This window comes from Diceros bicornis, chromosome 11 (genome assembly GCF_020826845.1).
Source record: "Diceros bicornis minor isolate mBicDic1 chromosome 11, mDicBic1.mat.cur, whole genome shotgun sequence".
Classification (NCBI taxonomy): Eukaryota; Metazoa; Chordata; class Mammalia; order Perissodactyla; family Rhinocerotidae; genus Diceros; species Diceros bicornis.
Genome location: NC_080750.1, coordinates 12,512,489 through 12,573,436, shown reverse-complemented (window position 1 = coordinate 12,573,436; position 60,948 = coordinate 12,512,489). Strand labels below are relative to the sequence as shown.

The 60,948-nt window shown below is 36.6% G+C and overlaps 1 protein-coding gene across 1 annotated transcript; it reads right to left on the bottom strand.

Annotated features, from left to right (window-relative positions):
• Positions 1 to 1,695: 1,695 nt before the first annotated feature.
• METTL14 (methyltransferase 14, N6-adenosine-methyltransferase subunit) lies at positions 1,696 to 31,812 on the bottom strand. The gene is made up of 11 exons (XM_058549965.1): positions 31,614 to 31,812; positions 27,259 to 27,347; positions 26,301 to 26,388; positions 25,081 to 25,161; positions 24,092 to 24,179; positions 20,034 to 20,124; positions 18,311 to 18,452; positions 14,263 to 14,355; positions 11,951 to 12,067; positions 10,602 to 10,812; positions 1,696 to 5,571 (listed from the first exon to the last, which is right to left on the bottom strand). Exons 1-11 carry the CDS (start codon positions 31,677 to 31,679, stop codon positions 5,267 to 5,269), a joined length of 1,371 nt encoding a protein of 456 aa, XP_058405948.1. The 5' UTR covers positions 31,680 to 31,812; the 3' UTR covers positions 1,696 to 5,266.
• Between the last annotated feature and the right edge of the window lie 29,136 nt (positions 31,813 to 60,948).

Genomic DNA, 60,948 nt, shown 5'->3' with positions numbered 1-60,948 from the left:
AGGGACTCTATTTATCGAGCGCTTACTCTGTGCCACACATTAGAGGCTGAGAGAGCCCACCGCCGCCTCCATAAGGTGAATGACAGACTAATTCCTAAAAGCACGAGCAGCAGGCTGACAAGCTCAGGACTAAATGAGCAGACAAAGGCCGCTATCGGATGGAATGGCATCTTTCACTCCAGGATAAGGGAAAGCAACCAGAACTGGGAATGTTCCCCAAAGAGGTTCTGATACCATCCTGATCCAATATCCTGTCAGCAGCATCTCAAGGAGGCAGTGGGATTTAAAATTCAGGAAGTTAATTAGCTGACAAGGTTACATTTGTGCTTATATTTTCTTAAATTTTGCTTTGGAATTATTTTTATAAATACAGTATTCTTAATCATGCTTATATGTTTTAAAAATTTTATCTCAATAAGACATAAGAGTAGAAAATAAGTTACAATCTTGAGCTCCTGTTTACTACGCATATAAGCCTGGCTTTTTGGACAAGGCCAAATAATCCATTCCCGTGTAGCTCATCTGAATTACGGGCAATACTATCACATTAAAAACCTCTCCTTTCCTAAATATTAAAGTATGTACCTACCCAGAAGTTGTCTTGAAAAGCATAAACCCATAAAATGACAGCAAATTCCATTAGACATTTAAGCAATTACCTTGATAATTTTAACCATCATAAACTACTAAACTGGGTTATCTCTGAACAAAATTGTTTGACTTTCTGTCCTCTGCCTTAAAAAGCCAAAAAAAAAAAAACCACACACACAAAAAAGGCAGAATAATGATGTGGTTATTCTTTTATAATATTAACACTGTAATTGTAAACTAAAAACTTGTACAGGTGTGGGATTCTATAAAAGGCGTGTTTTGTGACAACACAGGCCTAGACATTTTCTCCCATTGGACAGATGAACGGCTTGCAGTCACAGCGCTGCCTTAGTCCACATTGGCAATCTCACTTGTGTATTCCAAAGTATACCAACTACATAACATGTTTTCATAGATGATGGTTTCCTGTCCCAATGGAGTATCTTTTTTTCCTCTTCTTTTAGTGAATTTGGTCACATAGCATTTAGAGGCCAGAATTAAAATATGCATGCAGTATTTAGCTAGCCAAATTAATTTTGTTTAGTTCCATGAAAGGAAAATTTAGTAAGCAAAGGAGACACACTATTTTAATTGCCAACATCTAGGGAGATCTCATATGAACATCTCAGACTTACCGTCTTCCCTCTGTGGTGACAATTAGCTGGAGCAGAGTAATGATATCCACCTACAAGCTCTCCCATCCCCACCTCTCTCTCAGGTCTCCAAGGCCCTGAGATCAAGTCAGTGGCTATTTATTAAGGCACTCTGTGCTGCTCTGTCTTTCTTAGAGAGGAGCTGAAAAAACCCATCAAAGTGGGAAAACAGCACAGACAAGATTAATGGGAGAAATGAGTGAAAGTAAATATTTCTGTGTTTAATATAATGCAAATAAAATGTGTCTAAAAAAGACAATTATTTCACTATAAAAAAATCATGCCTTCCTTCACTAATTTGTATTATATGCTTAGTTCCCATATGCATTTTACCTTGTTGACCTCTAGAATATCAATTATTTGTAAGTATTTTTGGAAAAATCCACTTTATCTGATTTCATTGTTTATTTAAAGCACCCCCAGTTACAGAAGTAAGAACTATAACACATACTCAAACTGATCATTTTAATATTTTGTCCAATACTGGAAAAAATGGTTTACAAGAATTATGTAGATTAAATGAGGTAGTTTTCTCTGTGATTCGTAGCTAGCAATGTTTATATCAGAGAAAATGATGGAGGCCTTGAGAGCGGCAGCAATGTGGCTTTTCCAGAAATGGAATCTTCAATGGGCTCAGCTGGCTGGATAAATGTTCTAACCTTCTGGGAAGTCCTGGATTTATAGCTCCAAAACTGACTGCATATACTTGAGACCCAAGCTGACGTTCAGTCCCTATCCCCAAACATCAAAGATAGGATAATGCTAAAAGTCCTACATGGACCCTGAGATTACAGGATTGTCCTAAGAAAGTCCTTTCTTAAAAGCAAAGCTCTATGTTTCTAATAGCTTACAAAAATATGAGACACTTTCAGATCAAAGGCCACTATTTAGAATTAATCCCAACTGGGCCATCATCTTGGCAAGTTAATAAAGATATTAAACAAATCAGTAAAATCTGGAACTAGACTTCAAAGACTAACTCTTATGTTCTTAAAGTCAGGATGAAGACAGTATGGGGTTTAAAATAAGCTGCTATAGCTAATTCGAAAGTTGTAATTTAGCAATTAAGATCAGTAGAAAGTATTTTACAAGACATGAAAAGGAATCATTCCTAGAAACAGCCATGACACAAGGACCTCAGCTGTCGACAGCACACCGTAACTCCCCGGCATCTTACCATTACAACTCCAGCAACTTAAAACTAAAGTACGGCACAATACTCCCTCGGCTTTAATTGAGTAACGGAGGTCTGTAGTTTAAGTTGTATTTATGAGCTAGGGACTCACCAGTGGCTCTTCTACCCATCAAAGTATCAGAAAAGTATACTGCTGATGCAGTACTGGTCCATTCCAACTCTAGATATGAGACCGGGCTGCCAAGCCAGACCCCACGCCTGATCCCCACCCCGCCTCCCGTCTGATACCGCCCACCCTGTGCTGTCTCATGGTGACCTTCTACACTTTGACTGACATCTCCACAATTCCTTGGTTTCATCTGGTTCAGCAGTGTTTGGTATGGTATTCCCCACCACAAAATCTGTTCTAGCTGACATCATCAACCTCCTCTCTTTTCTATTCTGCACAGTGAAGAAAAGTCAAAAAGAATTACTTTGGGCCTCCTAATGTCCACCCTCTGAAAGGAGAAAGGTAACAGGGAGAACTGCTGCCACTGAAAATAAACATCAACATTTGGCTCAAAACACCCAGAATTGTAATTATGTATAATATTAGGTATGCTGATCACAGAACTTTCAAACTGAAAAAATGTAGGGTTATTTCAGAATTATTAGCTTCTCCCCCCAATAAGGAATTGCCAAGTGAAGCAACTAAAAATTTATTTTTGGGGATTCCTAGAAAATCTTGTGAAAATGTAAGATGTGTAAATATAAAGATGATCAAAAGACAGAGGAGGTCAGAATAATGAGTTTTCACTGGAAACCTTTCCTCAATGAATATAGATTCTATTGTAAAAGTGATACCCCAACCTTTCCTGAAAGTGTAGGGCATCGAAACTAGTGAGTCAATTCCATCCTGTCATAAAAATGCCACATTACACTGTCAAAGGGATCATTCTAGGCCTTGCATTTTTTCCCACCGCCTGTTCTTTTCTTATTTGATCAAAATATGTGGGGTGGGCTGTGGCTCCCTTTAACTTTCAACCTACAAGAAGCCATTCCTAACTCTCTGTAAGATAACATTATGACACAGATCTCACAGGTGACTAGGTGTGGTAAGCAACAGGAATGTTGCTTTCCTTTGGTTAGGCCCAAGGCGTGGACCACACTAGAGAGTCCTGTTTATAGCACAGGGTCACTATCTAGCTGATATTTCTAAGGACCCACACTGGGCAATGGGAACATCTCCCTATCCTCTTCATTCTCAGGTCAACTTTGACAAATACAGTTCTATCTCCAGATAATTTATAAGTGTTGAAGTTGAAAATACACCATCATTTCAGTAAAAACTCTAACCGTGATATATCATATCTACATCAAGAAAGGCATTAGTCAAATGCTATGTGTACTACAAAGTACTAACAAGTTGAGCAAGTAAAATTCTTCAGGCTTTTAAGGATTTCAACCCTATTTCTATAATTTAGTCCTTATCTTTGAACTCAGTTTTTAGTGGGTAAAATATAACATTTTAGGTATAACATGAGCTAGTGAGAGGCACAGAATGGCCACTAAAATGCATCCCAGACCAAAAGTAGAGTCCGATGTTACGTCAGTCCTTTTTCATTTGGTAACAAGGGCAATTCCACTGATAGAAAACAGACTCCCAAATTTCAAAGGTTTTAAGTTTCTTTAGAAAAATCATACACAAAATAAAAAATATATTTATCAAGAACAATGACATTTCATTCAGCAAATTCATTTAAAACATGAGTTACAGTATAGAAAGAAATGACAGCATAAAGTCTTACACAACTAACTGATTGCAAAACCAGTCCCTTAAAAACAACACACCATGTGGTTTTAATAAAATGCAACTGCAGTTCCATTTTCCAAGCTGTCTTCTTAAGTTGGGGGTTTTCTGTAATTAATTTTACATTAACTTTTCTCCATAACAAGTTTAAAGATATATGTCATTTCCTCATCAGCAAGCACTTTATTCCCCAAAATGTTTCAACCAAGCAACTGATAACCAGGTGTCTCTGTTGTTGCCTCCATTTCTTTTATTTTGCTAAGGAATATGAAACTGCTTTGAAAGTCAGTCCAAGTTCAAGTCCAAATCAAAGTTCTAGCACTTGGATATGTGTCCTCGTTTGCTTCTCAGGAAGCATGATTAAGAGTCATCTGTAGCTATGCAATTGAGATTATGATGAGCTTTCTTTCCTTTCTTCAAGTCAGCCAACTAAGTTCCACCTCTTCCTCCACCCACCCCTGGGAGCTCCACCTCCTCTAGCAGATCTAGAGTTGGGAGGCAGTGATTTTATTCAAAGTCTCTCAGTTTCTTCTGCAGTCAAATTATACCTGAGTTAAAGATTTTTTTAAAAAGAAAGAAAATATGTCTCTTTTTATTATTTCATCAAGAAAATGTTTTTAAAACCCTACCAAAAGTTTACCATCTGTCCCAACTCCATTCTATCAAGGCCCCCAAACAGCTTCATTTGCTGTGACTGCGCGGCAGGATGCCTTTACCAACTACCATCAGCACTAGCGCGATACGACAGATTGGGTTGCCTTCACTGCTCATTTCAACTATTTCTAAAAAGCAAAAGCCTCTATAATTATTTGGAATCTATCAGAATAAATTCAGTCTCTGAAAGTGAAGGTATTTGTGTTGTTTCTTTCTGTTGGGTTACATGCACATGACAAAAGGCAGGATGACTCGATTATCCCAGACAAAACTAGACAGTGTGTGTGACAACTGCAAGGGAGGTTGGCTAAGATACTCCTGCAGCTTAGAGAAACTAAAGCAAAGTGCAGGCTGGAATTGAGCTCTAAACTAAGTCTCCCAGTTGAAATTCAAACTACAATAAAGAAGGCAGAGGGGCATTAATAGGATCAGTGTCTTAAAAAATTATCGAGGTGGAAAGCCACCTCTGTGTGCTCCTCCACGGCCTCCCCTAAAGCCACCTCTTTCTCCTCGGAAGTTAGATCGATTTCTCTCTCGTCCACGGCCAGCAGAAGTTCCACCTCTTCCTCCACCCCTGGGAGCACCACCTCCCCGATCAGATTTAGATTTGGGAGGAGGTGATTTTGGTCGAAGTCTCTCAATTTCTTCTGTGCATCCGGTCAAGTAGGAATTAGGGGCACTGAAGTAGGATGCATATGTTTCTGCATTATAGTTGCTGTTTGTCAGAGTTGGTCCAACTGTAAGCCAGCCTGAATGGAGAGAAAGAAAGATTATTCTTTTTTTTCAATTCTCTCTTATTGATCCTTTAGCAGCTATTTCAAATCTCCAATGCATTCTTAAAGATGTCCCTATCACTCACCCAATATTGATCTGCTTTACAGTATGCATGGCACTTAATCATGGTCATAAAGATTTCATATGTATGTATTTTGTCTCTCCTCCTAAATTGTAACTTTTGTAATATATTTCCCTCATTGTCTCCATTCATGTTTCACATTCTGTGAGAACAGCACTTAAAAAAAAATATTATACACTACCTTGAGTTTGGGCTCAGTGAAAATTGAATAAATTTTATATAACTTTCCTACTTGTGGAAATAGTACCATCGTTTTCTGATTAAAATCTTAGAACCAACTTTTGCCTCTTCTTTTGCCTCTTCCCAACCACAACATTAACCCAGGTGATAGGTCCCAGAAATTCAACCACTACCATGTTGCTCCATTCATTCCCATCTTTCCACTTCTACTGTCACCCTCAGGTTTAAGCCTTATTTTTCTACTAGGCCAGTCCCCTACACATGTAACATACATATATGGTGCAATGCTCTCCCAACCTCTCCTCCCTCTAAAAGTGGAAAGCCTTTGCTTAAAACAAGTCACTTCTCTGTACAACCTTCTAGGGCCACAAAGCCCAAATTCATAAATATGGAATCTAAGGTCTTTTATAATGAGGCCTGAACTAACTTTCCAATCACATTTCTCATTTTGCTTTTTACGATACCTTCATTTGAGTAAAACAACGAACCACTAGAGTAACTGCTTCCATACCAATCTCCACCTTTGTGCCTGTCTTCTTTTCTATCCTGTCAACCTGTTGAAAATCCCACCCTTCAACATCCAATTCAAATATATATCTTACATGAAATGAAAGTAATTTCTCTGTCAGAATTTCCATTGCACACTGTACTTCTGTAGGTAAAAAGGTATTTTTGTCAACTACATTGCTAGACAACTTTGCTTATAATAAGGATGATTTCTGACTGATTAAACTGTATCTGAAATGGGAGGAACTACAAATTAACTGTAAATGCACAATAGATACATCATGCCTGGTAATTCTTATAACAGACACATCTTTTGGGGAACACTGGAAATTGCCTACGGAGTGCTACAAAAGACATGAGCTCCTTTAGGGCAGGTCAAGTAATCTCTAAGAATCACGTTCTTCATCTGAAAAATTAGGTCCACAATATTTCTACCCCATCATCCTCAAGGTTATTTCTTAGAATATTAGATCCACCATAAAATGCTATAAAATGCAAAATATTTTACTAGGATCACATTCTAAAATGTAGTAGCCATTTTTATACAATATTTTGTTCATCATTTGAAAAAATCTTCAGTATCTAATACTGCATGTACAGCAAGATTGTAATATTTCAAGGAAAAAAATAGGTAAATTATAATGTGCCTTTTATGTATCATCTAGTAAATACCCTGATCAGTAGAGAAGCACCTATCAGGTCAAAGAGCACACTGTACACCTATGTCGTCTCACTGACAACCGAACCTATGAGATTTTTGCTTGCTCTCTTCCAGTTTGTTTTGGGGCACCTATGTGGTGTTGTGGAACACAACACACAAATAAGGGATAAGAAAGAAGAAAACTTAAAGATGTAATAAAAATAGCTACTACTGTCTCTTTCATGCCATATTGCCTCTTACACACATAAAACATGCAAATCTTTGCAGAGTAAACTGCAACGGACTCCACCTCCCACCTGCAAATTCTTCACTGTGACGTTTTATTACAATTTCTAAAGGTATTAAGAACCAAGTAAATTTAAAATAGCCTGGCTGCAGTGTATTTGACACATATAGCAATTTTTAAACCTTTTAAAGCGATGGTAAATGGTATTCCTAAGGCATATATGATATACCTTAGACTACCTCCTTGAGGAAGAAGCGTATTTCAGGATTCAATTCAAATAAATTAAGGCCTCTTCAGCAGACCTCTCTCAATTGCTCCCAGTATTATTTACATGGTTAGCCCCTAGCCACTTATAATTCCCCAAGCAGATTCTCCTTCCGAATTCTGTTTTACTGTAGCTAATATTAAAATAATTTTTGCAAGAATGGGGAAGAGTAAAGAATAAGATGGTAATTTACAAGCAAAAAATAAAATCTGTACCTCTAAGACTTTGTTCAACTGATACAGATACAGATAGAAGGATATCCTGTACGAAAGATATAATGTGTAGTCTAAAGTGGCCATAGCTAAATGACTGAGGAAGAAGCCCATCAAATATTACAGTTATAAATGAAAACTGGCATCAAGCAGAATCTCTATTTTGGTTGCTGCTTATGCTTATACCTATAACTACACTTAACTATTCTGTCTACTCCTTAGGTTCTTCTACTCGTGTTTAAAAACAAACACTTTCATTAAAATAATGCTATAAAGCCATTAAAATGATTTTAAATAATATTTAAAATGTAGAAATATATTTGACACAATACTGAGAAAAATACAGAATGATGACTACAATTATGTAAAAATTTGTATTGACAGGGGGACTGGAAAATATTATGTAAAAAATGAAAATAATTCTTGGAGGTAGTGAGATTGAATCTTTCTTCCTCTTCAAAATTTTCTTTAATGTTGTTACACAGATTTTTCAATTAGTATTAAAAGATTACCATCTGTTTGATGTTTCCTTTTACTCTTCAAATAGTTTTACATTTTCTTTATCCTTTAAACAGCAGTTGCTACTAGAGATTGTTCCCAGACTTGGGAGCTATTTTTGGGTAGGACACATTAATGATGGAAGAGAAAAACCTGTTCCTTATTTCCTCAAACACCAGAGCCATAATCTTGATATTCAATATATATGGACATCTACACTTCCTGAAAAACCCACCCTCCAGTTGAGTATCTAGTGGTGTCACTGTCCTGTAAGCCAATGAAGACGGAACATTTGCTTGCCACAAGTTCTGCTGTCCAAATATTTTTCCTTTGATAAGAGAGTAAAATCATCCACAAAACTTCCAAACACGATGTCCATGTATATATGCAGAGGAAGTCTAAACAATTCAAAGCTTGTTTATAGTTTTATATATATATATATATATATATACACACACACACACACACTATCTATATAACTTAGAATGAACTGTATATATATATTGAGAAAAACTGGTTTAAAAAAAATAAGGAAACTATAAAGTTTAAACCATAGCATTCCTACCCTTTAAAAATCAATATATTATTTTATGTTACACTTTAATAATTCAAGGATGCATGCTGCAATCTCCAAGAAACCACTAAAGGAGTAAGAACATCTAACAAGCGAATAAAAAGAAAAATGGAACAATAAAAGAATACTTAATCAATCCAAAAGAAATGAGAGAAAAAGGAACACAGAACAGGTGATAACAAGGTAAAGCAAACACTAAGATGGTAATTTATGCCCAAATGTATCAGGAATTATGTTAATATAGATGGGCTAAACAATTCAATTAAAAGATGAACTGGATGAAAAACCAACCATGTGTTTATTCACAAGAGATGCACCTTAAATGTAGGATATGAAAGATCGAAAGTAGAAGGATGGACATAACACGCCATGCAAACACAAACCAAAAGAAAGTGGAACAAAGTATCAGAAATTTCAACAAATTACAAGTGAAATTTTTGGTGTATGTTGTTTGATCACATTAAGCCAAAAAGCAATAACAAAATGATAACTTAGGCAACACAACGCTGAATAACAAACTGCTGTGAGAAAAGACATTTACTTGTAAATATAGGGAACATTTTCTCTAAAGCCAAACCATAGAGTACACATTTCACATACAAAAAATTTCTTTGTAAAGAGACTTCAGTTTTACTTTTCTCTTGATTATTTTACATAATTTTATGAAATTTGAGACCATCAGTTTCTACAACTGAAATATTTTCAAGTCAATGTGTTCATCAAAGCATACCCACCAAGAAATAGCTGATGAGCTGGGGAGGAGGGGAGGGATGGATCACATTATACAAACAAATTAAGGCAACTTTAAAGATGACTTTTTTTAGAATGAACCTCAGAGTTTCTTCTAAATTCTCAGGTACTCTAAAGGCCAATTATTCTACTGTAACTTCTTCAACTTTTCTTCTTTTTATAAAATGTAGACTGTTCAAAACAAACAAACAAGATTCTGGTTCTTTCCATCTTTAAACCCTATTTCTAACACGGCAAGGCCAAACAGATTGATCTTACATATTGTGACTGAAATGATCCAATGTTTTGAAAAATTACTTTTACATTTTCTGAGAAAGTAAGAAAACAGAATGTGCTGTCATTTTAACAACACTTTGCAAATAAAAGCTGTGCTCTCTAAAAGAAAATCCTAATCCATAATAGCCTAATTAATTTCTACTCACTTTTATTTCCAAAATAGTAAATTCACATTATACTGATTTAGTAAAAAGTTAAAATTTTGAAAAGACACCACCAACATACATGTAAGGAAACAAGCCAGATATTTTAGTTTCTAATAAAGCCAAGATCTATATTTCACAAATGTATGATTATTTTTGCAGGATTATTCAATCATTCATTTATGCACATCTTCATTCAACACAATCTTTACTGAATGATCTGAACGCTGGGAAGAAAGAAGTGAAAAAGACAATCTTTGCCTTCTATGAGACCACATGCTAGAGAAACTGACTATAAACATATGCCCAAATGAATCTACAATTCAGATAATAAGTGCCAGGAAGAAAAAGAAAATAGATTAAGGGGAAAGAGTGGCAGGAGGAGGGGTGTGGGGTGGGAAGCCGGCTAGTTTAGACAGGGTTGTGAGAAAAAGTCTATCAGGTACTTGAACGGAAGGAGAGAGGGCTCTGGAAGAGTACTGAGACAAGAATGAGCTCGGGACATTTGAAGCACATCAAGAAGAGAAAGCAAAAACATCATAATTTTATTTTATACAGCTCTGTGTGCTATTTCTTGACACTTACATCCCAAGAAAACAGAGTTTTTAAAAAAATTTTTCTGAGGTCCTACCTGGTCGAATTGTACTATCTCTTCCAAATAGATGAAGGCGTCTTCTACCAAGACAAAAATGTTCAATTATATGAAAAATTTCTACGGGCTTTTCTATATTGCCAATTTCAGGTTCTTCTGTGATAATTAAGTCAATGTCAACATTAGCATGAATGAAGTCCCCGTCTGTGCTACGCTTCACAGTTCCTTTGATCCCCATAAGGCAGTGTTCCTAAATAATAATAACAGCAGACTCATTAATCTCTTTTCATCAACAGTCATATTTCACTACATTTTACATTTCTGATGTTCCCAATTCCAAAACAATCCTCATTTCTCTGAATTTTGGGATATAGTTCTATGGGCAAAAACACAATAGGAAAACCTAGATCTCTGATGTGGGAAGATTGCCAGGGAAGCCTGACATGAGAGTCTTAAAGGTGGGGCCCACATTTTAGAACTGAGTCAATGACCATGGAGCCTTTTCTTCTGCAACACGTGATGACAACTTGTTTTCACCAGTTATGGAAACATGGCACTTGACTTTGGGATCTTAAAATGATGTTATATTGGGCCTCATATGATCCAAGATCAAAACTATATACAAGGTATAAGCCTTTTTATATGAAGAGGGAAACATTAAGCATAGATATAGACTTCTAAACACTCAACTTAAGTAAATGGGAAAATCAAACAATTTTCTTTTTTTTTGACCTTCTCTATTTAATCTGGATGGCAGAAGTATGGATTAAATAAAGTTAATCTCTCACTTGATTTCATGAACCAATAGTGGCACGGGTGGCATATGTCCCCTTCAAAGGAATTTTCCAGTCCAGGAAATACTTAATAAGAAAGACCTTCCCACCAGTGGCTCCCTACAGAATGAAAGACTGGGGAACAGCTGGTAAAGCCTCATACTAGCGGGGCAGTCATACAAAGCAGGGGATCTCAGGTGTTCTTAGGGTTCTGACAGAGGAAAAAGAAGAAGGGAAGAGGAGAGAAATATGCCTCTAAGCTGACCAGCTATGAGTCTTGCTGCCATCTGTTTCTTCTGGGCCTAGAAAAAGGGAAAAAATTGGAGGGATAGGGGTGGTCAGAGGTACCAAAAGCCCATATCCGACTTAGAATTACAGCAGTTTAGGACATACAGGAATACATATTACGTTCTCTAGCACAGTGGAGGTTGATCTAACATAGTGAATAAAATACTTTAAAATTAACTTGGATGTATTAATGTAATGCTCAATGCCATTTGTATAAGCCTAAGAAAAGGACCTTTCCACCAAAATTAATTAAACACTATACAGTCATTTGGAAAAGCTTCAGAGAAAATAATGAAAACAAAGAAAACAGAACAGTAAAGGCAATACCTTTGTTCTCTGGAAGACAGCCTTTGGATCTAAAGTCTTAGTCTTCCCAGGATTGTTTTTATTGGTTTTAATCCAGCAAATATCTTCACATCTTCTGTAACCCCACTTGCGTAAACACTAGAAATGAAAGAATTTAAAAAAGAAATCCTTAGCGAAAAGAAATAAACAATACTTAAAATAACCAACCGGCATTAAAAAATTTCCTAGAGGTTTGAGATACTAAATTCCAAGGTGTCACAGTAACTTTGTTTTAGTGCAGTAATAGAAAAAAAGCAATTAGTACTAGTCTTCAAATATACAGTCATTATACAGAATACATATACACCTTTTGGATATTAATATAATATATATGGTTAAATATCAAAACACAGAAAAGATTACATAGTACTCCAATTCTTTAATACTACTTTCCATTGTCATCAATAGAAAGTGAGGTTTAAATCATAAGAAAACATTCAACTCCTCTTTAATCATAAAATAATTCAAAAGATAATCTGATTCCTGCCACCTCGATTTTCTATCCTCTGACAAAGCTAAACACTGTTGAAAATGTTCTACTTGATAACTTCTTTTCAAATGAGAGGCTTATAAAATGTTATTTTTATATATTTCATACCAACAACTCAAAAAATTCAAAGACTTAAAATTGATATGTATATCTCTTTATCAGGTAACACTGTACTTTCATCTTTACATAATCTAGAAAATAGAGAGATCTGAACCTTAGTGTCCTAGAATCTGTTATATATGAACATATAACAAATACTAGCTAGCTGCTGGGAATAAAACATGAATAAGATACAGTCTTTACCACCAGTTGATTTAAGAGCAAAGTAGGGGGACATAAGAAAATTGCACAGTACAATAATGTTGGTACTACGATCAAGTACATATAAATATATAGCAGAGCATAAAACATACATATTTTTCAGGAATGCTCCTATTGTGTCAAGTGAGATATACCTCAAAATGAAACTTGGATTTTTATTTTAAAATCTCAAAAATCAAGGTAAGTATCTGTTCCTGTCACCAAACATTTGTTTTGCACTGGATGCTCATTAAATGTCACAAGGGCCTAAACCCTATATGCCCTCCCGAATCAATTTGCCAAAACCTCATGAGTATTTCTCACGCTGAATTAATGGTAATCATTTTTGGCTAAAATCTGCTTCCACCAATATGATAAACTGCTGCATAAGCGAATAAGATAAAACCTCCCAATCACTTTCAATATAATTTGGAGGGTGGGAGGAAAGCCCAAAGCCAGACATTAGAGCTAAAAAAGGTAAACACCAATATACCTATAAAAACATACAGTATGTTTCTATTTTCTTAGCTTTTCCATAGCATCTTGGGGAGGCGCCAACAAAAAAACAGATACCCAACTGGAATACAGTTATAGTCTTACCTTGGAGTAAATAAATGATGCAAGCAATGATGTTATCCAACAGTCTCAAACTTGCTATTTATACAAACAATACAAAGTAATCGTAGAATTTCAGGAGTTGAGCACAAATTTATCTCAATATAATCCTACTTAAATTCTTCACCTGTCAAATGGACACCTCCTAAAATTACCAGGATTAAATGAGGCCATTTGCTGTATCACAAGTAATATATCCTAAAAATGGAAAGTATCAAGTGAGGGAACTGACACCCACAAAAGTATCTCTTCACCCAAAGTTTCACTGTTGGACAGCAGGACTGAGACCAAGACTGAAGACTCCTAATACCTAGCCACAATGCTCCCGTTACTCCTGGATAAAAAGGCAAATGTTATTTTGTCTTTAGAAATCCAAAATACACCAATCAAAAAAAAAAAGTTCTGACATACTATTAAGCATAAGGTACTTAAAATAAATTGAGGTGTTATAACTTTTTTCTCACTCTCATTCATTCATTCAAACTATGTGTTCCAGATGCTGTGCTATTTCTTCAATTTGATTTGGCTTCCATTGGGAATTCTGGAGCTAATTCTATGCAGAAGAATTTTTCTTAGCTACTCACCATGAGCAGTAAATGACACTAAGCAGCTTGTTTTTGTGCTGTAATTTGGTTTCAAATCTCTATACTGTGCTCTTCCTGAGGTTGTAATAAATCATATTTTGATTTATTCATCCCTAGCGCTAGTGACCTAAGGGCTACTGCCATTTGTACATTCTTTTCTGAACATTTATTTTCTCCTGAATATATTAGTACTATTCAAGAAACAAAGGACAAAATAATATTAACCTTCAAACTTCTTATGCAACACATTGTGTTATATTTTTTCTTATGAATTTAAATATCCACCTTAAAAAACACCATCTTACCACTCTTCCAAGGTCCAATCCCTCTCCGGAACCACACCAGAGAAAAATAAATGATCGAGGTGCTGCAATCTCATCAATTTCTAACTTCATAATCTAGAAGAAACCAAAACAATATTGCATAAAAGTATTTTGTTTCCCATTCACCCTAAATCCAAAATACCATTGAGATTTATCAGGACTTTCAGTAGATGTGTTCTTTAAATGTACTAATTTTCATTAGGAAATAAAATGAAAAATAAATTTTATTCTTAAAACTTGTCCTATAGTTGTTTTCTTATTCTGTATTAAGACAACACACACACATGTGCATAGATACACTTGATTTTATATCGTAAGAGGTTACAGGACATCATATTTATAGAATTATGGCATTTTATAAGATGTAGCTTTGAGGGCAACCCTTTATCATTTACAGAAAAAGAAACTGAAATAAAAAGAGGTTAAATTACCCCAAAGTTAGGGGCAAAATTAAAATGAAATATAACAACAAATGTTTGGGGAAGACGGTTTCCAATATCTATAGAAGAGTCCTAGATAAAACAAATCAGTATATACATTTTATTATAATGACTACTTTAAGTCCGACATGCCAAAAAAATATAGTCTATAATTTTGTTTGCTTTGTATGTGTTTGAGTGTATCACATTAAAAAACACTTCTTCAATAATTAAATCTATAAATTTTGGGAATACAATATACTCATAAACGACTGTAAAAGCAACCATTCTATATGGTAGTCTTTTTCAGTTTCCTGTCATAGTTAAGAAGTTTCAGAGACCATGGTTCAAGCAAATATTAGTTTCATTTATTAAGAAAATCTTAACTTTTACTTGAATAACAGACCCATTTAAGTTATAATCATATCATCTCTAACTTATCTAGGTAGAAAAACATTATTTGATAGCAATAATGGAAATAAGTTACAATGTGTATAAACCTATTCAGTTTCATACTTCTGATTTTTTAAGTCTTGAAATCTCTCCTCATCTGATATTCTCATAGGAACATGAATAAATAAATGAATAAATATGTAAGACACACACACACACACACACACATTCCTACAAACGTTTATATGTGTTATAGCTAAAGATAAGTGACGACTCATCAGTGAGAAACATTAAGCAAATTACTCTCTTAACATTGCCATTCTAAATGCTAGGTGTTGGTGTTTTCTTGAAGTGATTATATCCTTAACCAAAACACATAGACCACTACTGACTCTCCAATGCGAAAAAGAACACTTGTGAAACCCAAATACTTTTCTTATTTACATATATTTACTATTTACTGGCACTTTCTTTAGGATATTTATCACATAAAGAATAAGAGCTTAGGGCTCTGGGGCCAGACAAAACTTTTCAATATGCCAGCCAGAGCTGCTCAGTGAAATTAACTGAAATCGAGAATATGCATATAAAATGGAATTCCTTTATTTCAGAAACTTTCTTAGTTTGTCACATATAATTGGAGTTCTTGTGCCTTCAATGACCAACCTCAGAGACTGGCTACAGAAAATAAAGTTCGACATAACTACTAATCAAAGACATAATGAGATTTATTTTTTCAATTTTCTTTTCTTTTGACTATACTAACATAGATTGTTTTTATATTATTAATCACTTTTGATGAGGACATGGTGAAATAGATATTTCTTAAACACTACTGGAAGGAATGTAAATTTGTGCAACCTATCTGGAAAACTTTTCAGCAATTAATATCAAGAGCAATAAGTCTTTAACCGGAAGTCTTGGGAATACTATATGCTGTATACTTTTCTGAATTTCAACAATAAGCACAGATTACATCTATCGTCAGAGGAGGGTAAAAACTTTTTTTAAATCATAAGAGCCATGAAAATGTAAATAAAAGTGCCAGAGGTATTGAAGCCGACAGGAAAACCTTCAAGGAGGAAGAACTGGAAGTATATCTTGAAGAATCAATAATGTGAACAATGGCAACTACCATTAACTCAGAAAAGGACAGGGAAGGATTCAAAACAGTTTCCTAGGCAACACCAGGCTTAGAGTTCTGTAGTCCCTTCCTTTCCCTACCTCTCCTCCGTGCTCAACGCCCCTGGTTACTTTCCTTAAAATTCTCTATTCCCTTGGTTTCCTTGACTTCATACTCTGTTGGTTCTCCTCATTCATCTCTGACATTCTTTTCACAGATCTTGACATGTGCCTCTTAAATGTATTTTCCTGAGGCTTTATTGTCAATCCACATTTTATCTTAATTGAGACACTATGTTAGGACAAATTCATCTATTCTCATAGGTTTAATGTGCTAATCTTCTAAAATCTGTATTTTGAGACCAGATCCGTCCGTCCTTTGAGTTTCGTATTCCTATTACAACCTCCACTTGAATGTCTCAGATACAACTCAAAACCAACATCTTCAACATTATCTAATCCTGCTAATCCTGCTCCTCTTCCTAAATTCACTCTCTCAGCTGGTGATAACTCACCCACTCATCCCAAGACTCAAACCTTTGAGTCATCCTTAACTCTTCCCCTCAGGCCAATCACTAGATCTCACCAAAGTATCTACCAAACATTACTGAATTTATCACCTCCTTTCTATTCTTAGTATGTCACCCTCATTCAGGGTCCCTCCATCTCCTAACTAGGCTACTGCAACAGTTTTTTCACTGCTTCCTTCTCCAGACTTCTTTTCCTCTAGTCCATCCTCCACACTAATCTGACCATCTTACTAAACTGGTTAAAGCCCTTCAAAGACTCCTAATGTCTTCAGGATAAAAGCCCAAGCTTCTAAGACATCATCTCAAGATAGTCCCAGTCTGTGTTCCAACAACATCACCTACATACAGACCTCCCGCACCCACAAACCAGATATTACCTTTGCCTCCAAAGATAATATCCGCTCTTGCTGTTCCTTCTGCTTGGAATCCCTGTCCCACTCCTTTCTTCATCTGACCAATTCCAACTAATCAATTTATACTGTCATGTGTCACCTCCTCTTTGTTCATGTGCCCATCTCCTAGGCTTGGTAGTTTTTCTCAGATCAACTTATGCAGTCCTCTATTATTATTTTTTTTTTGTGAGGAAGATCAGCCCTGAGCTAACATCCGTGCTAATCCTCCTCTTTTTGCTGAGGAAGACCAGCTCTGAGCTAACATCTATTGTCAATCCACCTCGTTTTTTTTCTTTTTCCCCAAAGCCCCAGTAGATAGTTGTATGTCATAGTTGCACATCCTTCTAGTTGCTGTATGTGGGACGCTGTCTCAGTATGGCCGGAGAAGCGGTGCGTCAGTGCGCGCCCGGGATACGAACCTGGGCCGCCATAGCGGAGCGCGCACACTTAACCGCTAAGCCACAGGGCCAGCCCTGCAGTCCTCTATTATTGAACTAACAAAATGATAATGCAATTACCTGTTTAGGACAATGTTTATCCCATTAAACTGTGTGCCCCTTAAGGCCAAGTACCAAGTCTTATTCATCTTTGAATCTCGAGCACCTAGCACATTGCCTAGTACAGAGTGGCACTCAATAAAGATTTATTTTTACTATTTATCAGTAAAAACAGATAACTTTACGTAACTAACTGAAGTTATCAGCTTGCTTAATTTTATTTAGGAAAATATAACTTCATCACGATGCTGAAATTATATATCCTTTTTCTCTATTTTAGTGTAAGTTCCTTGAAGTAGAAATCATATAGAGATGTATTTATACTCTGATATTTACTAAAACTAACCCAAAGCAGAACAAGTTATCAATCATTCTGTCTGTTTTTAGACTTTTCTAGCTATATATCCAAGAACTCTCAAGACCAGAATTATGAGTCTTCTACAGACTATTTACTCACTACCTGCTCAACTTTTGCCTCAAAAAGAAGAATCAGACTAAAGATATTGTAATATTTGTTAATGTACCTTGGACCTTCAGCCACAATATATACTATGAATCTATATTTATGATTCCTAAAAACATAAGGGTGATATTTATAATCTTACTTTCTGATCAAATAAACACATATTTATTTGAAAAGTAAATAATTCATTACAATGTAGAAAGTTTCATCATACATCATCCCAAGTCCAGCATTTTTCATTAGCAGTGATGCCAGTCTCTCTGTAATATTCTTCTAAAGGGGGTTCCAGAAGAATCACATCAAACTTGGGAGTGAGTTCTCTGATGTCAAAGGCTTCTATATCTGCTTGTAAGTACCTATTTGATTAAAGCACAAAAAGTGAGTAAGAGATTTTCAAATACCTTACATATGGTAATGAAAGAAATTTCTTAAATATTTCTTAAATAATATATTTATATATTAAATATAAAGAAATGTATTAAATATTACACTATTTACAAAGTAATCATGAGGTAATCACTGAATACCTTTTTATGGAAGGGCATCTTTCTTCAGTATAGACAGAGCATCTACCAGTGCTCTTCCCTAGGAGATGGACAGATTCACACTACAAAGTGAAATCATATTCCCCCACGTACATCCAGAATATAAATTTCTCTCATTTTTACATTGAAAATCCACACTCAGACGTGAGTAAGTCTCAGAGCACTTTCCATTATCATTTGAATTTTCTAAGAAATATCACACTATTTTTTTCTCAACTGTTTAGTTAGGTTAGAAAAACTATTCGTCTGTAAGTTTTAAGTTCCTCCCTCGGAAAAATAGCTTCTAAAGAAGGACATAACTCTTTCATTAGATTGTTAGTAAAATTGTTTATATTAATAGTCTTTTCTGGCTACCTAGTATAAATTATTACTAGCCTTTACTGAAAGGTTATTTCCACATAGTATGAAAGTATTTTAAATATAAAATACTTTATTTAAATAGAATGAACAGTAGAGTCTGCTAATATTTTTCCCCACATACTCAGACTTCTTTGTGGTTCTTCTAATCACTAACAGCATACATTTTAGGAAACTGTTAAACGTACAAAACGTTCAAAGTAAGCTAAATGTGAAATAAACAGATTCTCCAATTTCAAAGACCTTATACACAGTTTTGAGCAAAACAGTATTTTGTTTACTAAAAGTTAAAATAAATTTTTGTATTCTAAAATGTTAAGAATAGTATCCTTGGATGCTGAGTTATAATGAGTTTTTTTTTTTTCTTGTGAGGAAGATCAGCCCTGAGCTAACATCCGTGCTAATCCTCTTTTTGCTGAGGAAGACCGGCTCTGAGCTAACATCTATTGCCAATCCTCCTCCTTTTTTTTTTCCCCCCCGAAGCCCCCAGCAGCTAGTTGTATGTCATAGTTGCACATCCTTCTAGTTGCTGTATGTGGGACGTGGCCTCAGCATGGCCGGAGAAGCGGTGCGTCGGTGCACGCCTGGGATCCGAACCCGGGCCACCAGTAGTAGAGCGCGCTCTTAACCTCTAAGCCACGGGGCCGGCCCTATAATGAGTTTTTATTTTCTTCTTTTCCTTCACCTAAGTTTCCCAAACTTTCCTCAAAAAAATAAACTACTTTTTGAGAAAAAAATTCATTTAAAAACATTTTAAAAAACTCAAGAATACAAAAAACATGAATTATTTTCTAAGAAAAAATATTTAAAGACACTTTAAGCAAATTATCTAGAAAATTGAAAACAAATTAAATGAGAACCTACTGTGTGCTCAACACTGGAGTTTCAAACAAATATATTTTACTATAAAGAAGAGATAGAGTGTGTTAACCTTATAAAGGTGCTGAATTTTTTCAAATAGAAAGTTACAGGATAAAAAAATTGACATTCTTAGCCTGAGTTGGGAACAAAGAGTAATTGAAAAACAACACTTACATAGGCGGAGTGTTAGATTTAGCTATTAACTCATCCTTCAGCCTGATGAGCTCCCTCAGTTTAGGATATTCTTCAAATCTGTCTGCCAAACCTGAGGAGGAAAAACAGTAAATTCTAAATTTTAATAAAATTGATGTTAGTATCAGTGAATTCAGAGGTTATGAGCCACTCAGGAAAACAAAACAGTGCAGACACACCACTTGATTCTCAAGTTCTTTTAAAAACGTTAATTTTGAGTATTTCTAAACATTTCGTATATACATTTCATACTTAATGACCCCAATCCCATATGCAGGCAAAACCCCAGATGTTCTAAAGCCCAGTTCAAGTCAATAAACCATTTAAATTTCTCATATTTATTAAGTTAAATAATCTGCTCATAGCATCAAGTTTAGCCATTCTGTTCTCAGAAAAACAACTGCTTTTCTATCATGCGTTTTTCCCCCTTTCTTTTAGCTAAAAAAATTCTTTCTCCTAAAGAATCCAGTGATTGTTGAGATTTTTACTTAGCTTCTTAGATAGTTATCCAAAGCAGAGAAAATGAATAGTTCTTTTGTTTTCTATGGTTAGATACAGGAAGGGACAAAGAATAGTGCGAGGTGAGATAAATACTGCTGATGATCTTAAATTAATTGGCTATGCCTTGTGGATACAACCCCAGAACAAATCTAGTTAAGATAATGAGTCCCTAACAGTAGATTAGCTCTCACTCTGATTACTTATCTAAATTGAACTACCAATTCCAAGACAAGATGCCTTCTCTAAGAATATTTCCTATATCAATATTTATAGTTTTAAAGATCTCACATCTCCACATTATTACAAACCAAATCCTCATATATATTTCTAGGCTTAGGACCCCGAAAAACGTCTACAAGTTTCACAAAGGGTACTTAAATTAGGAGACTCATTGTTCCCAGGTCCTCAAAAATATTTTAGATCTCTCAGCCACAGAAGAGATTTTAGGTAAAAGAGCATTTAAACACCTGTTTAAACAACTGTAGGGATAAGTAGGGCTTTGAATATCAAAGATTCCTAAAAGCTCTTCTTTGCCCCACCCCGCCCCGCACAAGAAGCACATTCACAACATAAATTATGTAAACATCTTAATTTAAAAACCAAAAGTAAATATATTAGTAATTTTAATATCAAACAGCAAAAGTAAAAGATTTTGTAAAGCCTCCTCAATCAGTGGTTATAGACCTAATTTCAAATAAAGTAAGTTTGAAGATTTTATTATACTCAGGTTTCAATCACAGCAGTCAGCTCTCAACTATCTACAAAACAAAGGAGCAACTTTTTCTCAATGCATAAGAGTTTCCTAAGTACATTTTCTTTGCCTTGGGGAAGTAAGTGTCTTAAAAGCAGAAAGGTTGATATCAAAATCTGGTTATACAACTTAACATAAGTTTTTTTTAAAAAAAGCTTTGTTGAAGTATAATTGATATACAAAATAGTACACATATTTAATGTATACAATTTGATGAGTTTCAACATATGCATACACATGTGAAACCATCACCATAATCACGGTAATAGACATATCCATCACCTCCAAAAGTTTCCTTGTGTTCCTGGGGGGGTGTGTGTGTGTGTCTGTGTGTGTGTGTGTGTGTCTGTGTGTGTGTGTGTCTGTGTGTCTGTGTGTGTGTGTGTGTCTGTGTGTGTAGTAAGAACACTTAAGCAAGATGAGACCTACCCTCTAAACAAATTTAGTAAAGCATTGTTGACTACAGTCAACAGTTGCTAACTACAGGCACTATGCTATACAGTACATCTCTAGAATTAACTTATCTTGCAGAACTGAAACTTTATACCAATTGAACAACAACTCCCTATTTTCCCCTCCCTCCAGCCCCTGATAACCACTGTTCTATTTTCTGCTTCCATGAGTTTGACTATTTTAGGTACCTCATAAAAGTGTATGTATTTATCATATTACATATACTATCTTAGGTACCTCTATAAGTACATGCACATTTGTCCTTCTCTGAGTGCCTTATTTCACTCAGTATTATCATAACTTTTTATAGCTACATCTAAATTTTGCTCATGAAAACATTAAAATCAGTTTTTACTTCAAGAGTAATGTTGCTTACAAGCAAAAGTAAATTGGATTACATCAAAATTAAAATTTTTGTGCTGCAAATGATACCATCAAGAAAGTGAAAAGACAACTCAGAGAATGGGAGAAAATATTTGCAACTCATATGTCTGATAAGAAACTTGTACTGAGAATATATAAAAGAACTCTTGCAATTTAATAATAAAGGATAACCAATTAAAAATAAGCAAAGAGTTTGGACATTTCTCCATGCAGGTATTTAAATGGCCAACAGGCATATGAAAAGATGCTTAATATCATTAGTCACTAGGGAAATACAAATCAAAACCGCAATGAAATACTACTCCATACCCACCAGGATGACTATAATCAAAGAGACAGATAATAATAAGTATCAAAGATGAGAAGAAACTGGAACCCTCACACATTGCGAGTAGGAATATAAAATGGTACAGCTGCTTTGAAAACAGTTGAGCAGTTCCTCAACAAGTTAAACATAGAGTTACCGCACGACCCAGCTATTCCACTTCTAGTTACATACCCAAGAAAATTAAAAGCATATGTCCACACAAAAACTCTACATGAATATTCATAGCAGCATTGTTTATAACAGTCCAAAAACGGAAACAACCCGCATGAATGGATTAACAAAATGTCGTATATACATACAATGGAGTATTATTTGGCAATAAAAAGAAATGAAGTACTGATACATGCTACAACATCAACGACCCTTGAAAACATTATACTACGTAAAAGAAGCCAGTCACAAAATACCACATATTGTGCAATTCCATTTATATGAAATGTCTAGAAAAGGGAAATTGACAGACAGGAAGTCAATTAGTGGTTACTTAAGGTGGGGGTGGGTACTGATGAAAGAAAGGGAATGGGAATTCACTGCTAATAAGGACTGCGTTTCTTTAGGGGAGATGAAAATGTTCTTAAATTAGATTGTGGTAATGGTTGCACAAACCTGTGGATATACTAACAAAAACTGAATTATATCCTTAAATGGGTGAATTATATGGTACATGAATTATCTCAATAAAGCTGCTTTTAAAAATGCAGGGATCATGCCTTTGATAGGCTTATTAGTAGACTGGACACAGCTGAGGAAAGATTATCTGAGCTTGAGGATATCTCAATAGAAACCTCAAAAACTGAAAAGCAAAGAGAACAAAGACTGAAGGAAAAAAAAGGCCAGAATATCTAAGGACTGTGGGACTACAAAAGGTTTAACATATCTGTAATGGAAATATCAAAAGGAGAAAGAGAGAGAGGAACAAAAGAAATATTTGAAAGAATAATGACTGTGAATTTCCCCAAATTAATGTCAGACATCAAACCACAGATTAAGGAAGCTCAGAGAACACCAAGCAGGATAAATGCCAAAAAATCCTACAGCTAGGCATATCATTTTCAAACTATAGAAAATCAAAGATTAAAAAGAAAATCTTGAAAGAAATTGGAGGGAAAAAACACCGCACCTATAAAGGAACAAAGATTAGAATTATATCCAAGTTCTCCTCAGAAATATGCAAGCAAGAAATCACCCAGAATTCTGTACTCTGTGAAATTAACCTTCAAAAGTAAAGGAGAAACAAACAGTTTCTTAGACAGACAAAAATTGAGGAGATTTGTTGCCAGTAGATATGCCTTGCAAGTCATGTGAAAAGAAATTTTTCAGATATAAGGAGAATAATATAGGTCAGAAAATTAGATCTACATAAAGAAAGGAAGAACATCGAAGAAGGAACAAGTGAAGGTAAAATAAAAATGCAGACATAGTCACAGAACCACAGGAGGGAGGGAGGAAAGAAAACAGTAACGTTGCTTGATGGAAAAGGAGGGTTGTACTAGAAATACTGAGAATGAAAATGGGAAGCCAAGCTAGGAAAATAATTTTATTAGAAATACTCCACAAAAGGGATAAATTACATGCATGTAATCAAGAGTTAGTAATAGTATATTCCCAACAAATCTGACATACCTACATCCCTGATGAAATTCTGAGGTCTATGTCCAGTGTCTACAAAATGTTGGCAGTAATCATTATGGGGATTTAAACTCTGTGTTCCCTAAAGAAAAAGTCAAAATTAATTAACAGCATTCACTCTGATGGCAGATACATTAACTGTGTACAGCAGTTCCCCCTTAACCGTGGGGGATACGTTCCAACACCCCCAGTGGATGCCTGAAACCGCAGATAGTACCAAACCCTATATATACCCCATACATACCTATGATAAAGTTTAATTTATAAATTAGACACAGTAAAAGATTAACAATAACTTCTCTTTGGCATATCCGAGCTGCTAGCATCACTGCTCTTGCACTTTGGGGTCATTATTAAATAAAATAAGGGTTACTTGAACACAAGCACTGCAATACCGAGACAGTCGATTTGATAACCAACACAGCCACTAGGTGACCGATGGACAGGTAGCCTGTACATTGTGGAGCCTCTGGACAAAGGGATGATTCACGTCCCAGGTGGGATGGAGCAGGATGGCTCAAGATTTCATCACACTACTCAGAACACCGTGCAATTTAAAACTTATGAATTGGTGATTTCTGGAATTTTCCATTTAATATTTTTGGGACTTGGCTGACCACAGAAAACTGAAACCGTGGAAAGCAAAATCATGGATAAAAGGGGACTACTATATTTTGCTTTTTATTATAAGGGCATACAAAATATAAGTTGATTGATAGATTAAAAAAAATTAGTAACATCTGAAAACACCACAACTAAAATGATAGTATTACTCTTCAGTAGCTACAGACATGAATGCAGCATTACCTTAGCCTAAAAAGCCAAATATTAGAAGACTATTTCGTAAATAATTTTGAATCATCTTTTTAATAATGATCCTTCAATAACTGAAAAAAATCTAGAAAAGAAATAAGTATTTAAAATCTTTTCAGGCACAGAGCTGAAATGTGAAAAGTTCTAAGATTTGAAAATTATTTATTTACCTTAAGAAAAGTACTAGAATCTTTGTAAATCTCTTCTTCATATGGCAAATTCTCTTCTTCCTGTTGCATTTCTAGTTCATCCTTGGAAGAGGAAGATTAAGTAGATATTTTATGTATAGGAGGAATATTTTATGTATTATGGTATCTTGAGTATTAAAACTCAATATAAATATTTTATTTCCCTAAGATACAATAAATTTTTCAAATTACCATTGAAGTTAAACACTGAAGTCTTTGCTTTCTCATCATAAGATCTAACTAGTTATATTTATGATAAAATAAAAATTTCCTTTTCATTCTCATCAACAATAAATAATTGTCTATAACTACCAATTTTGTTGACTGAAATGTCTAGAATTATTTATCTTATATATAATGCCATAAATATTAGAATTTAGCTCAAATCATGAAAGATATGACCACCAACGGGGTAATTTTATGTCAATTAGATCAAACCATATGTAACTGCTATTTTTATAGATCAAAAATGTTAAGATATCGGGAATTGTATATGGTTTAACCTAAAACAATCACAAATATTTAAGTTACATATTAGCTATATCAAAATGCAACACACAAGACAATATTTATGAGATTAGGTAACTATATCATTGAACTTCCTAGAGATTTACTGAAACTATGCATTCTCTTCTCTATTAAATATAGTTGTACAATAATTAATTTAAAAAAATAGAGATAGGTTTTTTTGTCCATCATACTTTCTTTTCAACTAAATATTGCAATTACAAGTTTAGAAGTCAGAATTTTTTTTCTTAGGCCTCTTTCAGAAATGGTTCTACACTGCTGTCTAGCCCATGAGTTCTCAAAATATTTTAATTGTATTATCCTATATTGTTAACGTGGAATAACACCACTCAAAAACGATAGTATTGTAGCCTCTCAAAATTTGATCCAATTATCCAAAGTTTCTGATATACATACCTCTTTACTCTTATTTAAGAATATTATTGCCTGGTGCTTACCAGGCATTATGCTGAATGCTTTATATATGTCACCTAACTTAATCCACACACCTCTTGCGTTAAAATGAGGAAACTGATATGAAGGTCTTAATTTAACTGATTAATCATATGCTACTGACAATTATTTTAGACACTTTAAAATTCAGCTTTCCATCAAATTTGTTTTCCTGGATAAGAATCTATTATCATAAGAATTTATTTTTTCTTGACCATAAAACTGCCCCATTCTCTACTTGCCTTATATTCTTCCATTTTGTCTTCATCTGTCTCTCCTTCATCCTGATACTTACGTTTTGCATTTGGAGCAGAGGTATCATAGGAAGCCCTGAAAATTAAAACTTAAGTATCACATACAAATATATACAAAATATATAAACACATCTATTAACAATATTAAATAACAGGTTATAAAAACAGAACAAGGCAAATTTTTCCTGATTAAACAGTATCTATTCACCCAGTTTATAAATCTAAAAAGTCACAAAACCTGATTGATAATTCTGTACTTTATTTTTATGAGAAAGCAACCAAATGAGAAAACAAGCTTTTATAAGGGATGTACAGCAAAAAGAAACTTCTATATTATCTATCATTCTAATCTGTCTTGAGCAAACTTGATGCTCAAATTGATAATTAGAATACTAAAAAATTCTGAAATGCTTTATAAACTATCAAATACCACTTTTATAATTTTATTTATTTATTTGTCCCCCAAAGCCCCAGTAGATAGTTGTATGTCATAGTTGCACATCCTTCTAGTTGCTGTACGTGGGACGCGGCCTCAGCATGGCCGGAGAAGTGGTGCGTTGGTGCACGCCCGGGATCTGAACCTGGGCCGCCAGCAGCGGAGCGCAAACATTTAACCACTAAGCCACGGGGCCGGCCCCGTGAACATCACTTTTAGAGTAAAGCATGTTTTCTTCTATAAGAATTTTTAAAATATAATTATTTATTTATGGTATATAAGTTAATTCTTAGTCTAACATTCCATTTTCTAACTACTTTATAAATGAGAACTTATTATATTCAGAAAATAAGTATTTCATTATTAACTAACGAAAAAACCCAGTACGTCTGAAATCTTTATTTTGAGGCTTGTCATAAAATATACCTCATACCTAGGATTATTTGTTTACTAAAACAATGATCCTTCCACAATATTAACATGTCATTAAAAAAAAATTATTCAACTGACCTGCAAGTTTCTCTTGTTTCAGCAATTTCTCTCTGCTCATCTTTGCTATTTAACACAGCACCAATGCTATCAGCGCTTTCGGCTCCCAACTAGAAGGGGCAAAAATAAAAAATCAGATCACAATGCATTGGATAGCCTTTCCAACCATTTGTAGCAGCATTTAATATATCAAGTATTAACCAAAAAAAAAGCAACCTGTAACAACCTCAGCAGGCAAAAGGATTAATTACTATGCAGGAAAAACTGGAAATACCTTGGAACAAAACCATGTTAATTAAGAATGATTTTGAGGGGGCCGGCCTGGTGGCACAAGCGGTTAAGTGCGCACACTCTGCTGCGGCGGCCCGGGGTTCGCCGGTTCGGACCCCGGGCACAAACCGAGGCACCGCCTGGCAAGCCATACTGTGGCGGCATCCCATATAAAGTGGAGGAAGATGGGCACGGATGTTAGTACAGAGCCAGTTTTCCTCAGCAAAAAAAGAGGAGGATTGGCAGATGTTAGCACAGGGCTGATGTTCCTCACAAAAAAAAAAAAAAGAATGATTTTAAAAAGCATTTTAAGCTCTCAGTTATATTTGAAATAAACTTAACTTTAGCCAATCCCCTACTTTTAAAGTAAACAATATGATTTAGTAGTAGCAGCAATAACAAAAAAAGCAGCTTGCTTACAGTGTTTATAGTATAGTAGGCACTACATTAAACATTTCGCATCCATCAGCTCATCAGCTCATGTATTATACCTCATTTATCCCATGCTGTAATAAATATCTATGTAGTTTCACTCAAGCCAAGTCTTTATATAATTATTGTAGGCACAATATTGAACTTTACTAATACCTAAAAAATGACAAGGCAAATTCTGGCTGGCAGTTGGGGAAATTTTGCAAAATACAACAAATGTATACAAATTACTAGTTGAGATAAGGCTGCCTACATAGAGTGGGATCAGTTCATGGAAAACTTGAAAAGCCAAACCAAGAAGCGTAGAATACAATTTATAGGCCGTGAGGAAGCATTTAATATTTTTAAGCACAAGAAGGGCGTGAGGAAATCTGTGTTAAATAGTCCCTTTTGCTGAGGAAAGGGGAGAAGGCATACTAAATACCAGAGCTGCAAGTCCCCAGTCTTGATCTTCAACAGTTGCCACTGCCTTTTTAGACTACCCACTTCATGACTCCCCTAAGGTTTCTCCAAGAATAAATCTCTTCCAATACATCAACTGTTCCTGAAATTTTAACTCTTTCATAAAAATCTTCCTGACCCCTACTCTCTTTAGTCGGAAGACACATCTACTTCCCATAGTTGGAATTCTTTCTCACCTTCTTCCCATGACTGACTCTTCTCTCTTTAAGTCTCAGATCCGTACAAGTTATTTCCTCAAAGAAGGTTCTTCCATGAACACCGTATCTAGAATAGGTAGCCTCCTACCATTATTCTCCTTTTTACCTTCCCATTTCCTTACTCAGATCACAGCACTTAATACAATTTTCAATAATTTTATGTTTTACTTTTGTTTACTGCCTATTTATATTGTTTCACAGTAACTTCCAATTATTTTATTTGTGTACTTCAATTATTTTATCAATTTACTTTTGTTTACTTCTCCCCCACAGAAATGTAAGCCCCCTGAGGGGAAGAACTCTGTCTGTCCTGTTGATATCTGTATGTTTGGCAGCTAGTATAATGTCTGACTCACAGCAGATACTCAATAAATATATGAATGACCCAATGAGATTTCCTACTAAGGCCTAAATTAGAATCCAAGGTATTACAAGAGAACTGCTTTAAATCAAAATTTTGCTCACACATATAATTGTCTTCTCATGCTCCAACATTTTAAAAAAATTGTGGAATGACTGGAGTTAAGTAAATAATAGATTTTCCATTATGGTAGCACCAAATACATCATTTGAATAATTATGACAATTTGGTATCATCTGAAAGCATATATGATTTTTTGAAACAAAGCTCTAAGTTAAATGAAAAGCAGATGTAAATTGCCGGTGGTAGCATCAACTGCCATTATGGTCTGGACCTCCATAAGGCAGCCAATGTCTCCATCCAGAAGACAAACGCAAATCACACACTGAGTTGTGATCTACTCTAAGAGCTCATAAATCAACAAACATTTATTAAAAGCTTACTTTCAGCAAGAAACAAAGTTACAGGAAAAGATTAACCCAACAGGAATTAAATGCAAAGACTCTGCACTCCAACTGTTTACATTCTGTATGACAATAAGTAATATATAGAAGGAGACTCAATAATAAGCATACTGGAACTCAGAGGAAGAAGACCCTAAGCCAGGGAGATCGGGATAGGTTTCATCATAAAGTTCTGACCTGAGCAATGCCATAGAGGATAGACGGAAATTAGAAAGAAGGACAATTTTTAAAAAATCATAAAGTATTTATTGCACAAATCAGTAATAAACCAGTCTGTCTTGTTCATAGAGAGAAAAGTAAGTGAAAGAAAGGCTGAAATCAGGTGGTAAAGTGGAAGTCTGTCAATGATCCTATCGGACATCCTTCCTTAGGTGGAATGGTTCCTATCCAACTAGAAGACCAGGAGGCAGCTAGGTGTACTGGAGAGAGCATGAAAAGGCCTAAAACTGTAGCTTGCAAACTTACCAGCTTTGTGGGCTTCAGCAAGTACCTTAAATTCTTTGAGCTTTATTTTCTTCATTGATAAGATGCAGATAGTATCTGACTTATACAGGCAAAGATAATCTATGTAAAAATCTTAGCAGTCTTGACACACGCAAAGGACTTAAATGGCAGCCATTATTAAATTTTATGCACTAAGTAAGCTCTTTGAGGGTAGGGACTACTGATTATTCATAGCTGAATTCCCAATGCCTACTAAATGAGCCCCTAGCACATGTAAGACCCTCAACAAATAATTGTTCTATGAATGTATTTTGAGTTAAATAGAGGTTTGAACTCAAAACTAAAGCATAAGCACGTTCCTTGGTGGCAACAAGGAGCTACTGAACATATCTGAAGATAACATGACAAAAGAAGCTGGGAAAGGGGCTGGTCGAGTGGCCTAGTGGTTAAGTTTGGCACACTCCACTTCAGAGGCCTGGGTTCGCAGGTTCTGATGCTGGCTGTGGACCTACATCACTGATCAAGCCATGCTGTGGCCACAACCCACATACAAAATAGAGGAAGACTGGCAACAGATGTTAGCTCAGGGCCAATCTTCCTAACCAAAAAAAAAAAAAAAAAAGTTGGGAAAAATAAGGCTTAGAAAAGATACCTGATTTGTCCAAGATCATAAAGTCACACAGACAGGAACAGATCTGATTCCAAATTCCCACATTTTTAACACTATACCATAAATCTTTTCATCACATCATAAAAGAGGATAGGTTTCAGATTTGCACATTTACTAAAACCAATATTTATTACTGAAAAAATAACAATAAGATGCCTTATTAAAGCCTATGAGCATTTCCCCCATCACTTTTACTGACCTCAACGGCAAAATGGAAAACACAGCCTCTGATTTTAAGTAGAGGTATGCAGCATCTGCCTTTTCTACGTGTGTACTCTAATGATCAGCAAGTGTTAACACAGTCACACACAAGAAGCAGTGAAGACAAGCTTTGGAGAAATAAATCTGGGTTCAATTTTCTGACATACCAGTGAGTGACCTGAGGCAAAAATTACTTAACTTCTAGAGCCCCTGTTTCATTATTCCATAAGCGTAGATAATGCTATTTGTATCAGGGGTTTATCCTGACTGACATAGAGTATGAATTCAAATATTAGCTGTGGGTGATAACAAGGACACTGTACACAGCACAGCGGACTGCAATATACAAGACGCAGAACCTAAAATTTACACTCAGGCTACTTCCAATGCAGTCTTTAGACACGATCCCCAAGCAAATACTGTAAACCTATTTCACAATGAAGCTACAATCTCAAGATGCTGACTACGAGGAAAGGCAAGAGAGGAAAGACAAGACCACTTAAACAGCGAAGAGAAATTTAGGGGATAACAAGTCATTTTTCCTTGCGTGAACTGCAGTAATTTATTCACAAAGACCAAAGCTTTGTATCCCCATCATTGAGCCGTGCCAGACACTTGGCGGGCATTCCATAAAGGCTGCTGAAGACCAACTGTGGGGTTCAGTTGAGCAGCACCACAACGACCGCGACACAAAATGGAAAATATTCAGGGCACCGCAGGAGTTTAGAACAAGAAGGGTTGGTATGTCCAGGGATCAGGGTCGCCGGACCAGAAAGGACCGCACCGCAAAAGGTAGGGAGGCGACAGAGAACGGCAGGCGGAGGGGAGAGGGCGGCCGCGCACGCGCATTCGGGATCCCTCCCTGGGCCGCGGACCTGCTGCGCGAGGAGCTGTCGCCGTAGCTTCTGCCGCTCCCGGATCTCCTGCAAGCGGCTGTCCATGTCCCAACTCCTGTTTTCCACTACCCCGAAAACTTGACAGTGAGCGGATGAATCGCCGCCTAACTTTTCTTCCGAATCTATCGAACACAAGAGTCTTCAAGAGCTTCAGGCGGCGAGCATCCCTCACCTTTTCCGCAACGGGTATGTCCGGCGCGGCCGGAAGTCCCGCCTCCTCTCGGACGCCCACGACGTGACGCAGCCTGGAAGGGGACCAATGAGGGAGGCGGCGGTGCCGCGGGGACTGGGAAGCTCCGGGCCCCCCCGAGCCGCGGATGTCAGAGTGGGTCCAGGGCGGGCCCGCCGTCTGGCTTCTCCCTTGTCCTCTCTTTCCAGGACATCAGCCTCTCTTGGTGTATCAGCACTGTTTCCGAGGTGTGGACCGTTTTGTTGATTCCCTCTTACGTTAACTCCCCAGTTGCCAGCCCTGACGTTTTAAAAATTGCCGGATACCAGTTTTTCACTGAAAGCACAAACTCGCGCCAGATTGCCAGGTTTGAGCCCTGGTCTGCGTTTACCAGCTGCATCGCCGTGGCTGCTTAATCACCTCCGTAAGCCTCCGTTTTCTCTTTTGTAAAATGGGAGTAGTCAGTGTCTGCCTCACAGAGTTGTGAAGATTGAAAGAATCAACAGAGCCTGGCACATAGCGCCATGAAAGTGTTTACTACTGTTAAGAGTTTTACTTACTTTTCCCTCCCTTCCTTATTACTTACTTTTTACTACTTACTTTTCCCTGGAACAGCCACCACATGTGCCCGTGCTCTTTTCCACACCTCGCCAGCCCTTGAGAAGTTTCCTACTCTACCGTGATGCATTTTATGGATTCTTCTCTAGGGAACCGGATGGGTGATGGTAAAATGCATCTTGGTTCGTGTCCTAGAGGTCAGAGGCTGGGGGACCCGTTTTTGCGCTTGTACATTTGTCTTAGCTGGAAATAACCTTGGGAAGTGGAAACAGACTACTGAAATTACCGGGGTTTGGGGGGTGGGGGATGCACATTGGCGATTCTCCTCTCTTCATAAGACAGCAAAGACTAAAGTCTTAAGTTATTACCATTATTATTCACCGCGTTTGTCATCTTATTCCAAATTCAAAGTGGCAGAAAAGACATAATGTGGCCTCAAGTTTAAATGCAAACTGTGGCAAGTACTTACCAATATTGTAACAAGTCTTTATTTTTTGAGAGTGGATTTAATTTTTGAAAATAGTATTAAAACTTTTAGGTCAAAACCAGGTGAGTCAGGCTAGGCGAAAGGGAGCAGGACTAGATTCTGCTAATTATCGTATATTTCTCAAGATCTAGCTCTAAAAGACAGTTTCAGAAGAGGAGTTCTAAAAAATCTCTTGAGTAATGGCAGGCAGAGCTATTTGAAAAAGTGTGCTCACTTCAAGGGGCCTGTAATGTTAAAGACAATACTGATTTGTACATATGAGTTAGTGTGTTTCTTTAAAAATCGGTTACATTACCTGCCAATCGGATAAGTTGAGTACTGATTTGAACTATTTATCAACGATGGAAATAGGCATTTGTTCACTCAAATATTTAGTGATATTTATTGAGCATTTTATATAGCAGTCAACTGTGGTAGACCCTAGAGTGTGTCAAGTTTATAAGAGATCAAAGACTAAATAAGTCAGTTTTTCTTTGTGGAATTTACTACCTAAAGGAGGGAACATTTTTTTTTCCTGGTCAAGTGCAATGCAGGTGATTTGCCTGTGGTCTTTGAGCCCCATACTCACCTAAACTCTGCTCTGTGATGATGGTTGGGTTGGGTGTCTGCAAACTACATTTCCCAGCCTTCCTTGTCAGATGGCTGTTTGTAAGATTCTGCCAAGAGAAGGCACAGGCAGGAAATCAGAAGGTGGAACACGGGAAAACTATTCATTTGTTTTACTCCCTGCTTCTGGCAACCATGGGAGTGACTGTGTCCTTTACAAAGTCCCGGAGCCAGTTGCAGTAGCCCCTCCTTGGTGGCCCTATCTTCCTTTTTCCACCCTCCTGCAGCACCCACGGCAGTGGTTTGCTCTTGAACTCTGATATACCACCTTCGCCCTCTGTTCTGCCACCTTAGGACTGGTAGCCACTCCTGCAGCTAGGAATTTCTGATTTAATCTTATGGTCCCCTTTTTGCTCTTCTAGCCTTCAACACCTGTGTAAACATTTCTCCATAGTAAATGCTATGTACTTAGAATTCTTGAAATGATTTCTGTTTTCCTGCCTGGAACGTGGACTGGTAAAGATGCAAATGGGATCTACCTTATACTATTTACAAAGCTATTGGAATCCAGCAGAGGGTTGTTGAAGTGTTCACATAGAAAGGGATATAACTCTGAAATCTATCTCCCAACTAATGAATGTTAAAACACAAGACCATGTCAGGACACCTGTAGGGTACTGTACATGCCTATCAGTAATGTCTGTTCATCATGGCGACGTAAGAGCTACTAGGGACTGTGTGTGTGATGGAGAGAGGGAAGAGAAGAAATGTGGAAAGTCCCCATGTATAATTCATACTCTTTGAAAAAGCAATTCCACTTCTGTACACTTATTTTAAGGAAGTAATGAGAGATCCACATAACAATGTTATACATCTTCCCGTAAGCTCCTTGAGAATGACTCCTCCAAACCTAGACATCCAACTGCCTATCGTAATATCTTATTAAAATGTTCCTCACAATCTCAAACTTAAAATAGATTAAAACCTAAATTCATCATCTACTTCCATCCTCTCAAAAAAAAAAATCAATTTTACTCCAGTGTTTCCTATTTCAGAGAATAGGATCAATATCCACGCATTTTCCTAAATAAGGAGCACTCCACCTCTTCCTCAGCCTCCTTATCGCCTCTGTGACTGTATCTCTGCCCCTGCCTCCAACCCTGACACAGGCTTCGTTTCTGCAACCACAACCTGTGGGTGTTATGTATCCTGATTCATATCCTAATTGGCCTACCACTTTCCAGTCTATCAAATTCTTCCTAGAGATTTGTGGAAAATTATAATTTTATCATTTACAACTCTGCTGAAAATTTTTTCATGTTTCGTCAATGTCTAGGTCAGTGCTGTCCAATAGAACTTTCTATAATAATAGAAATGTGCTACCTGCACTAACCAATATGGTAGCCACTAGCATCATGTATCCACTGAGCAAGTGAAACATGGCTACTGTACCCTGAACTGAATATGGAACTGAATTTTTTATTTTAATTAATTAAATTTAATTACCCATATTTGGCTAGTGGCTACCATATTGGACAACGGAGGTCTTGGTTCAACGGGATAAAAATCTAAACCACTTAGCATTATATATAATCCTCTGCCACCCTGCTCAGCCTCATTCTATTCTTTACTCAATTTTCCAGGCATATTCAAGTTTTTATCTTTTTTTCCCAGATGTGACTTCTTTCTTGTACTTTTTACGAATTTATAATTGGGTAAGAGAAAATTCTCCTACAATAAAGAGATAGGCTCCAAAGTGACTTTTTAAAATATACAGCATTGGGTAAGCAGAATTTTTCAGGAAAACACTTAAGATAGAATGAATGTCAGAATCTGCTGCTGACTTCTGCTTTCTCTCAGTGCCTTGTAAAAAGCAGACACTCAATAGATGCTTATTGATGAACTTGCTGATTGAGGCTAACTGTCTGTAACTTTTCTGGGCTTTGTTGGAAAGATTGATTGTGAGTAGCTGTGCTGGCGAGGGATAGGAGACAGCCAGACAGCATTCCACATCTGCTACATCATCCTTGAAAATTCATTTATAGCCATTAGATGCAGAAGGTTTCCCGGTCTGTGCATTTTATTGTGCTCAACAGGACAACTGCTAAGATCTAGTGCAGCTGTGGCACAAGAGGATATTTAACAAGCCTCATGTGTCGAATAAATGGACTAAGTAAGAAACAGGAATGAAGATTGTTTTTCTTATCACTTGTCAATAGACTTTTTAAGGGTATTGTGATTACATAAAAATATTTTTAAAGTATTGGTTTCCTGGAATATAAAGTAAGAAGAGATGTATTTCACAGACTATATGTCAATATCAAATGGAAATGTGTGGAGAAGTGAATGAGTTTGATTTATTTGGGGAATCTGCAGAAAACATCTGTGTTGTCTTTTCGAAGTATCCAAAATTGGGAGGAAGGTGAGAAAAAGCAAGATAAAAAGAATAAAATAATACCAAGACCTTATAAGTAATGTCGATACATTTAACTGAATAGACGAAGAAAAATATTTAAATGTTGGTTAATGTAATGTTAGTTTGCTGTGTTATTTGAGAAAATCAGTTCTGCTAGAGAGTACAGAATAGGATGGATGAATCCCCTAGGATGTGTTAAGTACAGATAATGAGTGAGCAAGTAGCTTTTGAGACAGGCAGAGTTTATAAGATGTGCTAAATACAGATACTAAGTAACCCTGTAACCTGAAAGATGTAAGCTAGATAGACTAAATGAAATGAATGATGGATGAAATGAATGATGGAACAAACAGGAGTGTGATTTATAGACAGAAAGTAATGGAAAGACCATATCATGATCTTGCTACCTCTGGGCTGACAGCCGTGTGACCCTTACACTGGCCACCCAAACGTGCTCTGCCCAAGAACTGCTGATAGTATCTCTATCTGTTGGCAGACTAATTGGCAAGCTACGGGTATGGCCAGGCATATTTGCCACTGCTTCTTTTTAATAGAGCAAGTGTGTATCATTGGCCCCAGGCACCTTCTGTCTGTTGACCTCCTTGCTCAGATGTCAGTCTGTCCTCCAGTCATTGGTGAGGAAGGCTGATGCAGCAGAGAGAGAGAGAGAGAACATATGTACATTGCGTAACTTGGGATTCATGTAGTGTGGTCCTTCCCACTTACATCTTAAGTGTGGTAACTTACCCCATCTCTTTCCTCTTGCTTTAAAGGGGTGTGTGATTTGAGAATCTCCATTTGGTCTATGAGCCTGTCTGTTCCGTGGCTTCTAGGATAGCTTGGCTACCCCACCATTGCATCACAGTAATTTCCCATGACAACCAGAGGAAACTTAGAAAAATAAGAACATGGAGTTGTATAGCACAAGCTAAAGTAGTGTGAGAAAGGGAAAAGGAGACTCACAAATTGTATCCGTTAATAGACTGAAAGACAAAAATGGGCAAGTAGTGGACAAAACAAAAGGTAAAATATGGGAAAGATTTCTTCTTTCTAAATTGATTAATAGAAAAGGGAAGAAGACAAGAAGGAAAGACTCTTATGTTTTTTGACAGTGTTGCATAAATGTCATTGATGCCAATTATACTTTATTGCTGATACCAAAATAACTGTTTTAGGGGTAAATACAACAAAATCCAAATGAAGGGAAATGCTCTTCCAACAAGTAGACTAATCCCAGAATTTCTTTTTAATTCACTCTACATAGCATTGTAATGGTTTTTGAAAAATGTTCATTACATTTTTAAAGCATTTAAACTATCAGGAGAAAAGTAAGAAGCTTTTAAAAATACTTATAGATAATTAGGAGGAAATGCATATGTAGTACTACTTCCTATAAAAGTTTTTATTATTTCTATACAATTCCCAAAACATTCCCTGTAAATCAATTCCTATTTTAAAAACACTAATAATGCAACTATTTTAAAGATCTATGGGATAAAAGACTTAGTAAAATGAAATATCCCTTTGAAATGAAAGAATTTATCCCTAATTAATCTCTTTTATAATTTATTTTCTTTAACAGGTCACTGTCTCTCTCTGTGTTACAGAAAATGTTGAGTTAAAAACTTGTCAAGATAAGTGAAATACCTGTGTATGTAAGAGCGTATAGGATTTTCTCTAAGAAAATTACCATACTTACATAAGAAATGAAATTGTTTATGAAGCAAATATTTCTTGGAGCATACTCTGTGGTTTTTAAAAGAATATAAAGTTTTGTGATGTAGCTCATTCAAACTAACAGCCTTAGTGCTTTACACTGTTTTTTTAATTTGTTTTTTTGTTTTTACAATTTAATTCTTACTTTGAAGTTGAGTATTCTCTCCCTCCAGAATTTGAAATGGTAAAAACCATTAGAAAAAGAAAGTGCATTCTATGATCAATCAAAAATAAAACTACATTCAAAAAGAGATCGGTGGGGGGCTGGCCCGGTGGCACAAGTGCTTAAGTGCACACGATCCACTGCGGTGGCCCGGGGCTAGCTGGTTCGGATCCCGGGCACGCACCAATGCACTTCTTGGCAAGCCATACTGTGGCGGCGTCCCACATAAAGTGGAGGAAGATGGCCATGGATGTTAGCCCAGGGCTGGTCTTCCTCAGCAAAAAAAGAGGAGGATTGGCAGATGTTAACACAGGGCTGATCTTCCTCACAAAAAAAAATAAAATAAAATAAAAAAAAGAGATTGATGGGGGGCCGGCCCGGTGGCGCAAGTGGTTGGGTGCGCGTGCTCCGCTGCAGCAGCCCGGGGTTCGCCTCTTCGGATCCCAGGCGCACCAGTGCACTGCTTGGCAAGCCATGCTGTGGCAGCGTGCCATATAAAGTGGAGGAAGATGGGCATGGATGTTAACCCAGGGCCAGTCTTCCTCAGCAAAAAAAAAAAAAAAAGAAGAAGAAGAGGAGGATTGGCAGATGTTAGCACAGGGCTGATCTCACAAAAAAAAAAAAGAGATTGATGTTATAATAGTATCATTAAATGCTGCTTATTCTTTTAATGATCTGTTTGGGATTTTAAATATATCATTTTTCTTTTTTTTTGGCTGAGGAAGACTGGCCCTGGGCTAACATCTGTGCGCATCTTCCTCCACTTTATATGGGACGCCGCCACAGCATGGCCTGGCAAGCAGTGCATAGGTTCGCCCCCAGGACCCGAACCTGGGCCACCAGCCGTGGAGCGCGTGCACTTAACCGCTACGCCACAGGGCTGGCCCCTTAAATATATCATTTTATAACCAAAAAAAACCAGTAGAAAATCTGTTCTTAGAATTTACAAAGTAGTAGTGGACTTTGAATCATTTAAAAAAATTATTATTATAAAGAAAGCCACTACTCTAGAAATTTGGATCAGAAAAATTATTTTTGTAAGTCTATACCAAACTACCGTAAATATGGATTTAGTTGTATACATTCTTTAAAACATGTGATATATTATGGTAGCCAATGCAAATATTGTAATTTTTACAATATTTAGAATTAAATTTCTAAATTCCAAAGAATTAAGTTTTAAATGAATATAAAATGGCAATTCTTGTATATATGCTCAAAATAAAGATATTAAAACCAAATTATGACTAACATGCTAAATCTGTTTCAGATTATAAATGAGTGCATCCAAAAGAAATCACTGGAGTGGCCGTCCATTCTCTATTCCCAGCATTCTCCTCTGGGCTTTTATGTCAGATAACTCAGGAATGTGCAGAATTAGTATTCACTGGCCAGTTGCTGGTTATTCAGAATTCCCTCTGATTTGAATTCTCTACTGTTTTTTTTCTTCCATCCATTTATGGGTCAAATGTACAGTAAATCAAAGTGTGTTGATCCTGGTGAAATTTAGCAGAGAAAAACAGCTCTGGCTGGTGGCCACAGAAACTTGAAAAGCTTTACTGAAGGGAAAAAACTGGACATTTACTCATCCTGTATAAGAACTAGATTCTAACTTAAATTTCCAACTGTAATAGTTTTGCAGTTCCTCTAAAGGCTGAACCTTGCATACGTTAAGACTTATCTCAAGCCAAAATAATGCAGTTTCACATTTGCAGTTCTATATTACTGCTCAGTAAGTAAACTAGTTCAGGAAAACTGGAAATCGAATCATAAAGAAGCAACTCTCCCACATGTGTATTTAAGTCTAGATTGGTAGTTGCTGAAAACAGATATTATGTTCATACTAGGGGGAAAAGCACATAATTCTGTATGTATGTGCGTATACACACATCCACATATGTACATATGGCAGTAGTATAACTTGGAAGAATTTTGTTAAAATGTTTAGGAAGATTGCTTTTGTATTTATAATATTGAACAAGCAGGACTTGCAGTGTACATTTGTAAAGCAAGTTATTTTCTCCCACCATGCTTTCTGTAGGGGCTGGTTCTTTCCCTGTCCCTGGATGAAAACTTAAGCAGTCTTCATGCTTTTTCTGGTCTTTTTTAGATATTAGGAACAGTTATTTGATTATTTAAGCTTCGGACCCAATTTAACAATCAAAATATGAGGTCAAAATTTATAATTATGGCTTTTAAGTTAAGGCTTGTCTCCTTGCCCCATCTCCAGGTCAACAGCAGGCATGAAGCTAGCAGTGCGGGAGGTGGAAAAAGGAGGGTACTGTCTGCTGCTTCTCTCTTTCCCCACAGGGATGCTCCAGCTCCACCTCGGTGAGGCCTGCAGGCCTTCCCAAGGTTGGAGTGTGGGGACGGAGGGGATTTAATAGAAGCAGCTCACAGGATGAGTTCTTAGTAACGGGGATGTCTTCATGACCTAGCACTGGCGCTTTCTGGACTTGGCAGATGTTTAAAATTGACTCTTTTTCTCATGAACATTTTCATGGGTTCTTCCAAGACCCTATCGAACCTCCTGGTGGGTTCCATGACAAGACCTAATGCATCTCTGTTCCTACTCGTCCTTGGCTTTATTTATTTACTTGGCTTCTTTGTGCAGAGGACTATTCACTCCTCTTGGCCATCCTTTTGGGCATAACCTAAGAAGACCCGTGGCTGGGGTCTTAAGTGAGTGGCCCACATTTGGTTCATGGGAAAACCGCATTGTTTGCCCCAACAGACTCTGGGAGCAGTATTTTACTGCTGGAATTCAGGAAAACCAGAAATCCTATTACAAAGTCACCACTCTTCACAGCCACATTACCCCTTCTTGTCTCTGCCCTCTGAGAAACTAGCCAGCAATTCTCTAGCTCTTTAGATTTTCCAAATGGGAAGTAAACATTCCCATCTCTCTCACACCTTAAGTTCTCCCAGTGGTCTCCTTAAAGCCTCCTCTCTAGGACTACCCTCTGCTTCTCTTCCTTGAGGGGAAGGGTGGTATCACAGCATAACAATTGTGATCTCCAAAAATTTTCTCCTCGAATCTCTAGTTCTCAATCATTTGAGACCTTTGAAGTGGGTAGTTTAGAGTCTTACAGCCAATTATCCTCTGCTTCTTCTACAAGTCCTACAGGGTGGTTGTGATCTTCACTTTGGAATGTTGTGTTTACTCTTTTGGGGTCCTAGCCAAAACTTCCACAGGTCCTGTTGTACATTTAAGTGAAAGATGTCCTTTTATACATATATATGGGAACCCTGTGAAATAGTTAAATTTCTTAAATTAAACTTTTTATTTTGAGATCATTGTAGATTCTCTTGCAGTTGTAAGAAATAATGCAGAGAGATCCCACATGCCCTTTACCCATTTCCCCCAATGGTAGCATTTTGCAAAACTCGAATAGAAAACTACAACCAGGGTATTGACATTGATGGACCATTTCCATCACCACAAGGGTCCCTCATATTGCCCGTATATAGCCACACCCTGTTCCCTCCCTCCCACCTCCTCCTTAACCTCTCGAAACCACTGATCTGTTCTCCATTTCTATAATTTTGTCGTTTCAAGAGTGTTATATAAATGGAATAATATAGTATGTAACCTTTTAGGATTATCTTTTTACACTTGACATAATTCTCTGGAGATTTATCCAGATTGTTGCACGTGTCAATAGTTCATTCCTTGTTTATTGCTGAGCAGTATTCCATGATATGGTTGTATCATAATTTGTTTGACCATTCATGTCCAATGACATGTCCAATGATACGACAGATGAAAGACATATAGTTTGTTTCCAGTTTTTGCTATTATGAATAAAGCTACTATAAACATTCTTGTGCAAGTTTTTGTGTGAATGTAAGTTTTCATTTCTTTGAAATAAATGCCTGGAGTGCAATTACTGTGTCATATGGTAGTTGCATGTTTAGTTTTTAAAGAAACCGCCAAACTGTTTTCCAGAGCATCTGTATCATTATATATTCCCACCAGCAGTGTTTGAGTGATCTGGTTTCTCACATCCTTGCTGGCATTTGATAGTGTCACTATTTATTATTTTACCCATTCTAATATATGTGTAGTGTGGTTTGAATAGCATTTTGATGAGGTATAGAACATTGCAGACACATTCCTCAGTTTGAAATGAAAAAATCTGCTGATATTACTAAAACCATCTCATTGTGATTTTAATTTGCATTTCCCTAATGAGTAATGATGTTGAACATCATTTTGTGTATTTGCCATCTATATGGCATTATTTGCCATCTATATATCTTTTTTGGTGAAATGTCTTTTCATGCCCATGTACTAATTGGATTCTTTGTTTTTTACTGTTGAGTTTTGAGAGTTCTTTATATGTTCTAGATATTCATCCTTTGTTGGATACGAGGTTTTCAATTATTTTCTCCCAATCTGTAGCTTGTCTATTGTCCTCTTAACAGACTCTTTCACAGAGTGAAAGTGTTAATTTTGCTGAAGTCTAGGTTTTATTTTTATGGGTCATACTTTTGGTGTAAAGTAATAGTTAACATTTTATGTGTGGAAATAAATGTATCCTCTCTTTCCCTCACCTCCCATGTCCAAATCATTGTCCACTTCCAAAATATAACCTAAATATGTCTACTTTTCTCCATTTTTTACAGCTGTCTCTCAGGTTCAAATCACCATCACCACTCAATTCATTTCCCTTCTTCCTTTCCTCCCCTATTTTAAAACTATGAATTATATCATGTGACTCTTAACTTAAAATCCTCAAAAAGTTTCCCATTAGGCTTAGACTAAAAGCCAAACTCTACCACAGCCTAAAAGAAGCCGCCCCATCTGGCCTGCCTAACTGCCTCTGACCTCACCTAGGTACAATAACCTCTGACCTCCCTCCATCGCACTTTAGTGCTCTAACTCTGCCCTCCCTCCATCTCACCCTGCTGCACTAACTTTTGTGCTCCCTCCATCTCTCCTTGGTGCTCTAACCTCTGACCTCCCTCCATCTCACCTTGGTGCTCTAACCTCTGACCTCCCTCCATCTCACCCTGGTCCTCTAACCTCTGACCTCCCTCCATCTCACCCTGGTCCTCTAACCTCTGATCTCCCTCCATCTCACCTTGGTGCATTAAACTACAGTCATGCTCCTTTCTGTTTGTGCCTCTAGCACAACAAGCTCCTTTCCACTTTTGGCCTTTGCATTTGCAGGTCCCTCCCCCAGCGTTTGTAGGGCTAGCTTCTCCTCCTTCAGTTCTCTCCACAGTTCATATGTCAGTTGCTCCAAGGTGCCTTCATTTATGGCCCCATTTGCAGAAGCCTGCCTTTCTCTCGTCCCTTTGTGTCATTACTCTTTTTACTATTTTCTTATTGCACTTTACTAGCGCAAGTTATTTGTTTACTTCATCTGCCCCCACTTAAAGGTAATCTATCAGAGCAGTGGCCTTGCCTGTCATCTTCATCACATCTCAAATACTCAGCACCTAGGGGCCACTCAGTTAATATTTGTTAAATATTGATCACTTCCATTTCTTTTTCAAAAAGCAAATTTCCTGTTGAGTATTCAGCTACTGGTAGGTTCAATATGTCCTCAAAAGGGACTATTTAAAATATTGCTAATTAGTTAGAGGAACAAAGAAAAGTGAGTTCTGATTTCTGATAAATTCAACTCCTGCTACTACTAAGTCATGTCCTTTATTCATGTTGCATGAAGTACACAAGCATAATGTAGAATCAAACATATCTTGATTCTAAGCTGTAAGAGAAGGTACTGTTATTGTGTTGTCACAAGCTCCAAAAACCGTGGAAATTCCTATCCTTCTGCTTCGCCAGTAATTCTATGATTTACCCTAGGCAAGTCTGAACAGGTCTTTACAGCTTAGTGTCTTGTTCTGTTAAAAGGATATAACACAGTCTTACCTCATCAAGATGCTATGTAAAACAGTTTCTATTTATTGTTAAGGACTGTGTGATTTTTGTGTCTATATTCGTGTGGAACAGCACATTTATTACATGATGGCATCAAAAGACTTCATGTCACGTTCTTGGAGATACTAGAGGGATTATATTGCATGTGTCAAATTAATTTTGGGGATAGTATTAGAGATAAATTTGGAATTTAGCTAGACTGAACAATTGTCCCATATCATTTTTAATTGTGTTTTTAGAATAAGACTCTTAGATGTCTCAGGATAGCCTCAAACCTTTAGTAGAAAATCAGTGAAATATACCTTATAAACTTATAAATTTATAAAGCTTATGTGTGTATGTTTAATATAAATAGAACATTTCAAACACATTTCCTATTTTCAAATGAAAAAACCTTCTGATATTATTAGTATTCATTTACTTGAGACCCTGTGGAACTCAACAAAATAATAGAACTGGAAAAAGAATTGTCACCTTATCCAAGACGTACTTCTGATTCTGAAAGGATGATACTATTCATCTTTCTCAAAGAAACTGGAACTTGAAATACATAGTTTCATAAGATGCATTGTGTAGAGTTTTTAATTACCTTATAATTACCTTTATATAACTAGGAGTAATATTGTAATAGGCAGAATTCAATAAAATAAAATTATTTAATTTATAAAATTAGAATTTTTATTTATAAATATAAAGTAGGGTTTTTAAATTCTGGAGCCCTGTAAATGAACTAGCTTTATGACTTGGATCGAGTCATCTAACCATTTTGTTTCACTGGTTCCTGTATTGCAATTCAAAGGGTTCTCAAACATTTTGGTCAAGGACCCCTTTAACCTCTTAAAAACTGAGGCCTCAAAGAGCTCAGTTTATGTTTGTGAGAATTATGTCAATCATTACTTAGAGTATTAGAAATTAAATATGAGAAAAATTTAAGATATTTATTAATTCATTTAAAAATAACTATCCCATTATATGTTAGCATAAACAATATATTTTATGAAAAATAACATTTTCCAAAACAAAAATTTTTTTTGAGAGGAGTGGCATTGTTTTACATTTTTTTCAAATCTGTTTAGTGTCTGGCTTAGTAAAGGATGGCTGGATTCTCATATTTTTTCTGTATTCATTTTGCTATGATGCGTTGTTTTGGTTGAAGTATGTGAAGAAAATCTAGCCTCATGCAGATATTTGGAAAGAGATTTAAGCCTTTAAAACTTTAATATTCTTTCCAGATAATTATGGATATTCTTTTTTATACTACATGGAAACTTGACATGTGGTAATTTCTTGAAGCCTAGTTGTTATGTGAAATCTAAAGCCATAGCAATGAATTTTCATATCAAAGAATAATGACTTCTGGAGAAGTTGCTGGAAAAAACTAATAAGAGATTATGCTACCCTTTAGTATACCGCTGCAGCATGATGTGATGAGGGCTTTTTTCTCCCTTTATCTTTATTTGGCTACTTTTTATCGATGAATATTCTTTTAAGACTTTAAAAAATATTTATTTTTGGTGCGTTTTCTCAAGGCCAGATAGTAGTAAGATGATATCTCTATATAGATGGATAGATAGATATCACAGTAAAACGATGAATACTGAATATCATTAATTTAATCTGGAATTCTGTAAGTCCCTCCAAACTACAAGTTATAAGTAGATTGGTGGGAGAGGAGAGAGGGCAGAACAATGATAGTGGTTAAATACAGTCAAGGTAGTAGTAATAATAGAATAATGCTCTGATTCAATTCTGCTGGCAGAATCATGGGAACTTCGCCTTTAAATCTTTCTTTCAGGATTAAGAAATATCCAAGTTGTCTCTTAGATCTGTTTACAATCTAAGTCTTGTTAGCCCCCTCTTGGCAGCCTTCCTCCTCTGTTGCTGATAATAATGGCCTTCTGGGTCCTATATCACCAGATTTCTGATCATATGTTCTTCCCTGAATTAAAGACACACCCTGCTCCTCATCTATCTGTGCCATTAGGGCAGACGTACTGTAACTCTCCTCAAAATGGCTTGTATTCCAGTCTCCATTTTATTTTGAGAGTTTCTTTTCAATCTGACACTCTGGCTGAGAGGTTAAGGATTGGATCTTGTTCTCTGATGATTTAGGGACCTTACACCTGAGCCAGGGAACAGCTGTCAAAAGTAACTAGCCCACTCATTGCCCTTCCAATGAATTTTACAGTTCTTCATGGAAATAGATCCAGCAAGTCCACCTGCTTTCACTATAAAGGTGGATGGTGAATGCAAAAGAGGTGGACCTCATTCTGGGAAACTTCCTACCCAGAATTTTGGTCTGCCTTGTTCTATCTTTTGGTTTCATTCTCTCTCAGTCGCAGATACTCCTGTGCTTGCTTTCTGTCATTTTCTCAGGCCCCTTACCTGCTTACTCATGAGCAAATAAATTTGATCTATGCTCCAAAGGTTTAAATACTTCTCAGTGTCTCAGAATTATCTGAGGATATTTATAAAAGTTTTATTCTAAGGCTGTATCTGCCTCTTTCAAGATACAAAAGCTGGGTGTGTCTGGAAGAAGGGAGGTGGGAGTGACAGGAAGGAGGTGATGGCAGGAATGGCAGCCTACCTACAGGTGAAGAGAGCTAGGCATCAGGAATGGAGGTTTGGTTGGAGGAAGAGTTACCCTTTTCTCTCTCCGATGTTATTATGGCCAGTCATTCCCTATCCCATTGCCTCTGCAGGGCAGAAAACAGTGGCATCAGCTCAGTGCCAGCCCAGGGCAATGATGTGGTAGCATATAACAACAAAAAAGGCAAGCTGGCCGTGCCCTGAGCATTTATTCTTCCCCTCCATTTCCTTCACCCCAACTCTTTGGCAGGATAATTATAGCTGAAGGAAACAGTTGCTGGAAAGAGCAGTGCCCAGGTGGGTCAAGGTGCTGGGAGGTTCCCTAAGGGATAGGATTGCCTGGTAGATAATGGAGAGGGTGGGATGGGGAGTGGTCAAGTCCACATTGCAACATTAAAGACAAACCTGTTTTAGAAGATTTCTGGGAGACAATGCATATCACCTATAAAGAAACAAGATTCAGATTGATATCAGCCTTTCATTAGCAACTCTAGATGCAAGAAGATAATGGAGGAATATTTTCAAAGGATTTTGAGAAAAAAACTTTTAACCTAGATTTTTATATCTAAGTAAACTACATTTATCTGTGAGGGCTTGATAATACAAGGAGGCAAGAAGTTTGTCACTCAGGAATCTTCTTTGAAAGCACTCTTGGAGGAAGTACTACATCAAGAGAGAAATAAATCCTAGAGAAAACAACAAAATATGTTTTTTAAAAAGGTGAGCAATAAGTTATTAAATTAAGCATTGATTCAAGAAAAAGAACAGTTAAGAAAAATATATCCATATAGGTTCTGAATGAAAATGCTAGATGACACCAACACGGCTGGGTGAAGGGTTGAGGCAGAAGAGAAAGAAATGGGTAGATGCTAAGGTCCTTAACTTGTTTGGGGCAAGACGTACTTATTGATAAGCTGAACTAATTGTGTTTAACCCTATGGGTTTTTTTTGGTTGGTTGGTTGTTTTTGTGAGGAAGATCAGCCCTGAGCTAACATCTGCCAATCCTCCTCTTTTTGCTGAGGAAGACTGGCCCTGGGCTAACATCCATGCCCATCTTCCTCCACTTTATATGGGACGCTGCCACAGCATGGCTTGACAAGCGGTGCCTCAGTGCACACCCAGGATCCTGACGAACCCCTGGCAGCTGCAGCGGAGCGCGCACACTTAACCCCTTGTGCCACCGGGCCGGCCACAACCCTATGGGTTTTAGAAAGAGATAATAAAGAACAAAAATAACACAATATATAGTCATGCGCTGCATAACGATGTTTCTGTTAATGACAGACCACATATACAACAGTGGTCCCATAAGATTAGTATCATATAGCCTAGGTGTATAGTAGGTTCTGCCATGTTTGCACAACAATGAAATCACCTACCATTGCATTTCTCAGAACATGTCCCTGTTGTTAAGGGACACATGACTGTACAACTTCCAAATCAGCAGAAGATAATTTGCATTATTCTATGGGAAGTAGAAAAGGAAGAAAAGAATATGACAATTGTAAAACTCTAGTAAGGTGTCAGAAAAGATTCCAAATATTACAGTAATTTTGATTAATGTTGGGTTAAATTCACAAATTACAAGACAGAAATTTTCAGATTGGATTAAAAATACAACAATTTCTGAAATAAGAAATATATTTCTTATTTCTCTGAGAAAAAAAGAGACTCTTTTTCTCAGAGATAGATGGGTCAGCTTTGTATCCCCATTGGAGTCTGCAGCACTGCCCTGCCGCTTTACTGGGCATCAAGAACCTACAGCCAGATCTTCCCCATATCTGTTGTCAAGATCATTGCCAAAGCTTCCTAGAAACCTCCATGTTGAGGTTGAGCTCTACAATAGAAAAGTTCTCTTCAGAACCCCCACTCCTAGTAGCATCTCAATTAGTACATATAAGGCCCTCAAGCTCTGGGAAACAATGATTTACATGGGGAAAAATGCCTCAAAGTCTATTGAACACACCAGTAAAACTATTGGGACTGCCAATAGATAAACAAGAGACTGGGTGTTATGAATAGGAGATGGACAAACTGATGACAAATTGGCACTGAGAAGGAATTTAAATAGAGTAATTGTCAGACCAAGTACGCCCCTTGCTGTCAAGGCAAAAACTGCTGAAAAAGAGGCTCCCTCGCCCATCCCATTACAGACTAATCTGGCCATTCAGATGTCATCTGGTCAGTTCCAGTTTCAGTGTGATCAAGGATAGATCTTACACCAGCAGCAAGCTTACAACGCAGCATTTCATAATCCTTCCCTGTCAGTGCTGCAAACTTCAGGAAAGCCATGTGCAATGGAGCCGAAGTCTAACAAAGCCAAAAGAATCACATCGTAGAGGAATAAGGAAAGATGCTACCAATCTGGGGCATGAGAGATTTTCCTCTAAATGCCCTAGAGAATAATGAAAGCCCTGGAGCTGCTAAAGAATATCATTGGAAAGACTGTGTACATGGGTAACATTGCCGACAGAGATGAAAGTACCTCTGATTCTTCCAATGTTGTAAATATGACCTGAATTTTAACTCTTCTGTTAACTCCAGCTAAGATTTCATATCTGAATAGCTATCAGACCTATACAAATTTTTCATCAAGGATGACTTGATGCTGTAGTGGTGTTGTCTATTTAACATCCTTTTGATGAGGATGACTGGGAAACTTGAAAGAAGTTCCCCAGAGTACAGTTTTCCAGGTGGTAGGAGTTTATCTCACAGTGACCGATCCTAAGCAAATTTCCAAGACTGTGATGAGAAGTCATGCCGTTGTCTTCTGCTCACAGTGAGCAAGATCAGCTCTGTGACTGAGTCTTTCCAGGTGTATTATTTGGTTCAGTCCAAAAGGTGGGTTATCATGGTTTCCCATTACTCTGTGGGTACTGAAATATTATCATTGTCAACATGGGCAAAGCAAGACTGTCCCTATTCCAATCTAAGTGCTTGGTCAACTATAACCAGACAACAAAGAAACCAAAAATTCCCCAGACAGGCATTACTGAGCTGACTAAGACCTCTGCTCCTTTTCTAAAAGCAGGCAGCCAAAGATACCATTAACTACCTCTTTTGCCCATTTACCTTTTGATATTCTTAATGATTCATTAGAACTGCTGAATCAGAAACTCAGCTTGCATCTGGAACATGTTGGAAGAATGTAGATTGTGTGACTGGCTCAGAATCATTATACAATCTCACTTGTCTCTATGAAGCTATATACTTACCATGTAGACCTTAAAGTGTTTGTAAGCAAGACGCCCTGTGGCTTTATGTGGAGAAAAAATCAATAACCTACCTCAAATATGGTTATAAAGTTCATATGTTAAGGGATAGAAAAAGGTATATCAGGCATGTATGAACCAATCCCCTTAAAAAAAAAAGCCATGATAGTGGCTGGCCTGCTGGCGTAGTGGTTAAGTTCATTCGCTCCACTTTGGTGGCCCAGGGTTTGTGGGTTCGGATCCCAGGCAAGGACCTATGCATTGTTTATCAAGTCATGCTGTGGCAGGTGTCCTGCATATAAAGTAGAGAAAGATGGGCACAGATGTTAGCCCAGGGCCAATCTTCCTCAGCAAAAAGAGGAGGATTGGCAACAGATGTTAGCTCAGGGCTAATCTTCCTCACACACACACACAAAAAAAAGCCATGCTAGCAAAATAGAGTTTAAGGTTAAAAATAGTCTTTAAATAATTATATACCAATAAACTATAATGATAAGAACATATTAGCAACCAGCAATATAGCTTTGAAAGATATAAGGAAGCAGAAGGAATATTCGGAGAAATCAATACGTTGATTGAAGGTAGAGATTTTAAGTCATCCCTCTAAAAAACTGACAGATCAAGCCAACAAAAAAATCAACATTATACAAAATTATAACATGATCAATAAACTGAAATGAAGAAATGAAGCTATAGAATCTTACACTCAACAGAGTATAAGATTATTTTCAAACACATATGGGAAACCTACAAAAATTAACCAGGAATTAAGTCATAAAGAAAGCCTTGTGGGGCCGGCCTGGTGGCTTAGCGGTTAAGTGCGCGCGCTCCGCTGCTGGCGGCCCGGGTTCGGATCCCAGGCGCGCACCGACGCACCGCTTCTCCAGCCATGCTGAGGCCTCGTGCCACATACAGCAACTAGAAGGATGTGCAACTATGACATACAGCTATCTACTGGGGCTTTGGGGAAGAAAAAAAGGAGGAGGATTGGCAATAGATGTTAGCTCAGAGCCGGTCTTCCTCAGCAAAAAGAGGAGGATTAGCATGGATGTTAGCTCAGGGCTGATCTCCCTCACAAAAAAAAAAAAAAAAAAAAGCCTTGTGCATTTCAAAGAATCTATGTAATGTAAATTACATTCTTTCATCATTTAACAATTTAATTAAAAATAAGCACTAAAAAGGTGGCTGGAAAAAAATCCCAGAAGTCTAGGAGCTAAAAATAATTAATAGCCCTTGGATTAAAAAGAAAAAGAAAAAATTTTAAGGGAAATTAAGAAATTCTTTAAGCTGAATGAGGACTTTAAATACATTTATCAGAAAATAAGAAAGATCGAGAAAAATAAAGCAAGCATTAACCTCAAAGAGTTAGAAAAGGAAACAACAGCCTAAATATATAGAAACAAGAGGGAGGAGAAAATACAAATAAGGAAAAATCAATAGGAAAGAAAGAGAGATGATAAACAATCAAAACCTTATTTCTTTGAAAAGATTTTAAAAAGTACAAATATCTGACAAAGCTGATCAACCAAATAAAAGAGATGCTAAATTTAAATTTAACCCCCAAAAGAGAATCAACTATAGAAACAGATTTTAAAAATAACAAAAAATGAACTATATAGTAGTAAAATTGAAAAATCTAAATGAAAAAATAAATTTCCAGGAAAAATTTGCCTGAAAAGAAATAGAAAACTTGGATCACCCATTAACCATGAGAGATATTTATAATCATTCACCAGGCCTCCAGTCTAAGTAAAATCTGTTATGGTTAAGGTTCTTAATTTTAGTTAAACAAATCCACTCTAGCTAGTATAATCTGAAAAGGGTTTACTAAGGACTGTATATAAATCACGGAATTATTGGAAAGACTGAAGTAATAGGCTCTCGCTGAGCTTTTCAAGAATGATCTCCAAAACCCAGCAGAACTGGGTAACCAAGAGAACTTGGGTCACTATTAGGGTCAGGAATTTGCTGCCAGCACTGTTGGCTTTAGCCTGACACCACCACTGCCGCAATCTGTACCAGAAAAATAAAGGCACTGTACCGTTTCCACGTGACTCCGTCTTGAATCAGATCTCCCACAAGTGAATCTTATTGACAGAACTTAAATCACTTTCAGAATCCTGACTGCCAGGGAATCTGAAACATGCAGATTTTACCTTCTGTCTCTGCATGTTACAAAGGGGTTAGAATGAGATTGAAAAATTAATTCACAGGAACAGGTAGTTTTAAAGTTTTGAGTTCTTCAAAACTTTCAAGATAAAGATAATTCCAGCTGATATAAAGCGTTCCAGAAAAAAAAGAAAATGGGGCTGGCCCCGTGGCTTAGCGGTTAAGTGCACACGCTCCGCTACCGGCGGCCCGGGTTCGGATCCCGGGCGCGCACCCAGGCACTGCTTCTCCGGCCATGCTGGGGCCGTGTCCCACATGCAGCAACTGGAAGGACGTGCAGCTGTGACATACAACTGTCTACTGGGGCTTTGGGGAAAAAATAAATAAATAAAATTATAAAAAAAAAAGAAAAAAAATGAGGGAAAGCTGCTCAACTAATTTTAAGTCTCAATTCAAGTTAATTAATTTATTAATTATAATCTTCAGACCTATACTAGATCAAGAGAGTACAAGAAAAGAAATCTATTAGCATATTTCACTTATAAACAAAATGTGAAATCCTAAGTAAATATTAGCTGAAGTCAGCAGTGTTTTAATAAATAAAACATGGTGATGTAAGTTTCATTCCAGAAACGTAAGGAGGTTCATCACCAGAAAAAATAACAATATAATTTAGCACATTAATGGTCTAAATGGGAAAAAATTACCTCAACATGTGCAGAAAGAACATTTGATAAAGTTTAACATCTACTTATGATATTTTTTGTGTTAGAAAATTAAGAATAAAAGATAATTTCTTTAATTTGGTAAAAGCTTTTAACAAAAACCTACTAACACGTACTGGGAAAAAATTGTGACACATTGTCTTTATGATTAGGAACAAGAAAGAGAGGCTTGTTATCACAGCTCCCATTCAATATAGTGAGGGGTTCTTAATACAATAAGACAAGAAAAAAATAGGAGGTGGATAACTCTGTCCCTGTTTGTAGGTTATTAAATCTTATGCTAGAAGACCTGATTAAATCAATAGACAACTATTAGAATTAATAGGTGAGTTCAGAAAGGTTGTGCAGATGCAAGGTCAATAATAGGCAACAACAACAACAATAATAATCGCGAATACTAAGTACTATATAAGCACTTACTAAGTACTATATAAGAAACTTTATAAATATTTTACTTATATTAATTCATTTAAGTTTCATGTAAATATCAAAACGCTATTCTATATCAGCAGCAACGAACTAGAAATTAGTATGCAAAATGTGATTTCACTCACAATAGCAACAAAAACTACAATGTATCTAGGATAAAACCTAATGAAGAATGTACCAATCCTTTACAAAGAACTTTTCAAATTGTGTTAAATGGCGTAAAACAAGATCTAGATAAAACGAGAAAAGTATGAAGTTCGTGGATGGGAAAAATTAACACTGTAAAAATATCATTCTCCATAAATTAATCTATAAATTCAGTGCAGTTTTAATGAAAATTTTCCAGCAGAGTTTTGTGAGGAACTAGACAAATGGTTTCTAAAATGTGCATGGAAGAATAAAAATGGACCAAAGAGAGGGAACTTGTCTTATTGGATATATTAAGATATCTTATAAAACCATAGCAATAAAAACATATGGAACTGGCATAGGAACAGATAAAAAATTATGCAACAGAATAGGAAACCAGTGAACACGCCCATGTTATATATGAGAATGTGGAATGCAGTAGAAATTAGCATTACAACTCAGAGAGGAAAAGAGAGATTATTTAGTATATGGCTCAATATGTAGGGAAAAGTAAATTTTAGATTCTTGCCTCACTTCAAATACAAAAATAATCTCCAAATGGGGCTGGCCACATGGCTTAGCGATTGAATGCCCGCCCTCCGCTACTGGCGGCCCGGGTTCGGATCCCGGGCACACACCGACACACCGCTTCTCCGGCCGTGCTGAGGCAGCGTCCCACATACAGCAACTAGAAGGATGTGCAGCTATGACATACAACTATCTACTGGGGCTTTGGGGAGAAAAAAGGGAAAAAAGAGGAAGATTGGCAATAGATGTTAGCTCAGGGCCAGTCTTCCTCAGCAAAAAGAGGAGGATTGGCATGGATGTTAGCTCAGGGCTGATCTTCCTCACAAAAAAATAAAATAAAATAAACTCCAAATGGATTAAAAACCTAACTTCACAAGGCAACGTATAAAGTTAATAAAACGTATGAGGCTATCTTTGTGAAATTGGGATAGGGAAGGATATTTAAACAAGATTAAACAAGTACAAACCTTAAGGGTGGGTGGTAGAAATCAATGGATGTGGTCATATTAAAATGAAGTATTTCTATACAAAAAAGACGTGATAAGACAAACTTTGGTGGCAGATTAAAAGATGTTTTCAAAATTTAAAATGGAAAAGTGATTAAGATTTCCTTAATCTATAAGGAAACAAACAAAAATTGGACAAGGAATAAAAAATAGATAATTCATGGAAAAGGAATCCTAAATAGCCAATATGTACATGAAGAGATGCTCAACTCTACTTGAAATCAGAGAAATTCAAATTAATTAAACATAGAATTGGTAAAAATTAAAAAGTCAGCTAATACCAAGTGCTGACTAGAGTGAGGAGAAATGAGAAACCTCATGCACTATTGCTGGAAGAGTAAACTCATAATACTTAGTGAAATTTATTATCCACATATTCTATATACATATCATTCCCAAATCTGGGTTTATACTGTGTACAAGTCCTTAAGGAGGCATTTATGAGGGTAATATCATAGCATTATTTGTGTTAACAAGAAGTTAAAGGAGCCTTGATATCTGTCCCTAGGAAATGGATAATCAGAACGTTTGTTGTGTACATACAATGGAATACAATACAGCAATAAGAAGTAGTTAACCATTTTTATATGTAGCAATGTGGATAGATCTGAGAAATATAGAACTATTTCTATAGGGCAAAACTACTTATGTACATTCAATACACATACAGAAAAAAATAATATATTATTTCTCAGGACTTTATTTTCAGATGCCTAAGAAAATATATTGAGTATATTAGTGTGAACATATACTAGTGGGAAGGACCATGTAAATGAGAATGGGTGGGACAAAGGAGAAAGAATAATGAGATAAAATGAGAGGGGCATTGCATGGGCTTATATTGATAGTGGAATATGATATCTGTGTATTTGAGAGCCATATGACTCATGGGTAATTAGCATGTTTGTCCTAATTTGGGGGAAGAATAAGTAATGTCCCCAGCAAAAAGATGCACGTGTTTTAGAACAGATTCTGGGAGGATTTGAATGGCCTTACGTAGAACACGATGGATATTTGATTAATATGAATTCTTGCTTTAAATATATTCTTCCATCAAAAGTGTTAGAAATTAATCTGAAATTTGCCTCCCCTAATCAGTCTAGGAAAGGAGTGGAAATTTGAAAATGTGGTTATTTAGTATTCAAAGAGAAGTGCTCTGTAAATCTGGAAAATACAAAGATACTCTGTCAAAAGATTGCCTTTTGTTGAGTTTCATGTAATCTATCAGGCGGTAGTTTAAAAAGCATCAATTTGTTTTGTTCTGATAGTATTATCTCATGACACATACTCACTGACTAAACCTTTTATTCATCAATAAAATTTTCCCTATCATTAATTCTTGTGTGAACAATGTACTACAAATTATAATTTGTAGATGCTGCTATGTCATGCTTAATGTATTGCATTATTCAGTTGCTTTGGTGTTCTTGGTATTAATCTCAGGCTGTCATTATAATAATGTCTTCTAAGGTATTATGTCATTTCTGTCCATATTGTACTTTAAATCATAGCAATGTGAACTATATAATCAAACGAAGGTTGAATTCTATGGACTATAATATTCAAAGGGCACTACTTTTGATAGCCTAACCTCATTTAGAAGCTTTCATGGATGTTTCTCTTGGTTTAAAAAGAAAGTGTCAATATAACCACCTTTTCCTATGACTCTTTCATATTTTAGAAATAATATGATTTTCATTATTAATATTTTAAACAGTATCCTTTAAATAATAGTTAAATAGCTCTGTTAAAATGTCTCGGATCTTGTCAAAATGTTCCTAATAATGTGATTTTTATATATATTTCTTATTGTTTCTGAATTTTGTTGTTTTTTTATTCAATATTTCATGTTCCTTTTGAACTTACGGAAAAGTGGGTCAGTATACAAATGTTCTGAGCATATTAATGTTCTTCTTTCCAACCTTTTTCATGCCCTGGCAACATAAAATATGATAATATTTGTAAGGCACCCAGAGAAAACCCTGTAAAGCTACTTGTGGCTGGAGGCAACTGCCCTGCCCTGCGGGTCCTACCCCACCATCCTGGAGCTGAAGGGGGCGCTGTCTCCTACACACTTGACAGCAACCCCACTGGGAAGCTCTGAATTATGCTTTGGAATTTTTCAAAAGAAAGAACTTTTTTTCCAGCCTCTAGAGATAAGATTAGTTCTAGAACATAGTGAGACCTCTTCTTTTATAAAGGATTTAGAAGGAATAAAAGGTGGTAAAGTAGTATGGCCCTTCAAAGAGTGGGGAAAACTCACAGAAGATCTCTGGAGATTTGCTCACCACTTATTGCTGCTAGTAGTACTAGTAGTAGTAGCAGTAGCAGTAGCAGTAGTAGTAGGCATGATTTATATTTGGAATTGTGAATTCAGTGTCTGTCTGGATTTATCAGTATTTGATGGATGCTGGTAGTCCAGCAGGCATAGAAAGGTGACAGGCAAGCAGGAGAGGATCCTTGGAAGGAAGTAACTTTGGGGGGATGGGGAGCAATAGGAGACTACATTGGAGGTGAAACAAGAGATTATTTGAGAACAATGAACCGTGAACTGCTCAGACAGTCTTTTAACGTCCAAGGTAATTGAATGAGACCCTGAGTAGGTATCGATTGGACAGTCTGCATTTCCCAAACTGGGTTCTGCAGGAGATCTTTGTGAGATATTCGTAGGTGTTTGGAGGGAAAACAGATGAATCTGTTTATCAAATAAATGTGAGAAATTCTGGCGTAACCAAGTTACACTTGATGCTTGACTTCTGAAGGTCTTTAATATGCTGGCATTCTTTGTGTGTTTCTAGGAGGAAACTATAATATGCACCCTTTCTCAAATGTGTTTGGCCATGTACACTTTATTTTTTCTCAAAACACCTGTTAACTTCTGTCAGGAACTAGGGTTTTTCCTAAGATAACAGTAGACTTATCTTCCTGCCTTAAGGTGCATTATTAGGAACAATACATACCAGCTTTGAAGACTACAAACTGGTGGTAGTAACCTAACCTTAAGCTGGTTCGGTAGAGGTGGTTTTCCTTTGTTTACCTTTATTTTGTCTTCTGTCTCTCGTCACTATCTTTTAATGCACACTGTTGTAATACAAATTGATCTGTGGCACATGTATCAATTTATGTAGCTGATTTCATACATTTTTGACAATCCAATCAATCTTTCTAGTAGTTGGCAATTTTTCTTCACTCTGGGAGAAAGTTGATGGGAAATTACATACGGCTTTTATAGCCTTCCAGTGTTACTTTTGTGAGCAGCATTTAATTTTTTTCTAATATGATTAAGAAAATGTAGAGAATTAGAAATTAGTGAAACTGATTAATTTACTTGGTGAACTTTTCATAGTTTATAGTAAATTTGATTAAAGTCATTAACCCAATTGTTTTGTATTTTTGATGATTTGTTCTTTATATGTTACAGTTTTCTAAATTTTCTGTAGTAAGAATATATTATTTTTATAGTGAAAAATCAGACTGTTTATTATATTTTGCTATTTGATATAATATAAAATATAAAGTCCTGAAAAACTGGAAGGAAATGTGCCAAATGTAATTGATTATCTTGGAGTGTAGGACTTGATGTGATTTTATTCTATTTTTGTGGTTTTTTTCTATAATGAACACAGGAAAAATTTTAAGAATGCGTAGGTATCCTGGATAAATAATGGGGAAGTGCCTTTTTAATTTAATTTTATATTTGCAAATCTTTTGTCTAAATAATCAGAGAAAATATCCTAAACTGTTTTATTTCACTTACTGGTATAGAAACATTCACAAGGAAATCAGATAAAGATCACACTTGTAGAATCGAGATAAAGAAACAAAAAACACTCTAAAATTCTTTTCTTCTTTATCTGGTGGATGTTGCAGTTGTTTACTTAATATCTTTTCAAAATTATTTTGCTGAAGGCTCACAGATTTCACTCCTGAGAGCAGATAAATAAACATAGTCAAAGACCAAAGGCATTTTCGTGTCGGCATTGTGTCGTGCAGTGCTTCAGGAATTAGCTTGTTTAAAAGTAATTTATCAAGTACATGAGAAGTCGTAATTTCAGTATGACATTTCAAAAGTTCCACCCAGTTAGGTATTTGTTGTTGTAAGAAATATCACATCGTTTTGACCCCAATATTTTGGCCCTGAGGAAATATTGAATACATGTATTATAATCAGAGTATACAAACTTGTATACCAACTGAGACAATTTTCCAACCAGTAAATATTGCCAGAGCAAATGCTATAAGCCAGTAAGTTCCTTGATCATTTTTCTATATAGCTTAGCTAACATTTCCAGTTTTTCTACTTTTATTTTTACTGAAATTATTCTCACACTTTATAATCAATATTTCTAATTCATCTAGCCTGCTTTTCTCCAAATAAAATGAACCAAAATTTTATCGTGAGATTTCTTTTTTGTACCCATTATATCACTGCCATTTTTCTGGCCTAAATTTTATTTGATTATTCTATATAATTGATTATTTGAGAAGATAATCTTGAGCAAGGTCACGCAGTGCCTCTTCTCACAGGATGTGAAGAAATGTGAGAGACCATGGAGAACTGTCTCCCAACAACAAGGCAAGAGGCAGAGAGGCTGCAGTTCTTCTCGTAAATTGACTGCTAAATTCTGGAATTGAGAGGCATCAATTCTTTTTTTTTTTTCCTATTTCTGTTTCCTTCTGTGTATTCCTTCACTACTGTTTCCTGCCTCTAGCATAATGCTCCAGCACCTAATGCAGTACCTGGCATATAGAAAGCCCTTATTTTTTGAAAGAGTAAAGGAAGGAAGGAACTCAGTTTCCTGTCACTGCCATAACAAATTACCACAAACTCAGTGGTTTAAAACAACACAAATGTATTATCTTATGATTCTATGTTTCAGAAGTTCAATGTGGGTCTCATTGGGCTAAAACTGAGGTGTCAGTAGAGCTGTGTTCCTTTCTGGAGGCTCTAGGAGAGAATGTTTCCCTGCCTTTTCCAGCTGCTTGAGGTCACCAGCATTGCTTGGCTCATGGTTCCCTTCTCCATGTTCAAAGCCAGCAACATAGCATCTCTCTGACCCTGCTTTCATTGTCACATCTCTTTCTCTGACTCTCCTCCTCAGCTTGCTTCTTCCACTTTTAAGGACCCTTTGATTACATTGGGCCCACCTACATAAACCAGGGCAACCAGTTAGCTAATTAGCAACCTTAATTCTATCTGTAACATTAATTCCCATTTGCCACGTAACATAAGATATCAGCAGGTTCCGCAGGATTCAGATGTGGACATCAGAGTAGTGCCCGTTCTGACAAGTCAGCTCTAACTAGAGGGCAAGGTCACCTGGTAACAGCAGAGTAATTTAGGTGAAAGAAACCACTGACAAGGATGTTATGAATGTGGCAAGCATGCTGAGTCTTGCTTTTCCAGTAAACATGGTAATTGCATTGTGATTTTTTAAAATACCACTAAACTGAGGCATGAATATATTAAAATGATTATCCCTTGTTGGTAGGATTGTGGATTATTTAAATTTTAATTTTCTTTTTTTCCTGCATTTACTAAGTTTTCTACAATAAGCAGGTTTTGCTTTTATAATGAAAATAATTAATTTTTCAGAATTTTCGATCTCCATGGACTATGAAAGTTATAAACAAACAGAAAAGAAATAAGTGAGGTGACACATATAAAATTGATATAAATAACAAAGGATATAAATAAGTAAAATTTATATAAATAACACATAATGACCACAAACTCAACATAAGTTAGCCAATGAGCATACTAGCAACACTGGGTAACTGTGGATCACATTTTAAAATATGGTAAAATTACCAAGCCATCCTACTACCACACTTGGCACAAGTTATTAGTAGCATCCTATTTCTTTTCTGAATTTCTAGTACAGGTAAATGTACCATACTGAGGCATTAAAATAACTTAAGAAATTAGACCAAGTAAATAAGAATTATAAAGAAATTGATGAAAGATGGCTTAAGATATGTTCAGAGGACAGGGATAAACTCAGCACACACCTAGCTTCCTAGTGCTTCTGTCTCTATAGCAGGTTGAGTTGTGAAGGGATAGGGAAGTAACCAGGCAGGGCTGCTCAAGATGCCCCAGCCAGACTCTGCCTGCTGGCCAGGGTCACTGAAAGCCCCCAGCTGCAAGTCCTGAGCCACTCCTAACCAAGCGAGAAATCCACCCCACTAGCTGGTAAGACTTGGAATTAGTTCTTCTGATGATTGATCCAGTACGAGGCATGCTAGGAATATATGCCCAGCACATGGAAAATTGATTTTCTGCCTCAGTTTCCCTGTTGGCACTCCTTTTCCTGCCTGTAATTAGAGTTCTGCCCAGAACTTCAGCCTGTCACAGATGGGCTAGATCACAAACACCATGCCAGCACCAACCCTAGAACACTGATTCAGATATGTCCAGAACAGCTAAAGTTATGCCATGGAGGGTATGATTTTCCAGAACCACCATGCCTTTCTTCAATCTGGCTATAAACTTTTTTTTCATTATAAAAGCCATATAATTACATGACAGAACCTTAGAAAATAAGGACAAATTTTTTACACAGTACCACTACCCCAATGCAGTCTTCTTAAGAAGTTTGGTATAATTATTCCTAAAAGTTTTGTATGTATAGTTGTTTTTATAAGCATGTAGAGCAAAGTTCCCAGCTTCAGAATAAACTGTGCTTAAGACAGAACTCAGACACATCTGGGCACATCTCTAGGTCCTGCTGAGACCTGCCAGGAGAGAGAATCTAGGATTCCCTCCAGCCCTGCTGAGCCACAGATGAGTTCTAGGGAGAGAGGGCAGCGAATAAATATGAAAACCCTTGTTGCCAAACAACTGACGAGCAAATAAAAACCTGATCTCGTTACTGTTTGAGACCCAGGTATCAGAGTTTATCACTAAAGTGAGAGAAGAGTGATTCTCCCAACTTCAGCAGTGAATGCAGTGACTTCTACATTAAGGACTTGGCAACAGCTTCCTGGGACACTAACACATGGAAGGAGGAACAGTAGAAGGCAAGATCTTACAAATGAGAGGACTAATTAAGATATGGTAAAATATGAGTTCTTGAACACACCTGAGATGACCTCTGGGAATGTGCAGAAATGTTTGGGGCTTTTGAAGGGGGACAGC

Bases quoted from the DNA above. Each gene is read 5' to 3' on its own strand.
- METTL14 (XM_058549965.1), bottom strand. From the start codon at position 31,679: ATGGACAGCCGCTTGCAGGAGATCCGGGAGCGGCAGAAGCTACGGCGA. The intron at 14,356-18,310 runs GTATGATGAAAC...GGTTTCTTCTAG, and splicing joins AATGCTGGACTTGGGATGAT to ATTATGAAGTTAGAAATTGA. The intron at 5,572-10,601 runs GTAGGACCTCAG...CTCTCCATTCAG, and splicing joins AGATAGTACAATTCGACCAG to GCTGGCTTACAGTTGGACCA.